This window comes from Tachypleus tridentatus, chromosome 13, assembly GCF_004210375.1.
Source record: "Tachypleus tridentatus isolate NWPU-2018 chromosome 13, ASM421037v1, whole genome shotgun sequence".
NCBI lineage: Eukaryota > Metazoa > Arthropoda > Merostomata > Xiphosura > Limulidae > Tachypleus > Tachypleus tridentatus.
In genome coordinates this window covers 198,651,221-198,723,309 of record NC_134837.1, presented here as the reverse complement: position 1 = coordinate 198,723,309, position 72,089 = coordinate 198,651,221, and the positions used below count along the sequence as shown (strand labels likewise).

General features: G+C 33.9%; 3 protein-coding genes across 24 annotated transcripts in view; 2 read left to right on the top strand and 1 right to left on the bottom strand.

Moving 5' to 3' along the window:
• Positions 1-12,210, top strand: part of LOC143237177 (uncharacterized) — a 22,980-nt gene extending 10,770 nt beyond the window's left edge. For 2 of the 4 annotated variants that reach the window (XM_076476154.1, XM_076476151.1), the window contains exon 2: positions 7,076-12,210. In XM_076476154.1, the coding sequence (XP_076332269.1) occupies positions 7,253-10,246 (2,994 nt within the window). In that variant the 5' untranslated portion in view covers positions 7,076-7,252 and the 3' untranslated portion in view covers positions 10,247-12,210. Of the gene's footprint in view, positions 1-2,769; positions 3,199-4,442; positions 5,172-7,075 lie in introns of those variants that run through there. The other 2 variants (XM_076476152.1, XM_076476153.1) reach the window with 2 other exon arrangements.
• Positions 12,211-21,517: 9,307 nt separating this feature from the next.
• On the bottom strand, positions 21,518-63,996 carry LOC143240925 (transmembrane protein 234 homolog). Of its 18 annotated transcripts, none has more exons than XR_013022050.1 (9): positions 63,174-63,308; positions 62,946-63,041; positions 55,760-55,911; positions 54,290-54,356; positions 39,704-39,796; positions 37,771-37,866; positions 26,659-26,739; positions 23,991-24,874; positions 21,518-22,522 (listed from the first exon to the last, which is right to left on the bottom strand). XR_013022050.1 is itself a non-coding variant. In XM_076484181.1 (7 exons), exons 1-6 carry the CDS (start codon positions 63,205-63,207, stop codon positions 37,790-37,792), a joined length of 519 nt encoding a protein of 172 aa, XP_076340296.1. In that variant the 5' UTR covers positions 63,208-63,308; the 3' UTR covers positions 34,155-34,333; positions 37,771-37,789. The 18 variants fall into 18 exon arrangements, 12 of the variants coding, with proteins under 12 accessions (XP_076340301.1, XP_076340292.1, XP_076340300.1 ...); XR_013022052.1 differs by having other exon boundaries at positions 24,456-24,874; XR_013022054.1 differs by lacking the exon at positions 37,771-37,866 and having other exon boundaries at positions 63,174-63,315.
• A 6,236-nt stretch (positions 63,997-70,232) lies between these two features.
• eIF3i (eukaryotic translation initiation factor 3 subunit i) overlaps positions 70,233-72,089 on the top strand; it is a 21,984-nt gene continuing 20,127 nt past the window's right edge. For both annotated transcript variants that reach the window (XM_076475451.1, XM_076475450.1), the window contains exons 1-2: positions 70,233-70,362; positions 71,562-71,742. In XM_076475451.1, the coding sequence (XP_076331566.1) occupies positions 70,360-70,362; positions 71,562-71,742 (184 nt within the window). In that variant the 5' untranslated portion in view covers positions 70,233-70,359. The remainder of the gene's footprint in view (positions 70,363-71,561; positions 71,743-72,089) is intronic.

Sequence of the window (72,089 nt, the reverse complement as noted above, 5' to 3'; positions counted from 1 at the left end):
ATTATTTTAAAGAAGTAATAAAACATATTCCATCTAATGATAGAACACGTTACACTATTTTATATTTTTATATTTGAAAACCTCCAATAAAGAATGTGGTGTTAAAAATAAAACAGGCCTAATAGTAATGTATTACAACAAGGCCTATTTAGATGGGCCCGGCATGGTCAGGTGATTAAGGCACTCGACTCGTAATCCGATGGTCGCGGGTTCGAATCCCTGTCACACCCAACATGCTCGTCCTTTCAGCCGTGGAGGAGTTATAAATTGACTGTCAATCCCACTATTCGTTGGTAAAAGAGTAGCCCAAGGATTGACGGTGATGACAAGCTGCCTTTCCACTAGTCTTACACTGCTAAACTAGGGACGGCTAGCGCAGATAGCCCTCGTGTAGCTTTGCGCGAAATTCAAACCGAACCAAACATTTAAATGACTTATATATGCTGTTACCTCTACTTTGTATTTTTAAATTATTTTCCATCACTTTGATCTTGATGTAGTTGTTACGCGGTGCTTTCATCACCTCTTGAAAAAGGAGTGTGGTTAACGTGTCCAAACTGTGTAGTCCAGAGCTCACTGTTTGGGTCCATTTAGTACACAAACATGCTTCTCCATCTGTGTAGTCCAGAGCTCAGTGTTTTGGTCCAGTTGGCACACAAATATGTTTCTCCATCCGTGGTTTTGAGTCAGCACTATTCTGTCAGACCCAAAGTAACTCAAGATTATAAACTGCTATGTGTAGGTGGCGTTTATGTAAATTTGCCCGAAGATTCTTAACAAAGAAACCTTTTCGAACATTTTAAAATAGTGCGACACTCGAAAACCTGACGAAGAACATTGGCTCGAAACGTTTTACTAAATAAAAATTTCACATGTATTTTTTCAGTTTCGGAATTTTATTTACTGTTTACATCAAACGTGAACTATAGGTATGATTCTGACATAAAAATGACACAACCATTGTAAGACGTTGTTGTTATTGCTTCTTATTAAACACAAAGCTAGACAAAGAGCTATCTGTGCCCTGCCCACCACAGGTATCGAAAGCCGGTTTCTAGCTTTGTAAGTCAGCAGACATATCGCTGAGCTACATGGGGTGGTTCCCCGCTGGTACAGCAGTAAGTCTACGAAATTACAATGTTAAAATCAGGGGTTCGTTTCCCCTCGATAGACATAGCAGATATCCCGATGTGGCTTTGCTGTAAGAAAACACACTGGAAGATGAGGTACAAAAGTTCCGTATTGTTAGTTGCTAAATATTCCAAATATAAGAGTAATTCGACTACAACAAAGCCTTAGTAGATGCAAAGTGTAGTAGCTAAATATTCTAAAATACATTGTAAGGGTGACTGAGGTACAACAACGTCTCACTCGATGTAAGGCACTATTACTAAATATTCTAAAAGACACTGTAAGAGTGACTGAGGTATAACAACGTCTCACTCGATGTGAGATACTATTGTTCTTAGCTAAATATTCTAAAAACATTGTTAAGGTAACTGAGGAACAACAACATCTCACTCGATGTAAGGCACTATTACTAAATATTCTAAAAGACACTGTAAGAGTGACTGAGGTATAACAACGTCTCACTCGATGTGAGATACTATTGTTCTTAGCTAAATATTCTAAAAACATTGTAAAGGTGACTGAGGTACAACAACATCTCACTCGATGTAAGGTACTGTTGCTAAATATTCTAAAAGGCATTGTAAGGGTGACTGAGGTACAACAACATCTCACTCGATGTAAGGTACTGTTGCTAAATATTCTAAAAGGCATTTTAAAGGTGACTGAGGTACAACAACATCTCACTCGATGTAAGGTACTGTTGCTAAATATTCTAAAAGGCATTGTAAGGGTGCCTGAGGTACAACAACGTGTCACTCGATGTAAGGTACTGTTACTGTTTCTTCAGTAATATCAAATTCAAGATGTAACATGTCTCTTTCACGTGAGGATATAAGAAGGTATAATTTTGGCGGTGTTTTTTCAGGTTACACGACAGCAAGTTTTGCGATATCAAAATCAAATTGTTAATCTCAGTGGGCGCCTCGTTTACCGTACACTGAATTATGGTGTGGGTGCCCACGTTTTAGCACGCCCAGCTGATGCGTGAAGAATGCTCGACGTTGCATGGTAGCCAATAGAGCACTTATTATATATTTTTTCTTTTTTATAAAGCAAAGAAATGTAGATCTATCTGCTGTGTTCACTGTAGGGAGTCGAACTGTGGATTTTGGTGTTGTAACTTACCGCTGTCCCCTAGGGCGACTATTAAAATTGCCCTTAGCATTGAATGTAATCCCTCCACTTTCTATACCTTTGCATATTTTAAGTTATTGAGTGGTCTACAGAAATTCTAATATGTAAGTAGTATAAAAAATCCACGTAACATTAAAAATTAACTGATTATTTGTCCGATAACCATAATGAGCACGTACAGACTTATCTCGAGCTCAGCGGTAGGATATCACAAAAAGTGCAGGGACGAATTAGGTAAGAAAATTCGACGGTTTGGGTTATAAATAAAATATCAATTATAGAAAAGAGATTACCAGATAGTGGTGAAAATATCTATATTGGTGTAGGCCTGGGACACAAGTGCATATTGTGTTTATACAGGTCAACGTTTTTACTACCTATCTGTGTTTTATACTATTTTTGTGCTTACATAACTGCTTCAGTAGGTAAAGATAAGTAACAAACAAATGACTGAAATTAAAACTAGCTAGACATTGTCTTTCTTTCTTTCATTTTTATCAATAGACAAGCAAACTACACACTGTTTATCCAACCTGCTGGACAAATAGCCACGGTCAAAATTAAATATATGTAATATTGTCAGTGAAAAATATACAGTGATGTTGGAGGTAAACCTGAAGAAATCAGTGGAACGTATGCACAGATATTGGAGGTAAACCTGAAGAAGTCAGTGGAAATTATACACAGATGATGGAAGTAAACCTGAAGAAGTCAGCTGAAAAACTAAAACTTGATCGAAAGTTTGTGTTTTATGAGGACAACAATTCCAATCACAGATGAAAAGCAACCCAAGTGATGACGAGAAAACCCACTTGTAGAGAAAAATATATATGTAAAAACTGCTGGTATCAGTTGAGAAAATTTGTTATGTAGAGGAGCGAACAACGTTTCGACCTTCTTCTGTCATCGTCAGGTTCACAAAGAAAGAAAGAGGTAAATGACCGATAACTGACCACATGTTTGAAGGGGGTTGTGTAATTGAGTGTAGGAATGTAGAGGGCGTGCTTAGATGTTTGATCATATTTATTAATATAAATATAAAGGTGTTCCTTTGTTTTTTATTTTTTATTTTGGGCTTGAGTTGTAAAAGTAAGGCTTCTTTAATTTTGCGTTTGTTTATATTTGTTTCTTTATTTAGTATTTGGGTGTTTTTTATGGTTATGTTGTGTTTACTTGATTTGTAGTGTTCGAAAGCGTGTGAAGGTGACTTTTTGTGTTCTTTGAATCTGGTTTCTATTTTACCTACTTGTTTCTTCAATATAGAAGTCGTGGCAGTTATCACATTGTAGAGAGACTTGAAAATGGCTGTTCCTCGAAGACATCTTTCAACTTACAAGAATTGGATAATATCTGCAAGCAATGGGCAAAAATATTTGCATGATACTGTGTGAAGCTTGTTCAGGGTTGTCCAAATCGACTTTCAGTTGTCATTGCTGCCAAAGGAGCTTCAACTAAATATTAATTGTTTAGTAATGTTAGGGAAAGACTTTTGTAACACGTGTTTTCAATATTTTTGTGGATATATCACTAAAATGAGTAACACTGCACCTTTTGTTCTTTGTGGTCTTTAGAAAAAGGTCTGAGTTTAATATAATAAATATTTTTGACAATTTGAATGACGTCTTCCAGAAGATAACAACTAAAGTTTAACAGCAGTGTAAGACTAGAGGGAAGGCAGCTAATCATCACCACCCACCTCCAACTTTTGCGCTGATATTTTAGCAACGAATAATGGGGTTGACTGTCATCACATTATAACGCCCCTACGGCTGAAAGAGCAAGTATGTTTGATGTGACTGGAACTCGAACCCGCAATTCTTAGATTACGAGCGGAGCACTCTAATCACGTGGCCATGCTAGGCCTCAACTAGAGGTTGTATTATTTTAAAATTCTGGTTAAACTAAAATCTGGAAGAAAAAAATCATATTTGTTCTGGATGTCCGTTTTGCTGCAGCGCTCGATGGAAAATCGAGAAGCAACAGTACCTGTGTTAAGAAAAGAAGTCACGAATGTCAACAGAGTAAAAAGCGACAGAGTCTGTGGTTAAGAAGAGAAGCCACGAAAGTCAACAGAGTAAGAAGTGACAGTGGATGGGTTGTGAACAGAAGTCACAAAGGTCAACAGAATAAGAAGCGACAATGGATACGTGGGTTGAAAGTATAATCCACAAATGTCACCAGAACGAAAAGCGATGGTATATGTGTTTAAAAGTCGTAACGCGATCTAGAATAATAGATTACCGCGTGGAGTTCGGGTACTTTCCATTTAAACAACAGCAGAATGGCGTAGATAATAAGATAATAAATGTTTTACGTCACGCCTAGCCCTTAGTCACGTGAGTTATGAGAAACTTCCCTGAAGTACAAAATGATGCAAACTTTAGATTAACCAATACCTTTCTCATGTCATTTGTAAACCTTACAGTTTTATTGAAACTTTTCCACGAACAACAACAGGTTTTACAGCATAGTTTGAATTACGGTGTGGGTGTCAGGAACACTAAAATGCTCGTGTTCTTGCGCGTGGGGTACATGGACTTATATATACAAAATGGTGTAGGCGTATCCGTGAAAGTGAAGTCGTCCTTCGGATGCTTTCCCACAGTGCCCATCTGTTTCAGTTTTATTTACTTTGAAGTAAAGAGATCCAACTAATTCGGACATAACTATTTACCTGGTAGCTCAACAACGAAACTTGAGGGCTCGAAGAGCATTTTAGGCAACCCTCAACTGGTTTGGAATATTATCTAGATTTCTAAAATAGAGAAGTGGGCGCAAGGTCGCCCTATTGCTTCATTCTCATGGCACCCAGGCAGCGTAAGCTTTAAATTTAAGTAATATGTTGTATATCTTGACGTCTAGAAACTACTGACTGTGTCCAAAGAACTCATGAAAAAGTTCTCTACGTGAGTATTTTTTTTCTAGTGCAGATAAGATCCTGTTGTGAAAAGAATTAGAAACTCAGTTGCGGTATAAACAAAACTAAGGGTGAAATGTGACAGCTACAGGTGTAGGATTTAGGATTTCTGTTGTTCTTTGTATCTGGTTTCGTTATTAGGTTTATAAAATTGACAACCATATTGATACTGCATACTGGGAAAGCGCTTTTAAGCAAGCAAAAAATAGTTACAGCAGCAACCGCTTTTCTCTATTTCTGTGAACATACCTTCATGAATGTGTATTTGTACACGATTATATATACATACATACAAGAAACTTCAATATGAGGTGACATAGTTTTAATCTCTGTTTACGGAATAAATGTCTTATGCCCATGCTGTTTCTTCTAATAAAATGTAATTTCTGCATTTATTTTTTTAATCTTTATCGCATTTGTCTTCTTTTCCTTTTTGCTGACACCTACACAAGATGTCCTTTCAGTCTCACACCAGATAATCGGGTGTGATCTTTAGCTGGTAATCACTTCTCAACTCTGTTATACCGTTCTACATGGAAAGTCAAGGCCCGATTAAGGGGTTAACCTGTTGTTTTGTAATTGTTCATTAGCAGGTAGACGTTTCACATGAACCTGTTGTTTTGTAATGGTAACAGTTCAGTTCTGAGATCCAGGTTAGGTTATATATGTTTATTTAAAGGCTTGAAATTCTACACATCAACAGTAGCATTGTTTCTGAGTGTTGAGAAGGCTTTATGTATTGAATTACAACTGGTTGAGTTGTGAAGAACAAAGTCATACAACTGGCTATCAACTGGTTGAGTTGTTGTGAAGAACAAAGCCATACAGCTGGCTGTCAACTGGTTGAATTGTTGTGAAGAACAAAGCTATTCAACTGGCTGTCAACTGGTTGAGTTGTTGTGAAGAACAAAGCTATTCAACTGGCTGTCAACTGGTTGAGTTGTTGTGAAGAACAAAGCCATACAACTGGCTATCAACTGGTTGAGTTGTTGTGAAGAACAAAGCTATACAACTGGCTATCAACTGGTTGAGTTATTGTGAAGAACAAAGCTATATAACTGGCTATCAACTGGCTGAGTTGTTGTGAAGAGCAAAGCTATATAACACTAGCTATCAATTGGTTGAGTTGTGAAGAACAAAGCTATATAACACTGGTTATCAATTGGTTGAGTTATTGTGAAGCACATAGTGATACAACTTGCTATCAACTGATTGAATTATTATGAAGCACATAGCAATACAACTTGCTATTAACTGTCGAGTTGTTGTGAAGCACAAAGCTATATAACACTGGTTATCAACTGGTTCAGTTGAATCAAAATAGAAGTTCAGTGTTGTTAACGAAGCAGAATTATTGTGAATTAATTTTAAAATTACAAAATCCTTATATTGTGAAGTAACTAGAAAATGAGAGAACCAATAGAATGAAAAATCCAAATGGTGGTAAAAATTGGTAACATTGACAGTTAACAAAATAGAAAATCCTAGCATTATAAATGGATGTTATAACATTGACAGTTAACAAAGTAGAAAATCCTAGCATTATAAATGGATGTTATAACATTGACAGTTAACAAAATAGAAAATCCTAGCATTATAAATGAAGGTTATAACATTGACAGTTAACAAAATAGAAAATCCTAGCATTGTAAATGAAGGTTATAACATTGACAGTTAAAAAAATGTAAAATCAAAATTATTGGTGAAGGTTATAACATTGTAATGTGATTAACATTTCTTCATCTTGTGTATTATAACAATTTATCAGATGTTTCTTGTCAAGCAGTAACACATTTATATTTATAATATACTACAAATGATCTTCATGTTTAAAGCCCCCATCCCCCCACTGATCACATTATTACATTTTAATACGCCTCTTTTTCTTTTCAGGAGAATCCAGAGTTTCATGGTTTCGATGCTTTAAGAAATGAGGAAACGGAAAATTCAAAATATATTTTTTGTAATTTTCAATTTTATGTGACATTTGTATGGACTAAATGAAGTGATTAATCTCGAGAGAATTTAAAAAAAATATATATATATATATATATAAAGGTGATATACAAAATGCCGGGAAGTTTACTTGGTGTTAATTCAAAAGTTCGACGGTCTAATTCAACACGATCTGACCGGTCTGACGTCAGCAGTGATTCCAGAACCTCAGCAAAGAAAGTAAGCTTTAATAAGTCTGTTAGGGTTAAAAAATATCCTCGTAGAACTGAAACATACGTTAACGGTGACATATATAATGAGAAACTCATTCCAAATGACGTCAGTCCCGAAAAGAAATTCTGGTTTAAAGTGTATAAAAATCTTCATAACGAGGAACCCAACATAGAACAAATTCGAAGAGACTTCCATCACTCTAAAGCTAGTCATGATAACCTGCGAAATGGTTTCGGAAAGGGTAAGTTGAAGCCAATTGTAGAATCTAGTAACTCACCAACAGGAACATTAGAGAGAAGACGTGTGTCTGTTGGCACGAGCACCAATCCAATACATAACAGCGGAACTGTTCAAAAGGACGCAACTCACAATAGTAAGTTTAATTCTCGTCTCCCACAAGTGAAACAGAACCACGTTAAAAACATTGTTGAAAAGTTTAACAAAGAAGCACTGCTCCGATTTGAAAAGAAAAATGACCAATCAGGAAGATCAGCTGATTCAGAAATGAAACACAGCCCCATAGTGAAAGAAACTGTTAAAATGCCTTCTCATCAGATGGATAATAATGAAGAACCTTTGGAAGAAACAACCCCGACCAAAAACAAAATCATTAACGGGGTCAAAGTAATATTTGGAATGACGCGTTTGAAGAAAAATGATGACGAAAACCTAGTAGACACTAAAAATAAAGAAAATACCAAACAAAATGCTAGAAACAACTACATTCGAAATTCAGAGGTTTCGAGTGACCCAAAAGGCCCATTTACAACCAACGTTCACATAACAAACGAAAACTCGGAGGACAGGCCTCGTGGACGCATTAGAAGAAATTCTTCACCGACCCGGAAGTCACTAGATAGAAGAGCTTCCCACTCTCACCCTAAGCCTGTTGATAATGAAGTAAACAATAATATGAAGGGTGCTAAAAGCGCCGACATTTTGAGGGATCCCTCTTTAACCAGTTTAGACACTGAATTATGGGAGACTGGCGAAAAACTGACACTTGACAATAAGCGTTTTGAAACCTCTTTGACCAAGTACCCAAGTGGTAGGCTTTTCAAGACTTTGGAAGAAGGTGAAAAGGTTTGGGAAAATCAAAGAATCAGAAGGATATACGAAGATCAACAACTGTATTTGAATAGCCGACGAGCCAAATCTTACGATGACCTGTCTTGTATAATAGAAAAAGAAATGCCTGCAATTAAACATCACCAAAAACAGCAGGACAAAGATCGATCACTTGATAGTCTTGTACGCCAAAAACCGTCGAAACCAGTTAAGAAAATTATGAAAGACAAAGGAGTTCAATGTAGTAAAACTTGTCTTTCAGAAAACTATGGTGGCACATTCGAAAATGATGACCAATTAAGGGTTTTTCGATCAAAAGGTGGATTTGTTTCGGCTTACAGTAATGTTCCAATTCTAGAAGAACAGCAGTCAGCCGCGAAACAGCACAGGAGGAACCAGATGGACACGAATTATGTAAATAATGACATGATCTTCAAGCAAGTACAAAAAGAGAAGGCGCAAAAGTCAAAGGGAAAGAAGAAAAATAACCTGAGTGAGAAGTTTCGATCAGAAAGTTCGCTATACGATATCCCTTCTAGTAGACTATATGCTAATAGTACACTTCCTTCAGAAGAATCATCAAGGAAAGTAAAGACTAAAAGCAGTTCGTTTGGTTTCAAACTGAAAACAGGATTTGATGTAGAAAATGAGTATGAAACCTTCCATGAAAAGACTATGAAATTTAGGCCTAAAGACATTAATTCTAAGAACTGGTACGATTTAGACTCCGAACTTCATCAAAAAAGCTTTGGAGGCAGCCTTTACGATACCAATGACGACAAGGAATCAGATTTCTCAAGTGAAGCTAGCAACCTTTATCGTGAAAACATAGCTGCTCCCTCATCTGTGATTCGTGAGATCAACCCTCAGAAGCAAGAAATTAGCTACGAAAACGTGCCCTACGAAGATAGTGGACGAATTAAAAACGTGTCTGTTAGTGGAGGGTTGTGGTCCAGGATGGCAGAAGAAGACTATCGTCGAGAAATGGCGCAAAGTGACGTTTCTTATCCATCTGGTGGTCATGTTGGACATGAAAATAGCATAACTCTAACACGAAACGAAAAGAAAGACTCCGCAAATAAACGCGCTTTTACTGTTGACAAACAGATTCCAAAAGAAAAGGAAAACCAAACTGGGGAAGTCCGTATTTTGGTTAATGGTAAAGATATCGAGGATGTGGGCTCCTTTTCCAAAGGTCGATTTCATGCCACTGACTCACATGTAAAGTCCAGTCACTCAGATCAGCATGTGCCAACCTCTGTACAAAGTGACCCTTTATACGTCAGAGGAGGTCTTGCAGCTGCTTATCAGACCCGCCAAAAGGCACGAGTACGTCGTAGTAACAGTTCGGTCACAAGGCCCAACAGTAAAGAACGGAAGAATCGTCACCATGGAAACATAACTGGTTCTTCGGCTGCTTCTGGTGTTTCCAGTTCGGATAGCGATTCAACAAGACATCATAAGCCACTGGTCATGTACATTCCTGGAGTTAGTCATTACGAGAAGCGAGCGAACGAAAACGAACAGCGAAACTCGGTGGCGCATGTTTTCCGGAGTCGGTCCATGTTGTCGCCTAAGCCAGGAAAGTACCAAAGGCGGGGCCACAACAAGAACAAACAACATCCAGATGATAGCTCCGACGTAATTTCTGAAGAAGCAGACACGTTGTCTCCTTTAAAATCCCCTAGTAAAAATCGTAAATCGAAGACAACTGATGGGGCCAAAAGCCGCACTGATATTCAGCGGAGGAATTCGATGCCAAAAGATACGAAATTTAATTGGTTCAAGTGGAAGGTAAAAGTAAAACCATCACGTGAAGTGATGTAAAAGGCCAAATACATTAACTCATTATATCAAGACACCTACTAGTTAGTACTAATCTAAACAAATACATGGTGATTAGGTTTAGTACTTGTGTGATAATATACTTAAAACGTAACAGTTAATTATAGTAATATGATGTTAAATTTGCAGTTGGAAGTAGCACTCATAACTAAACCAAATACTTTAAGAGCATATAAAAACATCGTCTGTCGAGTTCGTCAGATAATAAAGTTCAATCGAGTAGGTGTATGTTAAAGTTTTTTCTTTCTATTTAGAATGACAGATGCTTCTTTTTTAGTATTGTTATTTTCACTGCATTGTTTTTACTCCAGTGATACCACACACATCTTTATACGACTTGTAACGGAATCACTGTAGTTTGTAACTGTACCAAGACTTAAAGAATTAACTTTTAGAAATGCTTGACGTGTATCAAAACTAGGCTCTAGTGTAAATATGGTTCTCTGATACCAATTCCAAACTCTGATTCGTGTAATCTGTAATAATAAATAATATTTAATAAACGTGTATTGTGTGTGAATACTAGGACCAAGCACGAATGTAATCTGTAATAACACTATGAACTGACTTCAGTGTAAACTGTTGTAATATTGCGCCCTCACGTGAGAGTAATCTTTATTAATACTAAAACTACTGACAATTATAATCCATATTAAGATTGAGAACTCACATGTGTAATGTGTATTAATACAAGAATGTGGGAATAAATACTAGGATATGATATAAATGTTATCAGTATAAATTCCAGAACCTGATATGTGTTGTATGCATTAATACTAGAGACAGCTACAGTGTAATCTCTATGTATATTAGTGCCTCATTTTAGTATAATTTGTATCAATACTATGACGTTCTATAGCTGTAATACTGTGCAACTGTGACCTAACATGAATGTAATCTTTATTAATATAAGGATTCGATGTGAGAGTAATGTATATTAATACTGGGAATCGATAAGAGTGTGCTTGACCTATAACGTTATCAAGTGTTAACGAACACACGTGCTAAGATGACAGTAAACGTTCAAGGTAACTACTGAAGGTATGTATGTAAGGGTTAAAACATTGTCACAGTGTCAATATCCATATAAAAAAATGGTATGTTTCTGGGTATAGGACGAGTAAACAAAACTGGATAAGTGAATACACTTTCTATATTGTATTCATTGACTGTTAAGAAACAATACAGAATGTATTAACTTATCTCAAAAAAACTTGTTTATGCATTCAACCTATTTTAATCAGTGAATAATATGGTATTTCAACCACTTAATGAGAACGTTATGTAATCTAATATTTGAATAATGGATTTTTTTATAGACGCTGTAACAGCTGTAGATGCATATATATTTATATATAACATTATACTACAACCACCCTAGTGAAAGGCTAGTTTGAAGTCTCTGTGATTAACCAGCACGCTTAGCAACAAACATTTCTTCGCACCTTTATTTTAAAAGCTGTACAGTTACGAAATGTGGAAAGGTTGGAACGTTACAATGATGTAAGGGTGTTTTAAAGTGTTGTTCGGAATAAAATTTCTTTCGCAGTCATATTAAGTAATTATGGTTATTTTTATTTTGAATGTTTCGTGCAAATGTGGAAAAAGTACAGAAATTTGTTTCTCCCTGGACTTGTAACAGCTTATGTTTGATATACGTTAAGATAGCTGTGTTGCATTTATACACTGTTAATATGGAACAAAGAACTACACAGTATAATATTGCTAAGTTGATCATTTGTAAATATATAGTTTATAAACCTTAAATGTTTATCTTAGTTAGCAGTGTTCAAACACTAAATCAACAGGGTCAAAACAGACCTCTTTGTATGTCCAGCTCATGAAAAAAATTAATTGTGTATGTTGGAATCAATAAAACATGACTGATATTGTAATTTGGTGTGAATAATAGTCATGATATTTCAAATAAATACTTTTTCCATGGACTTTTGGTTTAATTTAAATTATTTTTTATTATAAATGAACTTCAAAAAAGGGCAAACTTTATTCAATAGCAGTTACGTTCTCCAAAATGTACCCAACAAGAACAGTGTATAAAAACACTTCATTCCGCTTTCACGTGAGATAGTTCTTAACAAAACAGCCGAACCGATATACTCGCTGAGAGAAACTTAACAATACGACATTCGGCCGTCGATGGTAGGCTATTTTCCTTCGCCCCGCGCGAGGAGTATATTACTCAGGGCTGGGGTAATTTCGCTAAAAAGAAGGGATAATTATGAACATTAAATTTTTAAACAAATAACAAACAAAGATAGGTGTCGCATGAGGTGAAGGAAGCATTTTTTTTTTTTTTCAAATCGGCTCTGTAGTCATGGTGTGCCATTGTTTGTTTGTTTTGTAATTTCGCACAAAGCTACTCGAGGGCTATCTGTGCTAGCCGTCCCTAATTTAGCAGTGTAAGGCTAGAGGGAAGGCAGCTAGTCATCACCACCCACCGCCAACTCTTGGGCTACTCTTTTACCAACGAATAGTGGGATTGACCGTCACATTATAACGCCCCCACGGCTGGGAGGGCGAGCATGTTTGGCGCGAACCCGCGACCCTCGGATTACGAGTCGCACGCCTTACGCGCTAGGCCATGCCAGGCCCCTGGTGTCCAATTCAACAGGTGGCTTGACTTATTATAACACTTAAAATTAGGTAATCTATTGTGCTTAACAAAATGTATATGGCAACCAAGTTTTGTCACTCATTTCAAAATATAAACATAACAACCTTACATCACGTAGTTATATTAATTATCAAATTGTATGTTCGAAAAGTTTGTTTAGCTAAATATTTCATCTTCTCTTTTACATAAGAGGATTTTTATTTAGTTTTAGCTTACTTAGCATTACACTAACGACAGTTCACTTTTGAACACATCATATATACAGTTACGACAAAAAGTGTTCGTACCCCTGCGTCCCGAGTAGTTTTTTCTCATAACGTAAAAAGTATCACGATTACGCTAATAGACGTATGATATATTATAAATATTATACTAACACACATCTACATAATGTTTTATGTAAATTAAACGACAAATAAACTGTTTATAAACAAATAACCAAAAATAGGAGGAGTAGAAAGTGTTCGTACAGTTCAGAACGTGTGAAAAAACTGATATTCCCGTAAAAATTTTGTTTAGTTTAGCGAATAAACTACATTATACCATTCTAGAACTAGGCACTGGGTTCATAGATATTGAAATTTAGCCAGCAAAAACTGTACTTCCGGCAATTTAGCGCCGTCTCTGTCATTGAGGTATGCAAGAAAGCATGTAGATAAACCCTTTACCTATTGGAAGAGTATTCTTTGGTCAGACGAGATTAAAATCGAGCTTTTCGTCCACAATGATGTTCGCAATATTTTCCGTAAGAAGGGGGAACGAAATCTTCCAAAGAAAACCGTCCCTACAGTTAAACACAGAGGTGGCTTGATCATGCTATGAGGTTCCTTCAGCTCTTCTGGTGTAGCCAACCTTCACCGCGTCAACGGAATCATGAAAAAAGAAGAGTACGTTGATATATTAGGCACTTATATCAAGAATGATGCTCGGAACTTGCGGCTTGGGCGTCGTTGGATCTTCCAGCACAACAATGACCCAAAGCACACATCGAAATATGTGCAATCCTGGTTGCAGAGGAACCATATAAGCGTTCTGGAGTGGCCATCGCAGTCACCCGATCTCAACCCAATTGAAAACGTTTGGCATGAGTCGAAGACCAGGGTCCATCAGCGTCATCCGAAAAACTTGCAAGAGTTGGAGGCCTTCTGTAAAGAAGAATGAAAAAAAATACCAGTCGAGTACTGTCAAACGATCATGGGGCTATGAGGAGAGATTGCGCCAAGTAATTCACCTGAAAGGCTACACAACTGACTATTAAAGTAGACGCAGGAACAATTTCTGCCCCTCCTATGTTTGGTTATTTCTTTATAAACAGTTTAATTGTCGTTTAATTTACATAAAATTTATGTAAATGTGTGTTAGTATAATATTTATAATATACCATACTTTTATTATCCTAATCGTGATACTTTTTAAGCTATGAGGAAAAAAACTACTCACGACGCAGGGGTATGAACACTTTCTGTCGTAACTGTACATACATACTTAAACCTTAACCTCAGCGTCATCTAATAATACACTGATAAAAATTTAATAACGTTATTTACATTGCTTTCATACAAAAATAAATATAATTGAAATCTTCTTATTTACTGTAATTATTGTTTTTTGTGTTTATTAAAGCATGATACTTTGCTTTTCAAGATTAATAATTTTATTTTTTAAATAATAAATTTTAACTAATATCTGCGTTAAAAATTGCAAAGAATATTTAATAGTCTGGAGTGATTTGTTTTGAATTTCGCGCAAAGCTACAAGAGGGCCATCTGCACCGGCCATCCCTAATTTAGCAGTGTTAACTTAATTTATAATTAACTTATATTTAATTTATATATTAACTTAATTTTTGGAGTTTTAAATTTTTTATTTTATTATTTTTCTTTTTATTTAAATAATCAAAATAAAAAGTTGTTTATAGATGCTGGTATTATACTGGTAAAGACCTGCAAAATATCAGGTCATCCCTTAAGTAACGTCCGATTTTAGGTTCATAAAAAAAAGAAATGATTTCAGGCAGGGTTTGGAGGAAGAGAATGTAGAGAGGGTAGTTTTGATATCTTCATGTGTTTCAAGCTCTTTTCCATCAAGATAGTTCAGCAAACTTCGGAATAGAAGACAATCAGATGGGGCAAGGTCTGGAGAATAAGGAGGATGTGGAAGGTTTCTTAGTCTAGCTCCTCAGTCTTTGCAGATGTGATTCTTGCTGTGCATTATCCTGTTATAACACAACACCTTTACGATTGATCAAAGCAGGCCTTTTTTTCTTTCAGTACAACATTCAAGCACTCTAACTGTTGACAGTATAAATAAGTCTGATGTAATCGTTACATTGAATGGCAGCAACTCAGAGTGGATCACACCAACAATATCCCACCAAACGCTTAACAGGACTTTCCTCGGGTGGAGGTCCATTTATGCTTGTGCTTTAACCAGTTTACCTGCACTGAGTCATTGTCTGCAGCACTTAACATTTTCATAACATATGCATATTTCATCTCTAGTCACTAATCTGTCCAAAAAAGGTGAATTATGTTCACGAGAGTGCAGTTAAGTCCAAAAGTCCACTCTTGCTCTAAGGGCAGCTTCTGCCAAATCATGGGGACCCATTTTCTAAGTGTTTACACCTTTCCAAATTGTTGCAGATGACGGTAAACTGTTGAATGGGTTGAATTAAGCTCCTGTGCTAGTTCTCCAATTGTTACAGCCCAATCTTCATCAAGTGTAGCCAGCAGCAAGTCATCATTAAACTCAACAGTACGACCTGAACATGGCGCATCACTTAAGCTGTAGTCACCTGATCTGAACTTCTGAAACCACCCTCGACACTTTCTTTAATTGAGAGACTCCGGACCATAAACACCTTGAATGTTTTATGCAGTTTCTGCTGCACTATTGCCTTTTGTAAACTCATAAAGCATTATATGCCTAATGGGCTCCTCAAACACATCCATCTTCAGAAGGGTTTATTTGATTAATGATCTGAAAAAGTGTGGTTCGGTTAGTTTCTTTTATTTGTCTGAACATTTACATGCCCTACTATATAATTTTGTCATTAAAGCCTTCTACAAAGACAGTAATAATGATGCACTTTCTGTATTAAATTTTCAAGCATTACTTATGGGGTGACCTGATATTTACGATCAAATTGGTATCTTTATTGCCAAAATACTGCTTTAAATGTAAGATTTTTAAAGTAACCCAAAAATTTCTAATCGCAGACACTGAAATCCAATTAATTGCCGTAGGCCTAATATTAGTTAAACCTTTATTACGTACGGCCTATATTCGATAGGGATAACACAATAAACTTGTAAACGTTTTTGCTGTAGTTTAGTTGGGGCTAAATTTTACAGTACTTAATAGTAGTAATAAATAAACTTTATGTTTATTCTACACCCGAATGGTAGATTTTTTTTAAACCTTTGATAAACATTTAATATGTTATTATACAACAATGTCTACTAAAGTATATTTACATCCTACTTTTTTTTATATACATAGAAATTAAGTGCGCGCACATGCGCATTTAGATATTACGGTGCGTGTGCATTTTAAGAACAGACAAAAACTGAATATGTATTATTACAACGGATAGGCAAGTATCTATATAAAACTCAAAATATCTCTGTTTGCTTGCTTTCTTGTTTGTCCGCCATCTTCACTGTACGAGTCACTCTTTCTCACGTCAACGTACGTAAAACGACAAGTTTTATTTGATATAGGCGTCTATTGTCTACTACTGAAACGGTAACTTTATCGTTAACACATACATTACACGAATAAATTTTATGGAGCCTTAGTGTAACATTTAACCTAGAGTATAGCATTAAAGGCTTATTTAGTGATAGTTCATTAACTATACATCTACTAGTCATCATATATTTAACCTTACACAGAAAAGAAATGTACGCGGAATTAGAATGTTGTGTCTAAAAAAGCAAGCGTTAGGCCTAGCGTATAAAATAAAATTATACCGTATGCCATAAAACACTATATCAGAACACTAAGGTTAAAGGATAATATTACTGTGTATAGTAATATTAAAGTCAGCGTAACTGGTAGAGTATTTTTTGTGTTTTTATCTTAAAGCAAAGCCACATCAGGCTATCTGCTGAGCCCACCGAGGGGAATCGAACCCCTGATTGTAGCGTTATAAATCTGTAAACCTACCGCTGTACTAGAGTATTTGCATGTAAAAGGTGAGTTGAACCTGGAAATTGTATTTTTGTTTTATAGCATCAGAACAGACAGGCCTATTTACGTATAGTTTAGTAATTATACACCTACGAATGCATCATATACTTAAACTCACACACAAAAGAAATATGTGCGGCTTTATAATGTCGTGCGTAAAAAAACAAACAGTAGGCCTAGCGTATAAAATAAAGTTAAACTGTCTATCATGAATTGGCTGTGAGAAAAGAAAGGCTTACATTACAATACTTATTGTGTGAAATGAGATTAAAGTCATTTCAGCAAATATATATTATTCTACTTTCTTTTCTTCGGGTGTTTTGATACCTGGTGGTGGATTTTTTTAATACGTAATAAAATACAGTATTACATTTTGTTTGTAATGCATTCCATACATTAATGTTATAATATGAATACGATATCACATCCATAAAAATTTATCAAATTTACATTGAAACAAATTCAACATAATATTACATACATATTTACGTTTGAAAATTTAATATTTGCGGAGGGATGACGGGGTACAGAGTTAGGCTTATTTCACTAAAATGAGCACTCATAAGAGTATAAGGTAATCTAAACATTCTCCATAAGGACGTATTTATTCTTATATGAAGCCCTGATTGAAAACAGATTCGTAGTTTATTTTCAGAAATGAAACCTAAAGTGTATGTTTTTTGTTTTGTTTTTATACATTCACAAAATATGTTTTACCTATCGAAATACGGAACAAGAAAACAGAGAGAATAAGTTTCTTTTCGAAAAACCAGGCAACGTTGCTAGTAACCTGTAAAAAAATTATAAACCATACGAGGCTGGACACTTTGATATTGAACAATATCCCGTATGTTAAATTCGTAACTCTGTCGTTTCTTAAAATTACTTGCACCGATAGACATCGCGTAAAACATAATTTGACAACTTCAACATTATTAAACGTTAATATTACCTTTACAGAGTGCTGAAAACTAATAATAGTTTAGAACTATGTAGGCCTAATTTGAACATTGAGCTTGGACCTACAACAGTTTCTTGTTATGGTTGTATATGACATTCGAGAATTTCTTAGCACCGGATTTTCACCTTCAAGTTATGGAATCCTGTCGTGGCATATTTGTCATTGCACATCTAAGTCACCGTCCTTAATATCGATTATAATTATGTAACCGATGAGTAGGAACCTCCTACTTTCTATATATATTATTTATTAATTAATATATCTTTACGTATTCACTGTTTGAAGTTAAATATTGCATCCTAAAAATAAATCGAAATTACTTAAGAATATTTTTAAGAAATAGAGAATATATAGAATATTAATATTTTAACTACAGTCATTGAGAGAAAAATGTATAATCTATTAAAGGTTAACTGAGTGAGCTCTCTAAACTTTTAATATGATATAATACAATATTTTTAAGACTGATGTTACGTACTATGCTTAACATAAATCGGGCCTAACACTTTTTTTACTTTATCATTTTTTACACGTTAACGTGATAATAGTTGACGAATTTCTTTATTAATTTACACTCTGATGTATCTACTTTATAACACAATAATAGAGCAAACAAATCTAAGCACAAAATTGGTAAAGTATGTAAATAACTCGCAGTTCATTAGGACATTTGTAAGAAATTAAGAATAATATTAGTTAGGCTTTACATGAACGATCCGTGAGCTTTTACTATACCCCCTAACAGTTACTACTAGTAGTATTTCTAATAACTTATTAGTGAAAACAATGGATAATGTGTAGAAGAAACGACCGAAAACTTTATAAAAAGATTTCCCTTATGTCGCGCAACGTTTCATACATACAACTTTTTTAGGAACAGCAATAAACTTAAAATAATAACCTCACATTTCTGGAATAATTAAGTTCTAACAACTTTAGTTTAAAAAGTATTGGAAATTTTCAGTACGTATCATATATTAGCGTATATACCGTCAAAACGTATGGGGCAAGTACTATTACCTTACCCCATAGTACATATACCCTGACCTCACATTTCGTAGTTAACTGAAATAAATTAATTAAGCTTGACAACAAAAAAAGGCACAAAAGTGAAATCTAGATAGTCAAGCATCGGTAAATTCCTTTGTGAGCTAAACAAAATTAAGTTACACACATGAAATGAATTTGTGGCGAATTCATAGAATAATTATTGGTAAAAATTAGGTTAACAATTCCTAATATAAAGGAAAACCAGTGTGTTTTGGTAACATCACGTTCCAACAATAGCTTTTATGACGTGTCGCTTAACAACTTAACAAAAGTATAACCAAATATTGTTGTTAGTCTATAGATTGAGACTGTAAAATGAAGGGTACAGACCCACAAAACTGGAAAAATATTTGTTGATTTCTTAATTTAGTTTCCTTGATTAAATAGAGATTTTTTTTAAACATTAGTAATATAACAGGAAACAGTCTAATCCAGAAACGATATCAGTTAAAAAATGTAATCTAAGTATTTGCTTTCAAGATATATTTTAGCACTTAGATTTAGGCTAACTGATCCCACATTACAACTCTAGGCTTATTATACAAATACTCACTACACTTATAAGGTTTTACGACAATCGACCTTACGGCCCCCTTGATAAGATAGTAATGGACAAATAGTATTCGAACTATTCTATCTGAATAAGTACATTTTGGTTTGTGTAAATCCTTTTATTTCGGGAAATCAAGCGTGACGTAACACCTGTTTTTCTTTTTTTTCAGCTTAGATAACTCGTTACCTGAAGGACTAATCGTTTGAACGACATCTAAAAATGTTTCGTTTCTATATTGTAAATCAAATGCTAAGGCACTATCTTTGGAAGCTTTTTTTGTACAGTATGAAACAGTACTTACATAACAAATGAACTATATTTAATATTCAAAGGATAATGTACGAAAAAAAGCTAAATAATACATGTGGCATGATGTTATGCTTCTCAATGTTGCTAAAAGTAAAATGAGTATGGGGATAGAAAATGTATATTGTTTAATTAATTTTACTCTGTTTGTATTTCTCATCTATACAAATAGAATACAATAATTAAAAATATATTCTTTAAAAATTACACCGAACTCATGGGGTGTTTGAGCATTAACTTTTAAAGTATTATACTGCATATATAAATAGCGTTACAGAGAATATTTAGTCTTTTGTCAGCAGCCTAATACAGACAGGTTTTGATATTAATTAAATTAAAGGCATTTTTTCACTTACTTTGCACGAGACAAAAGACAGATCTAAACTGTTATTTTTACACACCTCAGATTTTGATTTCAAAACAGAAAAGTTAAGACGAATATGGTAGAAAATATTTTGCACTTAACGCGATTTTAACATGAATATAGGCCTATTTTTCGTGCGTACCTACTTTTCAACATCGTGAACTAATGTAGTGTTGCGCTAAGATTTGTACTATTCTAATTGTGTTTATATAATTATAATAGTACTGTCTATTGTATATCCATATAACTACCTCGCCAGGGCGTGGATGAAGCTTCACCGAAAATGATATGGATGTTCATTATGTTAATGCAGGGGTACATACAAATTTTCAGTTTAACATTTTGTGTTTTGCAGTTTTTATGGGCGTTGTTTACCACTACTTCACCCCCTTTAAATGGATCTACACCAAATCTGGTATGAATGTTTGTTACGTCCGTGCGGAAATACATCCAAATTTGTGATTTCATATACTTTGTGTTCTGCAGTTTTTAAATAATTACCTATAAGGACAACAACTTTTAATGTTCTAAGATAACCTTTTTCCATAACTTCCGTACAAGAGACGGGTACTCCAGCTAGTTTTAAATAAAAAACAATATTGTATTTACATGGTATTTAGTAAATGTTAAATAAATTATCATTAAAAAAATAAGAATGAACTCGATTTTGGAGCATTATGGGTGCAATAATCAATACACTGAATAATATACAAACTTCCTCAATGTTATCGTGAACAGGACCACATTTTAGAGACAACCCCTATTAAATAACTTGTGTATACCGGATTAATTTTTACTAGGTAAAATTAAAATGATTAACGATACGTTGGAGACCAGTTTGTACGCGCATAAATATGTCAGAATTGATTGATACTTTTGTGAAATGTTCCTGCCTTCATACTATTTATTTCGGATTAAATGTTAAGACTTATGAGTCAAGTGAAACGTGATGTTGGTCAGATATATCAGATCCTTTAGGTGAGGAAATAAAAATAAATTAAATTATATAATAATCGTAAATAAATATATGATAACGAACATAAACTTGTGTACTTTGGAATGTATTCTTTTGCAGCATATTTAAAATACGTAAACACATGCATTTAAAATCCACACCCATGTAGTAGTAGTAGTAATTCCGCAGGGTGCCTGAAAGTGTTCTGTTTCAAAAAGAGTAAATAACACCAAAATTAAGAATAATATATTTTTATTTCTTGCTTTTGAAGTTCATATGTCATGTTATGTTCTAGCCTATATAGTGCACCATTATTCTTGTGATTCATGGCATGCGCACGTTTTACAGACGTGCAACATTAATTTGCAACAGTAATCGTTCATGTGACGTTATTTTAGTGCCTACTGACTGACACACAGCAAATTACTGTATCCCTGACGTAATTGGTTAAACAGGTAATCCACCAGGCGACTTTCGATAAATTATATTTCTCCAAATTTCCTGTCAGACACACGGTGTAATCAAGAAACAATTGTTTGTTTTTCGTTCTCACATCTATCTACGGAAATAAAAATTCATCCAGCAGTTATTTCGAATAAGGAGTTTATAGGAGTCATATACCTGCTTGGGTCAAAGTTATGGTTTATTAACGTTGTTTTGATGTTGGAAACGAATGCTTTCACAGTTACATGGCAGAAACTATATATATACATATTTGTTGAAAAGTAATTACATCATACGTTTCTAATCACAACGTGTTAATAAGTAAAATGTCTCTTTGGCAATATATTGTTGTCTATAATTATTTGCCAAATAAGGTGTAAGTTAATGTTTTTATTTACTAAAACAAGTTTCAATGTATACAACAGTATCTGACACTTGATCACACGGAAATCACTGCCGCACCTTTCATGAGCCTGAATGGAGTGTCGAGAAAACTGGGTCTCGTGATTTCTCACGAGGTATTTGCCACTAAGATGGCAATCTTATTAACCTAGATTTGCACATATACGGTGAACGACAGAAAACCTAGATTTAAAAGAAAAAAAGTTGATCATATTTTATAAAATAATGATAGGCTATCTGCAGTCAAATTTGTAAAATTTTCAGGTATTCATTTGTTCCATTTCTTTCTTTTCTACCCCTCGCTAGTACAGCGGTAAGTCTACGGATTTACAACGCTCAAATCAGCGGTTCGATTCCCCTCGGTGGGCTCAGCAGGTAGCCTGATGTGGCTTTGCTATAAGAAAAACACAAACACATACTTTATTTTCCAAAATGAAAGTACGAGATGGTTTTAGAGTTCCTAATAATAGAAAAAACACATGGACGCACGCACACACTACGTTTTTCAATTTAACTTACACGTTTGCATTGTTTTATCTTCAGTTTTTATTTCTTGTTAAGCGAAAACCTAAACAATGGGCTATTGGTAACTTTTTGAAAAATGTCAGCTTATCTCGGATAACTGAAAATAAATCATAACGTAAGAGATTTTTCTTTTTTACTTCGTAAAAGAAAATGTTCAATTATTGTGTTGGGGAGTTAGTTTAGTTTTGTGAATTCCTGAGTAAATGTTTCAACTAAGTACTGAAGTTGAGAGGAGTATCATTTGTACTCCCCCTGTAGCAAGAAAGTAAAGTGTTGGTAAGACACTAGTGTGTCCCCCGCTGGGACAGCCGTAATTCTCCGGATTTACAACGCTGAAGTCATAAAATCAGAGGTTTGATTTCCCCTCGGTGAACACAGCAGATAGCCCGATATGGTTTTTGTTGTAATAAAAACACGCGCGCACAAGACACTTCATATCATGAACTATGGAAAAGAAAACCATTAAAAACCGCTATAAAAATATATAAAAAAAGACGCGCCCCCTCGGCGAGAAAACTGTTATTTTAAGGACTAACAATGTTACAGTCCAAGGTTAGATACTCTGCAATGGACACGGTAGATAGCCTTATGTGGTTTTGCTAAGGAAAACAAAACAGTAGTAAATAATTAAATTAATTTGATTTAGGTTATGGTGTTTCTAGTTTCAAGTCAGCGGTTTATCTGTCAGTAAGTTCACTAATGATTTAGAGATGTAACTCTTCTTCCCATTTAGTATTTATATAGAAAACACTCAAATACTAAATAAAGAAACAAACATAAACAAACACAAAATTAAAGAAGCCTTACTTATACAACAACTTAAACCCAAAATAAACCAATATAAAGGAACGCCTTTATACCTATATTAATATAATAAAATAAATAAAATTATATATTCAAACATCTAATACCGCCCTCTACATTTCGACACACAGTTACACAACCCCTTTCAAACATGTGGTCAGCTTCCGGTCAGTTACCTCTTTCTTTGTGAACCTGACGATGACCGAAGAAGGTCGAAACGTTGTTCGCTCTTCTATGTAAAATATTTTCTCAACCCAAACGAGCCGTTTTTGCATATAAATTTCTCAACAAGTGGGTTTCTCGACATCACTGATTAAAATATTGTTGATTGTACACATTGTTAACATGTTTTAGTGTATAATTGAACAACGAAGTGAGAATCTAATAGAAATAATGTAGTATTTAAAGACATGCATATTTTTAAAGTTAGTGTACAGATAGTTTGATAACAGATAAGATACGCGCTATTTAATAATTCATTGTGTACATAGAGAGATTTAGTACAATATATCAAAACGATTTTGGAGCCTCACCATGGCTTTATAATCCATGTCGCCACGATCAGTCGTGCTCTATCTAATGGCTGTGAACCTTAACAATAGCGGCCTGCTGTGTAGTGCATTTTCAGTGCAAGAGTTCACCATAAGGCTGTTATATAAAAGGCTCATCACAACTTCCTGCGTTCTTTCCATAATCCATCTAGTGTACAAAGACGACAGTTCCTCGGTGCCTATTACGATACTCCGATTGCACAGAAATTCACAGGCACTGCATCTGACGACTTGATTAGTACTTTTTTTTTACATGGAATAGCATTACTACTCACTGCATGCCATAGCTGCTTGAGGTATGTGACATTTAAACAGCAGGTATGGCTGGAAATTTGTCTCAGTAAATCCAAACCCTATTGAAGTTGTTTTCAGACGGTGATTATTTTTTTGACTAAATTGTGTATTGTTACATGAACAGCTTTAATCACTAATCTTTGTATTCCTTACCTAATACAAAACTCTGCACTTTATTTGTCACGTCGGGACACGACTTGTTACATATATTTTTCAGGTTAGTCCAGCTTCCTCAAGTTGATCAATATTCATTTGTTTTTCCCTGCATATAAGTACAAGGAATATCCACATCTTGAAAATTCTAAATCCCGACATGAACAAATATTTATGATCTGAAGGTACGATTATTTTACTTCAGAAAGGGCTGTTACACTATCCTTCTCCAAAGCGATCAGTTTTTATTGGTATCACAATACCCACGGAAGCCAAACAATGTCAAAATGTACTTTTGACATGTATCATTCCACCATGGATATCAGATGACTTGTAGATTTGCATATTCAAAGTCGTTTTAATGCAACATACACAGCCTTCTGTATTTATTTCGTCCAGGAAGAGTTGTAGTTTAAAACCTGAAATAATACCAATAAAAATAAAACAAATAAAATAATCACTTTCGCTTATTGTTACGAGTTTATAAAACTGATTGTTAGCCTAAAGTTATCATTGTATTAGCATAAAATTAAGAAATTTCAACTAAACTGCCTTTTGTAGGAACCCGGCATGGCCAGGTGGATAAGGCACTCGACTCGTAATCCAAGGGTCGCGGGTTTGAATCCCCTTCACACCAAACATGCTCACCTTTTCAGATGTAGGGACGTTATAATGCTACGATCAGTCCCACTATTCGTTAGTAAAAGAGTAGCCCAAGAGTTGGCAGTGGGTGGTGATGACTATCTTCCCTCTAGTCTTAAACTGCTAAATTAGGGACGGTTAGCGCAGATAGCCCTCGTGTAGCTTTGCGCGAAATTCAAAATAAACTAAATAAAAACCTTTTGTAGAAAACCAAATGGATAACGTAACCGGGACATATCGCATCCGTATTGTTTCACTTTTTTTTTCTCCGCTACATACTCATTTCACGGGAACTTCTTCAGCATACGTATTATATTTTATTATCTTTTTAATAAGCACATTGAAGAGGTGCTCAGTATGGTATTATATATAAAGAAATGGGGACAGCGGTGGTTTATTTTTAGAAAAAAAAAGGTAATGGTGTTAGTGATAATGACCTCTTGTTGTCCCTACCCAACGGCCATATATCTGTACTGATGTATATATCTTTAATGATGCAGTTCACTGAGCTGGGATTGCTTATATATGCATTCGGTAAGACCTTTATATTGCTAGGTAGTAGTATCTATCGTCAGGAATGTTTTATGTAATGCTATATGATTAACTTCTTCCAGACTATTACAATCGAGAACTTAGGGGGAATTAGAACGACTGTTCCAAGTTGGATAACAAGGTACACCTTGTTGTATCCTGCACCAGTAGGACTGTACATAATGAAACAAAACCATACTTTTTCCTTAAATAGTTTACTTCTCACGGAACACACAGAGAACGATTTCCTCGCGTGTCTAACTCTTCTAGAAAACTGTTAAATATATCGAGTGTAAGTCGCAATTTGTTCCAACTTATCCTTGATGCTTCATTGTATATCTTCTGGACCAGTGTTTCTCAACCAGCATCGTATCACAACCAACATACAGGTCTGTGGGAGTTTACACACATACTCACGAAAAACAACAACAAAACTGACAGAATAACCACATTATAAATTGTAACGGTTTTTAGTTGTACTTGAATTTAAGCTGTTCGTGACAGTTTTGGGAGGCAGAGAAACGGTCAGTGATACCTAAATGGTTAAGATACTCCATTTTAAGTAACCCCCATAAAAAGGATTAACAGGAAAATAAAATAAAATTCTAAGAACAATCCTGTTAAAATTGAATATGTTTTAGTAAATATTCAATTCTGTCTAGGTTTCGAGAGACAGATTCATTGGTTTTGTTTAAATTTCTTGCAAGGCTACTAGACGGGTATCTGCGCTCGTCGTTCCCAATGTAGAAGCGATAGACGGCTAGGAAAGGCGGTTAGCTACTAGTCAACACTATCTACTGCCAATTCTCGTGCTACCAACGAATAGTGGGATTGACCGTCACATGTAACCCCCCTTCTCGACTGAAAGACGAGCATGTTCGTTGAGGGAAATTCGAACCCGCGATCCTCATATTGCGAATCTAGATCTTAAACCACCAAGCCAGGTCAGGACTTATTGAACTGGTGAGAGTCAATGTGCTAGACCTACAGTAACATCACTACTGTAAAGAAGAATGAATGTCAGCCATACCGTTTCTGTAACACCCAGTGTCGACGAAGCATTTTGTTCAACACTACCGCTGTATGAGATAGCCAGACCGTCAAAACTTTACTAAATGATCATATAATATTGTTAATACTTAAAACTTAATTTTTTTTAATATTTTCCATCTAGTATTTTATTTACATTATTTAATATTTTACCAATCTAAATTTTATTTACATTATTTAATATTTTACCAATCTAATATGTTATTTACATTATTTAATATTTTACCAATCTAATATTTTATTTACATTATTTAATATTTTACCAATCTAATATTTTTTTACATTATTTAATATTTTACCAATCTAATATTTTATTTACATTATTTAATATTTTACCAATCTAATATTTTATTTACATTATTTAATATTTTACCAATCTAATATTTTTTTACATTATTTGATATTTTTAACAAATTATTCACTGTAATATTTTTACCAAAGTAACAAATTATTCACACTGCAATATTTTTACCAAAGAAACAAATTATTTTCGCTGTCACATTTTTACCAAAGTAACAAATCATTTACACTGTAATATTTTTACCAAAGAAACAAATTATTTTCGCTGTCACATTTTTACCAAAGTAACAAATTATTCACACTGCAATATTTTTACCAAAGAAACAAATTATTTTCGCTGTCACATTTTTACCAAAGTAACAAATCATTTACACTGTAATATTTTTACCAAAGAAACAAATTATTTTCGCTGTCACATTTTTACCAAAGTAACAAATTATTTACACTGTAATATTTTTACCAAATATACAATTAAAACATACAAATGAAATGATATACTCTTTCAGAAAAAAAAACAATTGCTACATGGAAACAAAACATTCAAAATTTCTTAAAACAGTGTGTTGGATAATTTTATAACTCGTTATGGGGAAATCTCAAGGAAAAAGAAAGGTTGGTGAAATTGTATTGAACATTATCAAATATAATAAGAGTTACAACTTTAATATAAACAATGCTGTCTTAACGTGTTGTATCTATAGAGCTTGTTAAGGTTGAGTTGTTTAACTTATTCTAGAGCTATATACGTGGTTAAGCACAAGGCTACACAATGGACTGTCTGTGCTGTGTCAACCACTGGTATCGAAACCCATTTTTTAGTGTTATAAGTCTTCAGAGATATTGCCAAACTAGTGGGGCGACAAACATTGGACACACATTATTCTAAAGAATAAAACATTCAAAATAAATGTATAAATATTTATATAGCTTTATAAGCTCTTTGTTAAGTACTCTCTCCATCGCGGGTATTGAAACCCAATTTTTAACGTTATAAGCACACCTACTTACCACTGAGGGTCACGTATAAAATCCAATTACCACCACTAAAACTGAACGGTTGGTCAACGTTTCTTAATCAGAAGACAGTAGAATAAGATCAATCTATTAAAATATTAAATACTTTGTAAACCATGCGTGACACAACCTCCCTGTACCAATCCCTTAAAATAAGCGTCCAAGCGAAACCGTAAAAAAAACAAAACTTACCAATATTCCTATCATCAAGGTAATTGTTGTAACTTTTACAGATTTTATTTTTCTTATTTTTATTTGTTTTGAATTTCGCGAAAGCTCCACGAGAGCTATCTGCGCTAGCCGTCCTTAACTTAGCAGTATAAGACTAGAGGGAAAGCAGCTAGTCATCACCATCCACCTCCAACTCGTGGAATACTCTTTTACCAAGGAATAGTGGGATTGATCGAAACATTACAACGCCACCGCGGCTGAAAGGGCGAGCATATTTGGTGTGATGGGGATCTGAACCCTCAACTCTTAATTACGAGGCGAGTCAAGAAACATCACATCAGAATACTTTGATTGAGTCTTCCTTTGACATCACAGTTTTAAACAATGGAACCAATTTATCCAATTAGAAACCCAATACACGGAATAGTAATAAAATATATAAAAACAAGACACATTAAGAGGAAGACTGAATTGTTATCTTTCTTCAATGCTATATTTCATGTTCAGGTAATCTAAGTTTTATATTCGCTTTGAATTTTCCATTAAACATTGTACTTTCTTTGCTTATCGTACTTTAAAGAAGGTCCATCATGTGTATTTGTATCTTTCACAAACATCTAGATGACTTAATTACTGTTATTCTTATATAGCAACTAGAAACTGTCCGACAGTGCACGTGGTAAACTTAGGTTTAGAACTTTTGCCCAAGAAAGGAAATATAAACCCTGAAAGAGAACACATTTACACTTCCTTGTAAAGTTTTGATTTCAATTTATTGAAGATACAAGTATTCAATTGTTTTAAAAAGTCAGTTATTACATTCTACATAGTAAGTATTGTTAACATTTAATGACGTTATTAAAATAATATTATATAATGTTCCCTATTCTTCGTTATATATAAATTTCTCTGAAGTAACCATCTTATTTTAATTTTAAAGATATGTATTTACTTCATTCTTAATTATTCACAGTTGTTTGTTTTTATTACAAATTTTCACGCAACACTACATGAAGGACTATTTACGCACAACCTTCAGTTGATAAGAAGGCAGAACCAACCGACGTCTCTTAGATTACTATTGTTTTAGTGAACGATCACAAAATTGAGAAACTTATACACCTTGCCTATTTTCTTTATTTTTATCATCACGTTCTTAAACTACGCAAGTTTTTTTTCTTCTATTTCTAGACCTCTTGAATACAATCATAACTCTGATAAATTATAAAACCATATGTACAGAAATGTTCCAATAAATTATCGGTTCACGCAAAGTTACTATTATAAGCTTCTCACAAACTGTTATGGAAATAAAGTTTTCAGCATAATGATGTCACAGGAAGGTATCATTTCAACCAGAAGTCCAATTAGCTAGATATACAGAGGTCTAAGTAGATTGTATAAAAACGATTTTGGAACCTTATTGCGTCGTTATAATTCGGTCATGCTCTAATATGGTGATCGTGTATGTTGACAACAGTGCTGCAACGTACTTTCTACTGCTAAAGGTGTCCTTGTAATGTTGTCATGCCCAAAGCACACAACTTCTTCCTGACTGCTTTCCATAATGCACCTGTTATACAAGAACAGTGTTTTTTTTTCAGTTTCGATACTCCAATCGTACAGGAATTCATAGGTTCTGCGTGTGACGATTTGAACGGTATGTCTGCATGTAAAAGCATGTATACTCGCTACGTTCTATAAGTGCTTAAAGTATGTGACAGTTGAATAGCAGGTATGACTGAAAACCTTATTTGTTGAGGCTTCATTTTGATATAGAGCTTTTTGTTTCTATTCAAAATTGTTTTAATATGACGCAGTGAACTACTTTTCAAAACAGTTTTTATTGAAAACTGCGAATTCACATGTCAAATCTTCGAGAACATAAACTAATATTTAATTAAATGTGTTTCTCCATCGAAGTGTTATATGCTTAACAAACCGATTACACACGCTTAACTTAAACGAAAATATCTTGAACTTGACTTTAATAATTTTTATGTATTCTTACAGCGATCCCCCCCCCAATTCGAATTGCATGATGGCCCAAAGAAATATAGAATATATATATATATATATTGAATTTTTTGCATTCACTTTGTGACTTAACGTTGTCATATTATGTTACGTCTCGTGTTTGGAAACATTTAACTGTCTTGAATAAATCATTTTTCTTGTTGGCTAAGTAAACGGATCAGTTTTGAGCTAGCCTAAGTCTCCTAAACTGGTTGAACCTTGTGAAATATTATTGGAATTAAGTGTGAAAATGTCGTTCACAGCAACGTACCAAATTGACGAATCAATCCATTCCAGTCGTTATAAGTTTTTGTTTTGTTGCTCCCCATAAACTCCTTGTTGGATAATTTTTTACTTATGATCTGTGAAGGTATATACACAACTGATGAAGACGAAATATATAAATAAAGTACATTAATTAATAAAACTGCATGCAGTACATGTAATTTTAACACAAACTACAGTTCCTAACTAGACATTTCCACTGTTGTAAATGGAATACCGACCTGTATTCACACAAGATATCTTCATTATCTCAGTAATTCGTTACTGCAGCATCGTTAGGAACTGTCGATACATATGCAAAACAGAAACGACGAATATGACAGAAATTCAATGGGTTTCGAACGTTAAAAAGTTAAGTTTTGATGGCCATGGAGGGTGAGCACAATCGGTCCCTTATATAGCTTTGTAACAAACAAAATATCTGAAACATATCAGCACTGTGTGCTTTAGAGAGGAAGTAGAAAGGTGGAAAATGTGACGGGAAAGGTGACATCATTCTTTAGACACACACGGAAATATAATATCCGTATGGGTTGGGAAAGTATAAAATATAATCATACAACCATGGTTTATCTAGACAAACCGAGCTTGTATGAATACATAAAAACATCGCGACTAGAATTTTTTTACTTAAAATTAATATAAAAAATTAATACATTATTGCTAGTACTCGCTTGAGTTAAAATGTGTTTTTAACAACGCATCATGAGACTTCAGAGGTTTGTTTGTGTGTAGTTAAGTATAAAGCTACACAATGAACTCTCTGTTGTTCTCACCAATGTTTATCACCATAAGCCCGCAGACTTACCGCCGAACCACTGAGAGCGAAACTCCAGATGAGTGTATAAAATGGCGCCAATATTTTAGAAATATGCGTATTTAGTCATGAAAGAAGACGTTAAATGCACCTACTGTCGGAATGGTGCTTAAAGCTATACTGAGTTAATTTCTCGTTCTTCTGATCTATAAAGGTGGCTTTCTTTGATCAGATCATAATAAAAGTTATATTTTAGCAACGTTAACTTAAAAACTGTTGTCACTGACATTTTCGTGCTATATATGTTGCAAAGGAAGTTTCTAATAATGATTTTTTTTCTTACATGTCCACGCCCAAACATTATTATATACGTATACAGCTTGTTTACACATTCCTCAGCTAAACGTTGCCTTCGTCTCTGTAGGTGTTCTTATATGTCAGGTAACGGTGGGTAGGCCAAATCTTGAGGTCATTTAACTCCACCTACATCTGAATTCTACAGTTGGCAGCTCCGAAAAGGTGATGACTCCAGACCACAAAACTTTCTCGGAAGTTGGTTCATATCGACACTTCTCCATGTTTCCCAAATTCCACATGATATATTATCTTCCTGGTCAATTACCGGGACAAACAAACGCCCACTTCAGACATAATATAAACACAACACGGAAATATCGAGTTAAACAGAGCGATATTCTCAGACTTGTATCTGTGATTATGGTAAAACTGTTTCCCTGATTTCAAGAAGTAAATTACAATCCTTCAGACTTGCCAGTTAAACTGCTGTTCTTCACAAGTTTTATGACCAACATACACGAGGAGATGACGACCAGAGTGATAACACATCACACATCTGTGAAATGTATCACGTATGAAAAAAAACTGGCCGTCTTGTTTCGTATTTTGAGGATATATATAACGTCAATACATGTGGAAAGGGGTCATGCATACAGTTCGATTCGTTTGCTTGTAAGGGTTCACTCACGTTTTTCTTTGAAACCAAAGAAGCTAAAGCACCGATGGTTCTTTAAAATTAATAAGTTATTGTTTCATACGCCCAAGAATACAAATCATTGGGCTGTGAAACATTCTAAATGTTAAACTTCCTGAGAATTAGAAATTAACAATACAGTAATGATATACACATAGTTGTCAAATTTAATATTATTGGTTTTTGCTTCTATCAGTTTCAAATACATGTAACTGCATAGCATCTGCAGCAACAGGGCTTTATCTCCTATAACCTAAAGATAAGTAACACCTAGCATCTACATCAAGAGGATATTTATTTTTTGTAACCTTCTCTAAAGCAATATGGCTTTATCTCCTATAACCTAAAGATAAGTAACCACCTAGCGTCTACATCAAGAGGACTGTATCCCAGTGGTACAGAGAGAGTGTTTGAAGCCCGGGGGCAAAACACCAAAACATAATTCGGTGCACCCTCCAAAAAAATCCCAACTACACTCACCCTTTACATTTTTACTGTCCAACCTTATATGGCAACCATTGTGCAATATCTCACCATATTATGATAGCTGCCAGACATAAGGCAATTATGGTTTATTCTTTATGAATTTGAATCATCACCTAATTAAGGTATCTGGTTTGTACAACAGTATGTTACTCTAGATTAATATAAAAAACTGTCCTGACTAGCGGCTATGAGATGTCAGTGTATTTTAATCTAACATTGGAACCTAGGAATTTCCCTAAGCACCATATATCTGATAATAGACTAATATTTGATGTCAAACATAACAAAAACATGTCTTATGGGATAACGTAAATTTGATGCACATCCCATCATTACGGCACTACTTTATCCTCAGTAACTCTGAATATAATAACACCTGCAACAAGAGGGCTTAATCCCCCTTTACTCCTATAGATATAAGATTAGATCCAGTAGAACTGACCCGGGGTTGATGTCCGAGGGAGTCAACCTGTGTCGAGTTCTAAAAGTCAAACATACAAGTCTAGTTTATATACAAACACTAAATGCTTTGTGTTTTGATCCAGGTAAACACGTTCTGGGAAGTATTACATATACAGATTCACTACGGTGCCCCCCCCCCTCCTCCTCACACACACACACCTTGGAAGGCTTCGATAAGATACAAATTGGGGTTTATAACAGACCATCGCTTCTCCACTCAACAATTAAGTAAATATTAGATATTTGGGAAATAAGTTTCTTAAATGACATAGTGTGTCGTACTGGCATAGCAGATATCAGTGCTTGTTTCCCAGAGAAACAACTTTACGGATAAGAAGCCACCTGGTGTTTGGAGGCTGTCAGAAATGAGAAGTTCCTTTCTTCCGGCCGTATACGTATATATATATAAATAAAAACCTAAATCTATTAATAAATTCACAGTACAATAATCGTAGTAAGTTAACTCGCACAATCTGAAAAAAAAATACATGGAAAGTAGTAAATCATATCCAAGGCCGCCTACTGATGATACTTTCGGTCGACGACTCTAAGAACGCCCTCTGAGAGGTCACATTTGAATTACCTAAGAATAATTTTACTATGAAAATGGGGCAAGCGACGTTAAAAGAACGTATTCATTTAAAGGAAGCAATGTTTGTCAGGTTCAAATAAAAAGAACATCGTAAATTATATATATATATATATATTTTTTTTCACGTAATTAACCCTCGTTTCATAAACATTTTTCCCAACTAATTTATATAAGTAATGCCACAAACTAGTTATTTACTGATTACAGAAGATAACATTTTTTTTTCTTGTTATTTACAAATCTGTTTCCACATCACTACACGCAAATCTTCATTCTGAGCCTCGGCCTTCTTTTCATTGCAAAGTTTTGCAGAGATCTGACACTTTACGTCTGTTATTATCTTCAAAAGAAAATACTTTTGACAAAACTGTGATCTAATGAGACGAAATCTGCAGACAAGACTATACTGTCGCTGCACCATTGCTTTTTAATCTTTTATATCACAAGTATAAATCAATACTGAAACGACCCCATCTGGTGACTACAAATTCTGTAACTCGAAAAGCAATAGCGTGGAAACTCCCGTGTCAACTGTTCATTTGACAGCAAAGATTGGTACAGCACTACACGCAAAGGATTCCCTAACCAAGAGAAAACATTTCATTATACAAGATAGATCACAGCAAAATGAATCATATCAATAAATACGCAACTCATGACAACATAATACATACCATTAAATAAACAAACTCATGACAACACGATACATATAATTAAATAAACAACTCAATGACAATACAATACACATTATATAAACAACTCATGACAATACGATACATATAATTAAATAAACAACTCAATGACAATACAATACACATTATATACACAACTCATGACAACACGATACATATAATTAAATAACCGAATCGTGACATATCTTCTCTTGTTCCTCAATAAAGAAATTCCAAAAAAATACTGTAACGACACAATGTTTCTCTGGTAGCAGTTTTAGTGGGTTGATGAATGGTAGATATAATTTTGTTGAATGGAGAAAGTACCGATTAGCAACTAGTATAAAGTCGGCTGTACTCTTTCCCAAACAGTATACTAACCCTCTCTAAGGTGGGAGTCATTATTTCTAAGATAAGTGACTAACCCTTTGTAAGGTAACGGTGTACTTTTTCTAAGGCAGGGTACCATTTAATTTCACAAGTCAAAATGAGATATAGAAAGGTGTTTTTATGCACAAACTACATGCAGATACGAATATCAAACTTTCTGCTACCACTAGGTGGCGTTTGGTAAAATGTTTCTAACATTTTTCAAATATCTTCTCATGGAGAAGAAACAGCGCTGTCTGTAATCATTTACACTTCCAGTAATATTCAATAAACGTTTACACTGGGCTCGTGTAACTACAACGAACTTGTTCAGTTAACATTTTATCCTATTTGAATAACTTACATCCCACCTCACATTAATGTTCACACGGATTACACACACTTCTTCCACTTGGTATATCCTGCAGCTTTAGGGTTCATTAATACTGCTTTAATTAAACATTTTATTGTGTGTGTGTTAAAATAAAGTTTTAATTACAAAAAATTACATATTATCGTCCTTCGACAAGGTTCCCACGTCACCAAACCGACAAACAGAATACTCAACAATGAAATCATCCATGAACGAAAAGTATCTGTAAATTGTTAACAGCACTTTGACTGGGCTCTTTCAAACCCTCTTATTTTTTAAGTTAATCCCCACTTCAACAGGTACCAACTTCTTAACGAGTCTGACCACGTGTGTCCACCTAGTTTTAAACGTTCAGGATTAATTATATAATTTATCTGGTTCGATTTTAGTTAAAACAACAACAAAAACACACTAAAAATCGGAGTGACATTAAAACAAATTTTTAAGTTCAAGTTTAAGGTCAAGGGTATCCAGTAGAACTGGTTATACAGGTTCACTTACTTGGACACAAGAGGGCAGAACAAAAGGGATAGTCGACGGACGTGTTTAACAGTTACGTCTATATGATTAAAGTACATGCGAACAACATAACGACCTATAAAAACTGACACCACAATAAGAACATGAACAGAACCACTATGACAGCTGCAACTTTTAAACATATTTTTATTGATATTGCTACAATTCATTTTTCACAAATCACTGTGTGCCATTAAATCATTGACTCACGAAGTCAATACTACAATATACAAATTATTTACATGGAAAACTACCAATTTGTAGTTTTAATGCACCTATTGTTAAAGTACTATAATGAAAATAATTACATTCTATAACAGGAATCTTAATATAAAACAATATTCCGTACTAACAACACTGTTAGAGATCGTTTCGTGATTTCACTAGGTTATGGAACTAATACACGGAACATTTTTTGAAAGAATTGGTCATTGTGAGTAACAGAATCCTTCACTGTTTCTCTGGAAATAGGTTTCTAAAAATAAAAGTCAACTATAATATATCTTTTAGATAACAATATACTCAGAAAAATATAATAGATAAGCAGTAAAATGTGTCTTAACTGTCAAATATTTAGTTATTTAGTAAGCATTGTTGTCAAGAGTAAACTATATCACTAGTTCTAACAACTGTGTTAAATGGCATTGTTGAAACATAAACTATATCACCAGTAATAAGATGTTCTAACAACTTTGTTGAAAAGTAAACTATATGCAATAAAATAACAACAATGATATTTAACCAAAGCAATTTCATTAGTGAAAAACACAAGTTAACAATTTAAGAAAAACGTTCGAGAGACAACGGTCTTGGCTTCTGTGGAACGAAAGTTTGTATAAAACCAACTTAAACACGTTGACCTCAATCTTTTCATTCAAGTTATTGCTTTAAGCTACATCGGGAATTATACTCATTTACATATAAATGTCTGTAATAACTTACATATTTACACAATCTTATCTGACATCACAAAACATTTTGGTCGAAGAAATTTGTTTTATCTTTAAAGTTAAAAATAAATCAAACAAACATTTTTTGTTATTTTTGGTCTCAACTGCCAACTATGATTACATAAACAGATAACTGAAGCAAACTGAATCAAGAGAAATATTATTCACCCAACAACACTCTGGTTGTGCTCTAATGACACTCACAGTTAAATGACCAGAAGCAACTATTAAACGTTTAAGCACTCAACATCACTCTGATTGAGACATAATCTCATTCCATCTCAGCGCTTTCGTTCACCCACAAAACTAATGTTAAAGAACAATGCATAACCAAGTTTATATCATGATTTTAACTACCCACCCACCCAAAAAAAAACACCTTGTGTTTCAAGATTGGTAAAGTCAAAATATTAATAGACATGAAGTGCTGTTTTTCATATGGAATTACTTAAACTGTATTTTTATACTTATGGCAAAGCTACTTAGGCCATCTGCTGTAGCCCCAAATTTTGGTCTACTGACAGAAGGAAGACAGACAGTGAACAAAACACTGTCACCACCATTCACATTAAAGGAGTGACAATCACTCTAACAGTGCACTTACAGTATTGGGAATATGTCGTGGTATTGGATGGATTCAAACCATGGTCATCACCTCCTTCCAACTAACCAATCAACTTGCACCCATTTTTCAAATTAAAAGCATAATATCACAAGTCTTTAATTCTACCTAGATCAATATTTTCCATAATGTTCTACATTTTTTTTTTTATTCTAAAAGACCAATATGCCTGGAGAAAATGGAAGGATGCAATAGTAATACTGGATGGTCAGCCTGTAGGTTACTGTAAACTGGTGAGTTCCCACTTATGTACCTACTGGAAACAATGACACAGGTAAACAAATAAAAATGCTCACATGAGGAAATTGTGATAGTTAATCAATGTTAAAACTACTACTTATATAATAAGTTGCAACAGTTAACCACGATAACACTATGCTAGTAGAAAATGACATCTTAAAATTCTCAGTTATTATTGTCCCATGATACATAAGTTACTCAGATATTCACTAAAGATCTTTCTCGGTGGCAGACAGATTCTGAACTCTCAAATTAAAGACAAAAATCACATTACACATAAACTGACAAGTCCTTCACATCTGGGTCCAGACACGATCCATTACACAACACATGACTCCAGCCATCACGAAAGCCATTCCTACGTATGTTGCTGATAAAAGAAACAGAAATATAATACCAAAATGAAGCAAAGCCAGTTTCATTTTTCAACCAAATAACAGATATGTATATGTTAGTAAATGTTAGAAATTCAATGTTGAAAGACAGTGAAGGATTATAATGCAATAATTTAACATTTGTTACAAAAATCACATCAAATGGAAATGATCTCCCCCATATTTCAGAGGAATATTTTTCTCTTTCCTTAAGGCTATCGGATGAGTTCTGTCACTAAATTAAAGGCCTCTTGGGCAAGTGATTTGTGGAAGATAAAAGAAAGAAGTGCAATACCATTTTAACACACCTCTTATTAAAGATGGTTAAAAAAAACAAATTAAGAGGAATACAAGAAAAAACACCTACAATTTATGTGGTTTACACTAAGCAGGTTACAGTTTTCAAAGGAAGGTAATATATTTTTATTTACTTTTGTGCCACTGAGTTTGTTTCTTCTTAAGTGCAAGACTACACAATAAGCTGTTTGTTTCTGTGTCCACCGATGGTATCAAAACCTGATTTTTGGCATTAGAAGCCCACATGCACCAATGATAATGAATACAACGTCCTAATGAACTTGTACTCAACATAATAATGCCCAGGATGCAATATTGTGGTCATTCAGTATCTACACATAGGGATCATCAAAGCTTTTATTTCAGTTTTACTGTCATGACTGTCCCTCTACCTTCTCATAATTTAAGCAAAAATGTCCACATATCAACACCATATCAAATGTCTCAGTGTTAATTAGATGAGTAAGGATGAGTTTCATATGTGGACTGAAAAACTAACACTAATTATTTGGTGTCAGAAAATAATACATAGTACCCACCAAAACACCAATGATAAGTGACACCTATACAAATTGTACTAATATGATGAAAAAGTGGGAAACGGTTTTATTATGTTTAATTTTTTTCATATAATATTTATCTATATATATTCTTTTACAAAGAAATGGCACCATTCTTCCAAGCTTTTCACTATGGCTGTTGTTATTTTACTAAAACCTTTTTTTCATTTACTAGGCATCTAGTTTGCAAGATTTAACTTTCTATTTATTTGTTTCTGAATTTCACGCAAAGCTACATGAGGGCTATCTGCAGTAGCCATCCCTAATTTAGCAATTTAAGACTAGAGAAAGCTGCTAGTCACCACCACCCGCTGTCAACTCTTGATCTACTTTTTTACCAACTAAAAGTGAGATTGATCGTTACATTATAACACCCCCGAGGCCGAAAGGGTAAACATGTTTGGGATGACACGAATTCGAATCCGTAACCCTCTCATTACGAGTCAAACCCTCCTTAACCACCTAGCCATTTAATCATGATTAATTTACTTCAGTAGTTCATACAAAAATATACAGCAAACCAATCTGTGTTTATTCTCAACTTTTGTCCAAGGACCAGCAAGTAAAATCCTGAATGCTGCCGTGTTAAGTTACTCTCGAACTAGGTAGCAGAGGGATTAATAATAACCTCTAAAGTACATGCGTATAACGTAAAAGGCTTGGGTTGGGAGTAAAAGGAAAATATGGCGTCACTTATTCTCGACAAATAAAATATTTTTAGAGATAAAAATAAGTTTATTTATTTAACTGAAATCATCATATCTACTTCGATGGAAAAGTTACAATGGCTATTACCCCCCCCCCACAACTTAATAACTGAAGGATATTTGTTTGAATCTATCATCTAATACTTTTCGACATCATCCATTCAGTGTGGTTCAACTAGCTCTGATAAACACAAATGTTCGTCAGTAAATGTCCACAGAAACTATCCATATGTAGCATCGTCACGTGAAATGTTTAGAGTGACACCTACCTCTGCTTCCGATTTCTTCTCCAAGAAATCGTCCATATACTGTGATGAAGATGAAGGTAAGGGCGTTGGTAAGGGGAACTGCCACAGACAAGTCTGTACAACATATGCATAAACACAGAATGATTACAAAGTAACATGTCTTCATAACAGCCAACACCCTTATACGCAAAAAACATACGTTCAACATTTACTTATAAACATGTAATCTCAAAAGAGATTTTTAGCTTTCCTCCCAGTTTCAGCTCAGTGTTTGTAATTACACATTCTACATTTCATCCTTCGTTTTATAACCTTGACTTTTTCTCTAACAAACACACCTGCACGAAAAAAAAAACTATTCCCGTTTCTTTCTCTTTTTTTAACTTAGTTCCATGTTTTTCAAATCCAGTTGCATTTTATAACCACTTCTTCCTCACCATATCGCGATTTAAGCCTTTTAGGCCTAATGACCTACTTATTTGTTTCTATTGAATTTCACGTAACGTTACTCGAGGGCTATACGTGCTAGTTACACGTGTATCTAAAAATATCAAATTTGTGACTTCTGATTCATTACCAACGTTGTACATAAACCAGAGTGTAGAAAATTTCATTTCTTTAATAATTTACAAACCAAAGCTAATTTTAAGTTTGCCCTATGCAGGATTTTATCGAAGTACCTAACACTGAATGCACTTCACCATTCGTGTTTATCTTGGATCTTCTTGGGTTTTGGCATGTATACAAACACAGTTATTACAAAGCATGACGTCAAAACATCACATTTGTCAATAAAAAAAAAAAAAAGAACTTTCGCATAATTTCTACCAAATTTTGGACTACATTCTGGTAACTACCAGACAAAAATAAATCTGTAGCGTTCATTCTGTAGCCGAAAAAAAACAAACAAACATCATCACCCACACTAAGCACACAAATGAATAACCAGTTATTACACTAAACAATATTATTAAAATGGCTGAATGATGGTATCTTTTACATTTATATGTGACATTTTATAACCAGATGAAAACTACAGAATGTTTGTGACGTTTTATAACCAGATTATACCATGGAATAATTGTGAGGTCTTATAACCAGATGAACACCACACAATGATTGTAAGGTTTTATAACCAAATTATTTGCTTTGTTTTGAACTTCGCGCAAAGCTACAAGAGGGCTATCTGCGCTAGCCGTCCCTAATTTAGCAGTGTAAGACTAGAGGGAAGTCACCACCATCCATCGCCAACTCTAGGGTTACTCTTTTACCAACACATAGTGGGATTGTCACATTATAACAACCCCACGGCTGAAAGGGCGAGCATGTTTGGTGTGACAGGGATTCGAACTCGCGACCCTCAGATTACGAGTCGAGTGCCTTAACCACCTGGCCATGCCGGGCCTAACCAAGTGGTTATGACGTATTATAACTAGTGACGTGGATGTTTTCTAACTACGTGAATATATATCTCATCATCCTAAGCACTCCTGAAGAAACGTCTCTACAATACAATTTTTCGGGGCTTTATAAATCTCTTGGTTAGAAGTTTATGAGTTGAAAACATGTTTATGTCCAGACTGTGGTGTGATGCAGACTATATAAAAAACAACAACAATCCAACTAGTCATGTCAAGGCTACGTCTGTATAAAGCTTGCTCTATAAAGTCGTAACATGTCACGAACGTTATGTAAAATGATATAGTACATCTGATGGGGGCTAAGTTAAACTACGCCACTTAGATGGTAAATAAACTATTTATCAAAGTTTATGTCAGACATGAGAAGATTTTTAATGTTAACCCTGAGCGTGAATATCAACTATACCTTGTTAAACGAACTAATAAATTAATTTCGCTTTGAGAAGTTGAAATATAGCAAGAGAACTATAAGCTATTATAACCAGATGATTCTGTTGTTTTTCTTACGAAACAGCCCTCTGGTGGTTCAGTGATAAGACAATAGGTTCCGATACCCACGGTAGGCAAAGTACAGGTAGCCCATGGTGTGGCTTTACAACAAGCAATCTTACATAATTTCCTATGTGAAAACAAATATTGTAAAATTATTTCTTCTTGTGATTATTAACGGACCAGGCTTCGGTGAAAACTCGTAAAAGGAACTTCATTTGACAGTGTATCATGGTTCCGACTTGTAGAACGACTCATGTATGAAATAACAGTCTATTATAACAGATCTAATTATTTTGACGCCTACGTAACAATGGACGAGTGGCTTACCGCTAGTGAATACTGGACTTCAATAACTTTTTAAATATAGAAGTGAGTCGAAACTCATAGCCTGAATTGATCGATGTTCAAAAGAGTTGCTTGTTTTTGGAATTTTGAGCAAAGTTATACGAGGGCTATCTGCGTTAGTGGCACCTAATTTAGGAGTGTAAGTAACCACTACACACCTCCAACTCTTGGGCAACTCCTTTATCATTGAACAGTGGGACTGACCATAACATTATAACACCCTCAAGGGTGAAGAAGGTGTACATGTTTGATGTGAAGAGGATTCGAACCTGCGACCCTCAGATTACGAGTTGAGCACCCTAACCACCTGACCACTTCAAAAAAAAAAAAAAACAGCTTCATATTGCATTCAAGCGATGCGTTAAAAAATAAGGACTTCTGGGGCAGCGTGTTTTACCTTTTTTCGAAGAAAATTCCAGCTTATGTCACAAACATCAAAACATGCAAGTTTTTTGATGTGACTATGTTTTTCAAGCAGACAAAACATAACATCGCGATGGAAGTTTTTATAGGGAAATTGGTTTGGTTTTATCCTCAAAATAGGGGCTCGCCATGGTCAGGTGGTTAAGGCACTCGACTTGTAATCTGAGGGGTCGCGGGTTCGAATCCCTGTCACATCAAACATGCTCGCCCTTTCAGCCGTGGGTGTGTTATAGTGAGACGGTAAATCCCACTATTCGTTGGTAAAATAGTAACCCAAGAGTTGGTTGTGGGTGGTGATGACTAGCTGTCTTCCCTCTTGTCTTACACTGCTAAATTATGGACGACTAGCGCAGATACCCCTCGTATAGCTATGCGCGAAATTCAAAACAAACCAAGGTATAAAGTACGATGTTTTGTAATAAGAAACAAACTGCTTTCATTAAGTGTTTATAGTGGTTTTTCTCCGTTGATGCAAGGTTTACCTGGTTTGCAGTTTCTCTAGTTCTTGTGAATAATAGCAAAGTTAATTCACATAAAATAGTATAATTACGTAAACAATAGGTGTTAAATAAACAAACAACGTTATCCATTTGTACCCTAAAAATCTTGCTTGTAAATAACTTAAATAAATAAACTTGATAATAATTAAAATCAGTTTGCTTAATTTAATTCACCATAACAGGTGTCGTTCATAGCATGTACGTGTGTGTTTACAAAAAGTGTCTATCTAGACCACTCCTAACAACATGTCTGTCGTATCTCAAACGGCCCGATGAGCCCTGGATTTAAATGAAAAGCTTTGTAGACACTAGATGTGGCAGGTGTGTAGTTAACATATTATAGCATACTCTAATTTAACTGCTGGAATCTTTGAATGAAATATTCTGTCATACGATGGACTAAGTCACGAACTCTATAATAACTAAGGCGTCTGCAACCCTAGATAGCAGTTTTATTTGACAGCAGATATTAAATGTTACATGCTATCGCTTTCTTTGCAGCGTATATAACAACTACTACGCTAATCCTATTTGTTCTCTTTATTTCATCAAAAGTTTTCCTTTAAACGTTTCACAGGCTCTCACGTGCAATGTTTATAGACCATGTTTTCGTTCGTCCATAGCCTAGAAGCCGGTGTTCTAGAATCTAGATGTCTTCGTTATATTTATGTAGACAGGTTAATTGCTGTTGTAATTAACAAACAGACAACATCTGCATAAAAGAAATAATAACTAATGGACGATCTTCTAGTAAGTTTAACAAGTCAGAAATAAAGTCCAATAATTTAATTCATTTCACAACTTTAATAAAATATAAGGGGGGGGGACCTTTCACAAAGTCCTTCAAATGTACAGATTGAACCATAAAAACATACAAATGAAAGGTTTGAAACAATCTCACTTATCTCCCGCTAGCGTGAGCTCACGTGCCATCTCTCATCGGCCCCACAGAGCAAAGGTCACATTAACCCACAATTTCAGCTCCGCGTACCTTGTGTAGGAGTTGTCCTACACGACGCATGCTTGTTAAAAACTCACACATCTATCTCACGGGCGTGATCTCGATTATTATAGACTGTTAACATAATGGGTGTGGTTACCATGGGTACATGACCCCCTATGGAAGCTTGCTTTGTCTAAAAAATGGAAATAAGTTATGTATGATGTAACCATTTATTCTTCCATAACTAGATCACTGTTAATATCTTAAACAGCTCTAAACAGCCACTTTTATTTACTTTGAATATGTTGCAAAAGGTGATATTTATTTATAATAAGCATGTTATATATATGGGAGGGCCAGATTTTGAAATAATATAGCCACAAGACACGTGTTTTCAGATCTTAAAGGTAAGATCCCTCCCTCCAATTTTTTAAAGAGAATATTATAATATCCATTCAGTTATGCAAATAATGAATATCACCACGCTAAAAGGTTAATGTACATTACTGCTGCTACAAATATTTGTGACGAGTGAATTTTTTTTCAAGTAACTTCCATTCATGCCAATACTGGTTACTTTTTAAATAGATTCTTCACGACTTGAATATTACAGAAGATTGACTGTAAGCATCACCTTTAATTTACATTTATCTGTTTGGTAGGTGCAACATTACATGCTCTGGGACATCATATCTGCTGCAGTCTGCCATCAAAGGCTGTCACCATATTAAGCTGTGATAATTTACCAACTCAGTATAAAACTTAGTAGCTGTTAGAGACTCATTGTGTTGAAAAACAAAAGTTATGGAATGTGTTTGTGTGTTGTTTTGTTTTTTTTTGTATAGCAAAGCCACATCGGGCTATCTGCTAAAAAAGTTATGGATTATTGGTAAGAATGACAATTGGGATTTTACGCGTATCGAAAGATGAATCGGGAAGGTATTCCAAAAAGCTGAGACATCTGGTCGCTCTGCTTTAAAAACGTTATTATTACGAATAAGAGGCATAAAATTACTCCAAACTCGCATATCTCCACAGCTAAACCTTAAGCGTGAAAAAACACAAATACACTCAGAAATGAAAGGTGATACGAGTGATATCTTATCCCTAGACAGTCAGTGTTTTACAAAAAGATGTAGAAATGTTGGAAAAGTTCACGTCATTACATTTTCAATGACCTCCATTTTTCCCTTCCTCATCAAAATTAACGATCGATATGGATGAGACCAGCACTGACCAATAAACTGCTTCATAAAAATATATGTACGAACAATCAATTGTTTCATGTTTTTCTTGAAAATCGAGCTTGAAGAGAACATCTGATTGGAATATTTAAGTGTTAATGGAAGAGGTAGGGTTGATTAATCATCTTCCTTCTATTAAGTGAAAAACAGTAGGGCAAGAAGACACAAATATAGATTTTGACAAGGTGGGAGTCATCTTCAGTTAAGACTGCTTTATTTTTCTAGCAGGGTGGTTGATCTTTGGAATGGGTTACATTGGGATGTGGTAGATGCAGCATGGAAAAGGCTTAATTATTTTAAAGATAAAGGCTGGCTTTGACTGATTTACTTTTATAGTTTGGTATTAGTGGATGGGATAGCCTAGATGGACCAGGAGTTCCCTTGTTCTAAAATTGCATTTAATAAAGATTTAAAGCTGTTTTATTACGGTTTCCTCCCCTGGGAAACTCTTGTTCTTTATGCATAAATGCAATGAAAATAATTATACATTAAATCGTCACAACTTAATGGAAATACTTATCACTCTTAATATTATTACGTTTAAATGATGTGTTTATTATTTTCCTAACTGAATACAGTACTAAAACAGTACAGTTTTAGTTGTTCTATAGATATAACAACATTTAGCTGAACGACATCTTGTGAGCATACTGGAATAAACAGAAGGGTCGAGATTTCTAGGGTTCAAGGTATAGCTACCCTTAACTTTGAACTACGGACCAGGAAGGAAAGGTGTACGTTTTTCTTATAGCAAAGACACATCGGGTTATCTGCTGCGTCTGTGTGTGTGTTTTTCGTATAGCAAAGCCACAAAGGGCTATCTGCTCAGCCCACCGAGGGGAATCGAACCCCTGATTTTAGTGTTGTAGATCCGTAGACTTACCGCTGTCCCAGCGTGGGACGGAAGGAAAGAAAACCAACACCTACAATTTGAAGCAGTTCATCTTAACCAAGCAGGGGGACTGATTGTTACTCTAAAACGAACCCACAGATAAAAATGAAAAATGCGAGATATCCACAGTCCAATAGGTGAATTGGTTACTTACTGAAAGAGAAAGGGGATTTGGATTTAAAACACACACAATAAGAGTTTGGACCTGATGGAATATAACGTGTAAATGCTGAGCTGGTGGTCATTTGGTATTATCAATGCAGTTACTCTTTCCCAGATAATGCGCTTTACCACTGCCCCCTACAAAATTCATGTAACGTGTTCACACGTGCGAGGAACTATTCTAGTTTAAATCTTAAAGACAAATAAAAGGCCAACCAAGGTAGCCTACTCGTTTACCTTTTTTTTAAATCCTAAAAAAAAAAAACGCAGATGGGAAGCTTAAAACTGACGGTGCGAAAGTGGATAATAATAATAATAATAAGAAAGTAATCAAAAATTACAATTAGACTCCGCTGTCTATAAATAATGGGAATATCGGTCATTGTCAGAACATTGTTAGAATTAAGGCACGCTCACAACAATACCTCAAAAGAATACATGCAAAGAAAACTGGAAGTTAGTTTTTATTCTTACTTTTCACGCGTACTGACGTTTTCTACAATTCGGTAAAAATAACCTTCATATAGCGTTCATATAAAAATACTAACCATAAACTACACACCTGCCATCTAGGAAGCACAAAACTAAACACGAAAACATCTTTATCGCTTTTATTTTCCGAGTGAGGCTTAATTAATTGAGCAAGGTTTGAAGCAAAATAATAGTTTTGAATTTCGCGCAAAGCTACATGAGGGCTATCTGCGCTAGCTGTTCCTAATTTAGCAGTATATGACAAGAGGGAAGGCAGCTGGCGATCACTGTCCATCGCCAACACTTTCATCAACGAATAGTGGGACTGACCATCACTTATAACGCCCCCACAGCTGAAAGAGCATGTTTGGTGATACGGACGAAATAGTAATTAAGGGTGTGTGGTATGGGTATTTTTGTATTGAACGAAAAGTTTGTGTGCAATTGCTCAAAATGTGGAAGAGGGCGGATACATCTCTATTTGTAATGTTTCCTTTTAAAGTTCATGTAAAAACTAAAGATAACTATCGAAAACAGTTAAAAAGGTAGCCATTATATATACGTTTTTGATAAATTGGTTAAACTTTTTCCATTACAATAACATTTAAAGTAACTCGTAATTATTTCTCCCAGTAGTCCCAATGAACATTTTATTAATATACTCATGATATTCTTTCATAAAGTGGGAAAGAAACAAACTTTTTGTTGAACGAATATCACCTGTAATTCATCTATAACGCATCCATATTAGTAAGGTTCTTAAATACAACTTCAATATTCTTACAATCAATATTAAAGTTTGGGCAACGAGTGGTCATTCAATGAATACTTCTATTTGAAGATAACATTTTTTTTTTAAATTCACGTTGTGTGTCATCAAGAACTTCAGAGCTTGATACAAGAAACTAAATATTCTGTGTTAAACACGTGGAGCTCCAGAGTTTAGAGCTGATGAGCCGGGTTCAAATATGTGCGATACCACAAAATATTCCACGCAATTTAATCCACGTATGTGTATAAAAGTGACAGCTAATCTGTTGGTGCAGATGGAAGAGTGCTGCTGGTCAGTAATTCAAAATTACGGTCGACAGCAGATAGACGTAAATTGAAAATACATATACTGAATATGTGTATAAATATTTAACAATCACAATGATGGAAAAACTATCGTACCACTCTTTCTTCCACACCTTTCTTGGACCCTGTAACGATTGTGCATTGTTGAAGTGTCAGAATTAGTATAAAATGGTTATGGACATTGTGTGGTATTAGATGACTCACATTTCAATCATCCAAACACGTGTATATGTCTTTATTATTACCCGCGACAAACAAATCAACAAATACGAAAATGTTCTTTAAGTAAGAAAAAGCTAGATTTAAAGAAACTTAATGTAATTGACAAAAAGTGGTAACAGGTCGTGTCTCTTGTTTTAATGTTTGGTTGTGACCCCATTTTGGGGCGTGATAATAGTTTGGCATCGCCATGATATAGCGTGCATGTAGGCAGGGGTGAGACCATGATGTCACACTCGGATTAAGCCTTCCTACATTTCCAAGCTGCTTCTATGTTTTTTTCTTGCACATTATTACACATTACCTTCCAGTTTACAAAAAGTTTGATATCTGGGCCTGTTGTCTGGACAGTATGGTGTCTTGATCCTTCAGAAACAGTCATTCACCAAAAGTACTAAAATAAACTCTAAGAAGCCTTTTCAATACATGTAGGGTAAAACTTTCTTTTTATTTGACGTCTACTACTAGTGTAGTAATATCAATAATCTCTTTAGCCTTGTGGCATGAAGCAGTCATTTTAGAATGTGCACTAGTTAGCTCCACTGGAGTGATCCCGAACTGTTGGCTTTAACCAGACTCGAGAATCTTGATGTACTTGTTCAAAATGACAATCTTTTACATCCTGGCTTTAGATGCAGCCCCTTATCACCTAACCCTATGGATGCTTTTTCACAGTTGAATTCAAATATGGTGGATGAAACTCTTCTCGTAACCTAGGTCGTACAAAGTGCTTTCCGTAAGACCCATGCAGATTGAACTTTAATTGACTGAGATAACCACTTTGCTCGACATTTCTTCAGTCCAGTCAACATGCTCTTTGGTCAAGTTAAGCCTAATCTTGTTGGTGAGAAGGGGTTTCCTTCTTGACCATCTTACTAGAAGATTGGCTGAACATAGCGAGACCAGATGGTGCTCACAGTAACAGTGACCATTGTAGTTTCCTACAATGCTCTTTTGAAAATTATGAACAAAGGTCAACGATTCTGCAAACTCATGCGTTTCAGAAAGCGACTGTCAGCTGTTGTGGTAGTTTCATTCCTGCCTCTTCCTTTCTGCCACTCAGTCTCTCTACATCTATTTCTTCACCTAACGGTTCACAGTAACCTGGATAAATTTAATTATTATTACAGTCTGACCTGCTCAACGTACCTCTTTGCTCAAAATAGCAATCACTACTTTTTTCCGTGGAGACAACTAGCAACCCTTGCCCATGATAACATCACGCGCACGTTCTGGAAAATAAGCTTATAAACTGACCTTCAGTAAGAACATCTACTTGTAACCATAAAATGGTTGATACAATATCCAAACAGACTATAAATCTGCTTGTGTAATAATTAAACACATGTGTAACGCCCATGAATCACATTTTCACCTACATGCAATAGAACCTCAAAATCGGTGATGCAACAAAATGTTCCACAACTATAACTGCATTACATCAAAGACGTAACGGAAATTACTCATATCTGCATAGTTCTGATGAGATAACTGTGTAAAAATACATGTTTATTGTGCACCTAAGCACTAGCAAAACTGTAACAAAACAATGTAATATTATAGTTTTATGTACATGTGTTGGCGAGTACATCTATGCTTTATTATCACACAATATACGTATATACATTTACATCTATGTTATCGAGCACTTCTAATGTAAGACCGATTATTTGGTTGATTTATATAAATATATACGTTTCCATAGCTAGGCGGTCCGATTGTTTTACTGGACGAGCCATATACGCCTATTCGCCCTTGGATGGCATTTGTGAACAAACTTGGAACAGTGCCATCTGTCGGAGGTTTTCTGTCTATTCCGCCTTAGCTGCAAGGTCACACATTTCTACAGTGTGGACTCCGTACCAACTTCCGCGAAAGTGGTTTACCGAGCATTTCTACATACTTTCTTACAATCTCTCGATAAATGTAAACTTTCTACTAATTTTTAGATAAATCTCTAAATTCTATAGATATAAAGCAGAAATACAATGTGTTACAGTTACAATTAGTAACCACAGCATATGAACGGCAACTATTAACCCTGGCACTTTCAATAACAAAATCAACTATAACATACAGACTAATCTTTTACTAACACAGAGAGTCACTATTAACTGTAACAGAGACAACAGCTATTAACTCTGACGAAAGGATAATAACTATTAACCTTAAAAAAAAGAATAACTATTAACTCACACACAGATATCTATCATCATTGGTCCACAGATGATATTATACATTAATAACTATTAACTCTGACATAAGGATTTGAATTTCGCGCAAAACTACACGAAGGATATCTGCGCTAGCTGTCACCACCCACTGCCAATTTTTGGGCTACTCTTTTACCAAAATAGTGGGATGTACCGTAACATTATAACGCCTCCACGGCCGAAAGGGCGAGTATGTTTAGTGTGACGGCAATTTGAACCCGCGACCGTCAAATTACGAGTCGAGTGTCTTAACCACCTAGCCATGCCAAAAAGAGAATACTTGCTAACCCTAACGAAAAGAGAATAATTAATACATTTAAAGTAATCTTGTTACAAATCGCTCTTCTTGTCAAAAGTTCCTAGAAGTACAAATTAAAAGTGTTCCAATGAGTCTGTCTCACAGGTTTCAAATAGCATGTCGAATACGAAATTAATACGTCGAACAATGTGTTTGTTTGTCGAATTTCGCGTACAGTTTTTAAGGGCTATTTTCGCAAATCGTCCCTAATTTTGCAGTTATAAACAAAAGGGAAGACTGCTAGACATCAACTTTAAGACTATTCTTTTACACCGAATTGCGACACTTCACTGTCACTCTAATAGTTCACACATGTCCTTTGTGTGGAGCGTATTTTTTGTTAGGTGGGAGGGATTTAATGAGGCGTAAACCACAAAACCCGAGTCCAGCACACTAGCCATTACGCCTTGTTCAGCCCATATCTAACAGACAAAGGATTAATTGTGTAAATAACGACGCATCTTCTGGATAAAGAAAAAAAAATTAAACTCTCATGTCGGTTCCACTGCAAGCCTAGCAAAATACGAATATTTCAAACGATAAACAGATAATTACAGAGATCTCAGAAAGAGATGATGAAGGTTTGTAGAAAATTAAAGACAAGAATGTTTTATCATTCTCGACCACACTGAACTCATACCACGACAGAACCTACTCTTAACGATTCATTGTTTGGAAAATACACAGAAGGTTTGCCTTAACGTTTTATGAGCCCTAATGAAAGAGAGTAAATTTGAAAGAATAAAAGGTGTCTGCACCTGGAAACGATCCATATTTTCGAACCACCCTACAAGCCCAGCACTACAAACTAACGCTATACGAGTAAATAGGAGTGTTGAAAATGCCTTTATTCCCTGTAGCAGCCAGATGGCGCTCAGTCACGAAAGAAAACAGTAGCAGATGCTAAGTTATGTGATATGAGGGTCAAGATCAGCATCAAGGGTCAACGATGTAAAACAGTATGTTAAAGCCAATAAAACTCCGCCAGGTGCAGGACTATATTTACACAACTACACTTCATGAAACACAGGGTTTGATAAGGTTTGTAACACAAAACACGTTTTCACTGCACCTCCTTCCCCCATATACACATATAATAAAATACACTGACAGTCAGGAGTTTCTTTGTTAAGCTAAAACTGGTAATTCGTTCTCGAAATCAGATTATTATTTTTAAATCTTAATTGTTACGATAGTAAAAAAATGTAATAGTTAAGAAATAACATTTACAACCAACAGCTGTGAGATTTCAACTCTTGCATGTTACTAACCAAATACAGCTTTACGCATTTCATAATTACTGGAATTTAATGTTTGACCTTGTAAAAGACCGTTCAGGCCAATGTCTTTCAGATTATTTATTCAAAATGTGGTATTCTTTTTGTTTGGACCACACCAGAAATTGGGACCTGTCATACACTAAACAATTATTTTACTAACTGAGTGAAAACGTTAGCTCACCAGAAGTTGCTATCAAAACATGGGTATGCTATCAACTGAGTAAAAGAGTTAACATGCAACATGCACTCAGCAAGCTTCACAACTAACCTAACCTAGTAACAGTATATGGCTTTGGGACTAAACCTAACTCAGTAACAGTATATGGCTTTGGGACTAAACCTAACTCGGTAACAGTATATGGCTTTGGGACTAAACCTAACTCGGTAACAGCATATGGCTTTGGGACTAAACCTAACTCGGTAACAGCATATAGCTTCAGAACTAAACCTAACTCGGTAACAGCATATAGCTTCAGAACTAAACCTAACTCGGTAACAGCATATAGCTTCAGAACTAAACCTAACTCGGTTACAGTATATAGCTTCAGAACTAAACCTAACTCGGTAACAGCATATAGCTTCAGAACTAAACCTAACTCAGTTACAGTATATAGCTTCAGAACTAACTTAACTTAGTACAACAGGGTGGTGCTGTCTTCCCTATAGTATATCACTTCAAGATTAGGGATGACTAGAGCAAATAGTCCTAGAGTGGCATTGTATAAAATTCAATCACAACAAAAACACCATAATCTTGTTCATACTACTTACTAATATTTCACTGACTGCTACACAAGTTACTGTATTCTTTTATTACTACAGTAGTTCACTTAAACATCAATTTGATGCTACAATACATTACATTCCCAAATATAGTCATGTATTTGTTTATATGTATGCACTTGCCACTACTATCTACTTTTAGACATTGAAAGACATTTAGCTTTCACGTTTCTTTTTTAACTTGATTAATGTTTGTATATCAAAATATTACATCCACCTACAAGTTAAGTAAAAGAACAGGCATTCAAACTTATTAAACAGACTTATCTGACATAAAGATGATTATCAACATTTTCTAAGATACAGAACACATTTAATTATTAAATCCATTCTTCTAAATACCAATAACACCAAACACAGTTAACAGACTTACTTACCAGTTCAACAGTAAGATGAAAATAGTACTAAATGTGGTTAACAATAGGATGTCAGTAACACTAAGCAGATGATTCACAGACCTACTTACCAGTTCAAAAGTAAGATGAAAATAGTAGTAAATGTGGCTAACAGACATACAATTTCAACAAAAAAATGTTAGTAACACTTATCAGATGATCCACAGATACAGACTTTTCATTTAGCCATCATCTGAGCTTGGTCTGGTCTAACAGCATTTAAGCTGTGAATCTAAAAATGTACGTTTTGCATTCAGTTGCTACAAAATAGTGTTGAGCACTTTGGGGCAGTGGTTACATTATAAAAGTGACAGTCATTCTCACCAATTGGTTAGAGTAGTTCAAGAGTTGTTGTTGGTTGCTATTAATGGCATCCTTACACAAGAAATTAGACTTGTGATGTTTTTCTTAAAAATTATGTATTCAATGTGTTTTTTTGTTTTGTTTTGGAAGCAGGATGTGTGTGTGAATATTCACGAGAAGCTACAAAAATGCTATCTGTCTCTACTTTTGAGCTAACAGATTAGAGGAAAGTCAGGTAGTCAACTGCATCCACCATCATCTCTAAAGCTCTTTAATCAAATTGTGGAGTTTGACTGTCACAGTTATAATGGACTCATGGCCCCAATGTGCAGAGTGAGATATTGACAAAGTGGATGTGAACCTTAATTCCTCAGATTTGTAGTCTGACATCCTAACCACTTGGCATCTTCTCCTAAGTAGACAATTTAGGAAATAAAGTAAAGAGAAAATATAAACTACAATTCTTAAATGTATAAAACAAATATAAAATATAAATGTAACTACTGCAAACGAATCTTCAACACATTTATTTATTAAATCAAACATTTGTAAGGTACTACAATCCCTATATGTCATAAATGTGGACCAACTGTCATAATTCCTTCTTCAGATAATATCCAAAATTATTCTTATTTGTGATTCTATTTTGTGATAACAGTTTTTCTTTAAGTAGAAGAACAACCAACTAACGATTTAAAACACTTATGGAAAATAATTAGGATGTAGTTTCAGTTGTTGCCATCTGGTGTCAGTTTACTTTCTAACAAAAGCATTATGTTGCTTCTTTATGAAAGAAATCAACTTTAGTTTTGTTGTTTGTTATTAAGCACAAAGCTACACAAAGTGTAATCTGTACTCTGCCCACCACAAATATCGAAACCCAGTTTCTATCAGTTTAGTATTAGGCATTACACTACACATCGGAATTTATGTGCTGTTTCAACAGCAGAAATCAAAACCCATTTTTAATTACTTATTTTACTTGCAACATCAAAAATAACAACACACAACTGAATCACCTGGTTTAACCAAGAACTGATTCTAAGTATTAAATTATTTATCTTACCTGTAACATAGAGGGTAGCAGCACACATAATTGAACCATTATGTGTTAAAGGAAACAATGTGTTAAATTATTTATCTTACCTGTAACACCTAAGGTAGCAGCATACAGAACTGAACCACTCTGGTTAACCAGGAAAGGGATCACATACTGAAACAATTTCAAAATAATAATTACAGTGCAGTTTAACTATAACTAAAATAAGAATTACTGAAGCAAGAACATCTTTGATAGCAGTGGTTTAATTATTTTCATTATTTTTTAACATACACAAGTTCACCACATAAATGTTCAAGTATAATTAAAAACAAATACAAGTTGAAATGTTCCACTTCTTACTTTTACCAATGACATTATGCTGATTATTTTACATACATCAGAACACTGGTGATATAAGAATAATGGTTTAGTTGTCCATTCAAAGCTGCATTTGCATGGCCACTCTAGGAAGAGCAAACATTTAAACCAACCCTATATTTTTCAGGAAGTTATCAATTCTCCTCTTAAACTCTGGTAGCATACTAGCCTCCCCTAATGCTGAAAGTAACTCATTTAAAAAGATAGAAGCTATGTTAGAAAAATAAAATTATATTAAGTAAAGCCTAGAGTGTCTTTCCTAAATCTTACACTTGTGTCCTATCATCCTATTATTTTCAGAATAAAGCACAAAGAAATCAGAGGACTTTATCCTATTAATACCTTGGATAATTTTGTATGCTTCAGTTAAATTGCCTCCTACCTTGGTAAGACAATCCTTCCATCCCTAGAATCATCCTCCTATGAGGACTTTCCAGTAAGTCTATGTCCTTTCTTGGAACCAAAATTGAACATTAAATTTCAACAAGGCTTAACTGGTAATTTGAATACAGGAATAATTACTTTTTTTTTACTTTTAATATATACGTCTATAAATATGTCCTATTATTCTGTTAACATTTTTTTTTTTTAAATTAACAATGGAGCATTGCCTTGATGGCTCGAACAACTTTTCTACAACTATGCCAAGGTTCTTTTTCCATCTATATTACGTGATCCAAAGAATGGAACCCAAATACATGAATTTACTCTTACTACAATTAAAGGTCATATGCCAAATATTTGTTCATTATCAACTGACCAGATTAACTGTGTAATACCTCAACTTCATCAATACAGCTAAAAATACTCGAGTTTACTACCAGCTCTACTAATTGCATCTGTACCAACACTGTTAATGGAAACAAGAAAAAAAAACCAAAAAAAAAACAACAAGTACTAACTTCTGGTGCATTCTACAGGTAATGAGAGTCCAGTCTTACTGGACTCCACTAATAACAACTTTTCATGTCCTCTCACTCCAACATCTTGCAGCTGTTTACAGTGTAATTAGTTCAAAAAATAATTGGTCACAGTTATATGTTACACAAAGTGTGGCTAAAAGTATGTAAAAAATTAGCAGCAAGAAATGCAGTGCTGGCTTATTAATGTAAAGGTTTTGCCTTGTATTTAATATGTACATTGTCCCTAACAATCAAATTAACTTTTTAAAAGAACATATTACTTGGTATACCTACCCGCCAGTTTGTAGCCAGAAACCACAGTTCAGCTAACCACTGTTTTATTGCACTGTCATAATTTACATGCTCAATTCCTGCACTTCCCTGACGCAGCCATGGTGTTGACAGCCCCCACAGTGCTGACACTACTATAAGCAGTGCTACTGATCCTAGAAATAAACATTATCACAAAACAGATATATCAGTAAATGTACTACATGCAATATAACATTTTTCCCAGTTTCATAACACTGATATATACTCTTGTAAATGCATTGATTTGAATATATCATTGTAAGATACATACTTGTGTACAGATATTTACTTCAAAATAACATTGTGATGAGACAGTTCTGTACAGGTACTGACTTTGCTATAACATAATTAGATGTATTTAATTACAGATATTAACTTTAATATAACATTATGTAGGGACTTGGTGCTGCCCAAGTACAACATAGCTCTGCTCTGACAGCTAAAATTGGAGCCAAGTCCCAACATTTCAAAAACTAAAAATATGTATATAAAAATAAATTATTCAGTTTAAACCTGAAATTATTTGTTGTAATCAAACTCTTAAGAGTGTCAGAGAATGATCTGGTAAAGCTCTCTCAGACTGCCCATCATACACTCAGTCACTATCCCTCAAAAGATGGTATCAGGCACCATGCAACTGCTCTGACTCAAGGGGTGTCAGAGTTTAAAACTATGGAATGCTTATTTGCCATATGTCATAGGATTATTAAAACACACAACTATGGTATTAAATCACTTAATAAAATTATTAAAAATTATATCATGTTTAAAACATACACATTTCAAAAGGCTTATTATTTACATAATATAAACAAAGGTTGGCTTTTTTTTCAAGCTATTCATGTTTTTAGGGCAAATCATGTGTAACTTGTTATAAAAGTCAGTTACTGATACTATACTGCAGTTAGGTATAACAGTAAATTAATGAAATATGCATTTTTAAAATTTGTTTTTACACTGGTGATTTTTACATCACACTCAGTTGTTTCTTCTTTGTTGTTTTATTTAAAGAAAGCCGAGTTAATAGTTTTCTCTCAGTAATATTTCTGTTCAATTCAGTACTAACGTGAGCAATCTAAATTAAATATTGATGCATATATCTTTATTATTAGATTTTGAATGCAAGATGTTTACCCTAATGGTGACATCACACATCTGACAAATTCTGACACAGCCCCAGCTATAAAATTTAGAATTATGCCACTGACTGTAACATGTAATGATGTCCAACTATTAACTTTAATATGATGCTAGAATGAGACATATAACTATGTACTGGTATTGATTTTAATATACCATTATGATAAGTACAGCTACGTGACAACCAGTAGAATTTGCTAACTGATTGATCACCAGTTTCACTGATGGATTACATTCACCTATTTCATTATTCTCATATGAAACTTGAATAGCAAGATTAATTAAAAACTAACTTCAGTAAGTTTATTTTTATGGCATCAGTTGATTTAATTATAATTTTGATTAACCAATTATCTTACCCAACATTAATTGATGCCCATGAATAATTTATTATATCAATGAATTAAATTTATTGTCCATGTTTAATGATAAGACATTTATGTTCAGGTTCTGACTTCAATATAACATTATGGTAATACAAGTATTTCAGAAGAGATACTGAAACTCATAATTGTAATTTGCTTCTGAACACAAAATGTAATATTCTGTTTTGTACACAAGCACTGTTTGAACAACATACGTTTACTACAGTAAAGAGCATAAACTCACTACACCAGATTCATTAAAATATATCTAATTTAAATTTAACCTTGAGTGAGTAAATCTTAAGACACAGTTTAAATTAGAAAATAAAATACTGTTTGTTTGTTTTTTAATTTCACTCAAAGCTACACATGAGCTATCTGCACTAGCCAGTGTAATATTAGAGGGAAGGCAGCTAGTCATCACCACTCACTGCCAACTCATGGCCAACTCTTTTACCAATGAATAGTAAGATTGACCATCACACTATAACACTACCATGGCTGAAATGGTGAGCATGTTTGGTGTGAAAGTGATTGGAACCTACAACCCTCAGATTACAAGTCTAGTACCTTAATCACCTTGGCCTCTATAAAATACAAACAATACTTTTATTAGCTATATGCAGGAAGCAATATGTCAAAGTTTCAATGGAGGAGATATAAATGAGACACCATGGCTAGCTTTGACATAGCAACTCTCTTAAGTAGATCAACAATTTCACATTTACTTTTTTGTTGGTTTACATTTAATTACCTTTAGTATTTTAACCTAAAACTGTGATTTAATAAAGGGAAACATGGTGGAAATGTTTGTATTTGGTTGACAATGGTTTACATGTCAGTAACACATGTTTGATATTTAGTAGATTAAGTGCATGTAAATATACAAATTTCAGTCCACAGATATTACTTCGAACTCCCACTCAAAGTTTTTACAACATTCTTCATAGTAGAAGTGCCCTTTTAACCTTGTCTTTTTACTGATTTAGAAAGATATACACAATGCTTCACAATGCATTATAATTTAGTGTTGAGTTTACATTTGCCTAGACACAAAGCAAAGTACTCAATGAAAGATGGAATGATTTATACTTCGTTACATCTGGTAAAAAGTTAAAAGTAAATTTAGTAAAATTCATAAAAGGCAATTAAGGTAAAACAAAACAAAGTTTAAAAAACAACAACATAAACAGCATAAAACCAATGTTTACATCTAGTTTACAAGGTTAAGAGAAAACCTACAGTAATACAAGTTGTAAAGGACTTTCTGCAGCATAATTGTAATTATCATAACTCACTAGGAAGACTAACAGGTAAGTTCAAAAACCACTGTTAGTCACCTGTAGTTGGCCTTTCCAGTCCTGGTTCAGAGTTATTTGACATTATGGCCATTTTAAAAAAATATTAAAAGTTTTAAAAGACTTGTAGCAAAACTTTAATGACTTGCCAGGAAGACTAATGGGTAGTTCAAACAGCAGCATGATTTGAACATCATTTGAAATAAGACAGATTACTATTCTGTCTTCTCCTAATTGTCACCTGAAGTTGGCTTTTCCAGTTCTGGTTTGGAGTATTTTGATGTTATGGCCATTTTCTAATTAAAATTCAAACTGTTATTAGAGGATTAAAAATATTGCTGTAAGATGACAACTAAAATGTAAGTCCCAGAGATAAAAAAAAAGCAAAACCAATTGTTAGAAAGGGTTCAAAGTTGTGAAACTAGGATGGCATATGGGATGTAAAGATTGTTACACAAGGACAAGATCTCAACTTGCTTTCCCTTCATAGAAAAAAAGAAAGGATATTATTGAGGTGTTTAAGATTATTAAGATAATTAATAGTGTTGATGGTTCATTTTTGTTTGTATTTAATGGTGAGAATGGTATGACTAGGTGATACTTTTGTAGCGAAGGAGTCATCTTCAGTTAAAAATGATTCTTTTAATGGGAATGTAGTTAGCCTTTAGATGTGGTGGATACAATAACTGTATTTATAATAAATGTATCAAGGGAAGAACTGATAAATATTTGAACAATAAGAGAGAGCTCTGAATGTCTTATTTTCATTTTAAACTTAAATTTAATGGATGAGAATCTAAATGAATACCTTGTTATCCTTAAATTTTATGACATGTTAGCCTGTCTTTTCCAGATTTTAAGCTTGAGTCCTCTTTTTTTAAAATACAGAACAATGAAATGAGAGGCCTTTATCCTATTACAATGATCTCCCATTGAAAATCTGGTTTGTTTTTTGAATTTTGTACAAAGCTAAATGAGGGCTATCTGCACTAACCATCCCTAATGTAGCAGTGTAAGACTAGAGGAAAGGCAGCTAGTCATTTTGGGCTACTCTTTTACCAACAAACAGTGGGACTGATTGTCACTTTATAATGCCCCCACAGGTAAAAGGGTGAGCATGTTCAATGTGACAGGAATTCGAACCCGTGAGCCTCGATTACTAGTCAAGTGTGATAATCTGGTAAACTCCAATGAGATCAACTCTTATCCTGCTTTTCTCATAAGAAAATAAGCAATATTATCCAATCGTCCAAATATAATACTTCCATCCTAAGAATACACCACCTGTGAACCATTTCAAGTAAATCAATATTTTTCAAAACTGGACATAGTATTCCATTAGGGCCTGACTAGAGATTTCAATAACGAAAACATCGCAATGCATCAGAAACTCTAGATTCACACACAATCTCATTTAACTGTTTTTCTCCTAATTTTTCTATCAACTTTGAAAGAGTTTTCTTGGTGTGGAGCATTCAGATTTTTGAACCTCACAAGTTTTTTGCTTGATTAGGTTGTGTGACACTCTTCTGACAAGATACAGTCAATTAGTCTGTACATGAGATTCATTATTTTTATCTAACTTGGGTCAAAGTACATGACATTGTGCTTTTTTATTTTATTCACCCTTAATCTGGTTACTGTTGATAGGCACAAGACACATCCATTGCACTTTCATTTTAGTTTTGTGAATCTTTAGCTTAAGAAAATAAAATCACTATGATCAAAAACAACAAATTCAGCATAAAATGTGACTAATTAAACATAATTAACTTAATTATCTTGAACATAAGAACCTACATTTTAACACAACTTTAAAAAATATCAATCTCGATAACACACAAACGTTTTCAGACCATATGTGAACATAAACACCATAAACATTTTACACTTTAACACGATTTGAAAAACAAACCAAATAAAACCATTACTAATAACAATTAACACCACTATTTGATTAATGAAGCAACAATTACTAGAATTTTAGACTTTTTATTATACACTTTTTTTTTGCCTCAGTACATGCAATAATTATTAACACATTTTTCTCTTTTATGAAACCTTGTGAATTGTTTGTAAGCTATATTTTTAATTATTTATAAGTTTGCTAAAGGGAGCAAACCATCATATCACTACTAAATTTCCAAATGTTTAATGCAGTAAGTAGAGAATAAATCATGATATAAAGATAGCCAAACATATTATTCAGTATCAGTTAAGAGTCATTACATATATTCATTTGTGATTCACTCAGTCAGCATTTTTGTTTGTTTGTAGTTAAGCACAAAACAGCAGACAATGAGCTATCTGTGTTGTGTCTACTATAGGTAACAAAAGTCAGTTTCTAGCAGTACAAGTTACAGACATATAGTTGTGCCATTGGGGACAAATCTTTCTATCAATCGGTTAGCATGGAAAGTCTTCAAGTAGGTTTATAAGTGAATTAGACATACATTAGTTTTATAGTACTCTTCAGAGTTTATTTGTGAAGTTAGACCTACCACTAACTACAGTTTATAGTAAACATTATTGAAGAAATAAATTAATTTGCTAACACCACATGAATTGGACTTAGCATTACTTCTACCACATAATCTAAAAGAACCTGCCCAGTGAAAGAAAACTTTGTATAAAAATAAAACAGAACTTTGACTAAACTTCTAGTTAATGTCAGCATAGGCAAAAAGCAAAATAAAAAACTTGCTGGAGAAGAAACTGTAAAAAGAACAAAACAGAAATGACAAAGCATTGAAAGAATGTTAAAAAAAAGGTAGAAATGTGCATGAGAGAAGTAACACAACTAATAACACTAAAGATAAACATCTCACTTTAAAAAAAACAAAGTAGGTTAATGCTTTGTTTACATTTAATTCATAGCAACAGTATACAGCAATGACCAGCTCAGGAAGAAAGATTTTGATTCTCAAATCAGACTCTTGTGTCATCAAGCAGGAATTCAATATACTTGAATGACAATTTGCGTAATGACAGCAAATCAAAACAAATGGAGGAAAAAATGGATAAATGAGAGCATCTTTCTAGGAAGTAGTCAGATTCAACATAATAGCACCAAATGCTCCACTACCACCAATGACATAAATATGCAAAACTTCACAAGTTTAATTCACCCTTTTTTCAAGAGGGAAAAGATAGCAAGTAACTCAAGTTATAGACTAGTTCCAAAAGAAATCATGATGATAAAAGTGGACAACCAACTAGACACGGTTACCAGAAACAATGTAAAATTGGGTTGCAAACAAGTTTACTTTGAATAAAACAGAGAATTTTTGTTGCCTAATGAATTCAACAATTACAGACACCAATTCTGTAACAATTTCTTTCATTAGATTGGATAGTTTGGATTACTCTGTTAAAATAATGACAAGCCCAGTCCACGTAATGATAAAGTATTAATTAAATTATTCAACATTCATTGCAAGCTATGTTTACTTATAGGCCCAACTTCACAAACTTTTTAACAGAATTTGAACTAATGATACTTTGATAGTATTCATGATGTTAGGAAAAAAAGTCTGTTCAAGAAATTAATTTAACCCTAAAATTCAATACCCTACAAGTGTAACACCAGCACTTTAGAAATGTAGACCCCTCTTTTTTCATCAATAAACTTTGATTGGACTTAAAGTTATTACTATTAGTACAGTAATGTACACCCAACTCACTTATAGCTTACTGGCTATAACTATCTGTACCAGGAATGAGTGTAATAAAATCTCATTTGTAACAAAGGATAAGACCTTGTGATTGTGGTTTCATTTGTTCACGTAATAAAGGTTAAAAGTGCAATAAAAATGCATAAATGTACTAATATGGAAAAGAAAGGCATACTGTTTTCAAGAATTCCATCAATATGAAAACAGATAGGGTCAACTCCCTCTACTCATGACTTTCTTCATGTCATCCTTTTATCACTGTTAAGTTTGGTCCTCTTAATTCATGAAATGTAGAAACGTATAACTATCAGGACCAGATGGATGAAAGGGAAGAACAAACAGTTGTAAACTTAGTTTTATATATTAGATAAAATAACTTGGAGAATTTCCTCGTTAACTTATCGATAACAAATACACTAATCGAATATTATACGAATGGAACTTTTAACACGTAACTGTCTAATTCATAACATTTCAGTAAAAGACACTGAACGGGATCACTTATTATCAATAATAATTCACTGTATAACGCATTAACTTATTTTTATGTCGTTACTCGTGTTTCTTTTATTCGTTAATAATATACCATGTATGAAGCAGCTAGATGTTATGTTATAATGACATATAACACATACCCTCTACCACAAATTTAAGTATTAAACATACAGCCTAAAACAATATTTAGCCTTACCAAACTGTATCATAGGACTAACCCTCCTTAACCCCAAACTGTAGCTGAAGTCATACAATGACTTTCCACCACCATGTGAAGTAAATACCGGCAACACTAAAAGAAAAGGTATGAACATGATATACAGTAAGAATATACTCAAATTTTCAAGTATTAAGTTTATAAATGTTTGAATAAAGCTTTACATCATATATTACACTTTTTCCAATATGACATGACAAAAATTACATAATATTATAAATTTCCTTTCGTAGACACTCATAATTTCTACTCTGTACTCTTTGCTATAGAATATCTATTTCTACGTTTATAAGGTGCGAGTTAGCTTTCAAACGATCTTAATAAGTTTGTCATTTATCTACTTCACAAGGATCTGGTCATTTGTTTATTGGTATATCGGGGAAGGGTAGGGTCTATAAATGACTGTATTCGAATCTTACTAGAAAAATACACGGGTATGCTGTACGCGATAAAAATGATTACAGTTCTACCTTGTTTTCGTACTTGAAGCAATTTAGCAATATTAAGATATAAAGTGAAAACGAACGTTTACCAGCATGTAGAGCTTGTACCCCGATTATATTTGACAGTGGCTCGAATTTAAAGTTGGTCTCTTGAAAAATCTTAATAGAAAACCATAATTAATATTAAAAGGAAGCGTCAAAAGTTTCGCATCTATGAACTTCAGTCCAGAATCTTTTAAGCACATAGCGATGCTTCTGTTTAAGAACCCCTTGTATTTGTTTGTTGAATTTCGTGCAAAGCTATTACAGTGGGCTATCTTCACTTGTAATCCTTAACTTAAAGTGACAAATTGGAGGTAAGGTAGTTAATCAACACCACTTATTTTTTACGAATAAGTAGTAAGATTGAATATTAGGTTATAATGCCCTTACAGCTGAAAAGGTGAGCATGTTCAGTGGGGAGAGAAAACTATTGTATTGCTTGTTTTTGTTATCTACAAAGCTACACAAAAGGCTCTACCCATCATGATCGAAAACCACTTTCTAGTAGTATACGTCCGCAAACAAATCACTGTGCCACTGGAAGGAGCATAGATAGCCCTAGAGTAGCTTTGTGCGAAATTCCAAAACAACAACAGCCACTGGAAGAGAGGGGCGAAAACCGTTGTAAATTGCATGTCTAATATAGGTAAAAAAAGTAAGTAAATAAATAATAATATATTAAATCGCATAAAACATGACGTATCTTGTTTTGGGATAAAATAACAACAACAAAATGCCCATTAAAAGTATTTGTTTTGTTTCAGTTTCGTTCTTTATTTAAGTCGGTCCGAATTACTTCCAGCATTGGTATAATTAATTAATCGCTTCTTTAACATTGGACATTTCACATACTAAAAATTTAATTTTGATCTTTAAATGTAACATTAAAGCTCATCCCGTTAATAATACCAATGCTATTAAACACGCTAATATTAAAGGCAAATAAATTCAGTGAACAATAGCTTGAAACACTGGATTATGAATTATAGAAACAAATATATCATTATGACACTATGATGTGTATGCCACAACTATTTAGGTCTTTTATTTGGTGTACAAAATGAAAATTAACCAGACAAATGTAATTTTTTACTGTGAAAAGCCCGGCATGGCCAGGTGGGTTAAGGCGTTCGACTCGTAATCTAAGGGTCGCGGGTTCGAACCTCGGCCGCACCAAGCGTGCTCGCCCTTTCAGCCGTAATAATGTGACGGTCAGTCCCACTATTTGTTGGTAAAAAAGTAGCCTAAGAGTTGGCGGTGGATGGTGATGACTAGCTGCCTTCCTCTAGTCTTACGCTGCTAAATTAGAGACGGCTAGCGCTGATAGCCCTCGAGTAGCTTTGCGTGAAATTGAAAAACAAACAAACAGACTGTGATATAACTAGCACTATATATGTTAATTCTGGTTCAATAGCAGTCTTTAAAGTACATACGTTGTTTTTATTATACTGGTAATGATTTGGTCTTAAATTTTAAAATTCCGAAACTTTGTTAAAATGATGGCACCATGGGAAAGGATAGTTCCCATATTCAAAATTTAGTTTCTATTATTGTGAGTTCATTTTAAATAATAAAAATATGTGTAGCACCAATTATTCGGCCCCCCGCTAGTACAGCGGTATGTCTCCGGATTTACAACGCTAAAATCAGGGGTTCTATTCCCCTCGGTGGGCTGAGCAGATAGCCCTTTGTGGCTTTGCTATACCAAACACACACACATTAATTATTCGAGGTAGTTTATAATAGTACTAAACTGAATACCCATATATTATCGAGAGTAAATACGTGACACATCCTTACTTTGAATTAAGCAGTATAAAACAACAACAAAACTCGGTGCCATATAAATATCACTAACATTAAAACAAGTTTTCAAAAACGTATTTTTTATTAATTTACTGTCTTTCTAACTGCTCTACTACTGTTTACAGTTTTGACTTTTAAATTCTTTGCATACGCTATGTCTTTCCAATGCGAATAACTTAAAAGTTACCTGTGGTATTCGAAAATAACAAGACTTTTAAAGATACATCTTCTGAAGAGTTTGTAATAAGCAAACTGAGAGAGCTCTACAAGTCAACAAGAGAGATGACAAACAATCAGGGAGTGGTCTTGAACATTCTGAGAGATTGGTTATGAAAAACACTTAATTTTGGGTGTAAACGGAATAACTTATATTATATATATATATATTTAAACTTTTTTTTAACGTGTCGAGACTTAGCTACAATTTTAGTTTTAGAACAATATTCCGAAAACATTTCGCTCCTGGATCCTGGTGATCACGCTGTATTTTAAATTCATTATAATCATAATTAATTACTTAAAAACTACTTAAAATAACTACTTCTAATTATTGTGTTCATTTTGTATCTTTTTTTTTTATAAAAAGCAAATGAAAATGTTATTGTTTTTGTTAAAGTTGTGGTTATTCACTTTGAGTGACAAGCGGAAAGCAATATGTAAAATGCTTTGATATGTTCTTTTGCAGTTATTTGCGTTGTGTTTTTTTTCAGGGAAGGTAATTGTGACCTTAAAGAAAATATATCTTATAAAAGTTTGTGCAGGATAGTTAAATTAACACAGTTTTATTAAACACGAGGAAAAGGTGTTATGCCATTCACAAACAGCGATATAATTTTCGAATATGTAAAAACATTTTGTAGAGACAAAAAGGTTTATTATGGCATCATGATTAGTAAATAAGATTTCACCGATTATATTTCACACAAAATGTGTACTGAAAACATGAGTTATTTTCAGAGTAAGAGGATAACTGGAATATTATGGCTTAAAAGATAAACAAGTAAGTTTAATTTATTGTCTCCGGAGGCTTCAATTCAGTATACAAGTTGTGAAAAAATTACAGTCACCAAATATTTCTCCCAAATACTTAAGCAAATATACTCAAAATATCATTAATAAATCAGGTTCAACAACTGAAACTACAGAACCAGTGTCGATTAATATACTGTAAGGTTTTCCATCATTTAATTCATGGATGATTTTCCTAAAATAAATTTTTTGTCTCATTTAAATTAGATGGAGGTTTCCAGCTGGATCTCACCCCATAAATCAAATTAGCTCTTCTCTTTCTTATTTTTGATTAGCTCTTTCTTTTCCTTTGATCTGGTTGGGCTGTGATACACATCCTTGGGGGTATTGCCTCCTGTTGATCCCTTACAGTATCAGTTGTAATGGTCATATTGTCCAAAATTGTAATAGTTTTTTTTTTCCTGAAAGGAATTCTTATTTCTTAAATCTACAGTTTCTTGCAATATGTCTATTTATATTAAACTTGAAATGCCCATTTTCTTGTGGTCTGTTTCTTCCAGTTTGTATAACTAATTATCTGGTTAATTCTTTAAGTTCTCCTAAACTATCATCAAAGGAAGTTAACGTTTCAATAATACAGGCTTCATTGATTTCATAACTTGAGATGGTAGTTGTAATAGTTCATCAGCGACTTTGATTGATTCAAGTTACATCACCAGCCGTAGAAATTCCTTTAAAGATGTACACCTGTTTTACTATAACCTTGTTCTTATACCATCGTCTGTTTAGGCATCTATAAATTAGAAATGAATAGTTAATTCGTCATTTCGTGAAGAGCAAGACTTTTCAAATTTTCTACAAGTTATGCTGAAGTCTATTTTTTCCTCCGTATCTTGTTTTAGAACTTTGCTCTCAATACTTCCTGCTGGTGTGTCACTCTGAATCTGTTGGATAAAACAGCTACCAATGTTTGGCAGTTGTTATGCCTGTCAACTGGAAGATTACTTAAAGTTTCCAAAGTTGATCCTTTCAAATGGCCAGCAAGATGAATAACATGTTGTTCACTCTTCTACCCCTTTACTCTGGAAATGATTTTGAAAATGAGTCTGATATCCCTCCCATAGTAGCTTCCCCTCATAGTCCATTATTTTCTTTATTGGGTGATGTTGAAGTGGCCATCTAAATTCTGGAACTGGATTTGGTAACAGTATAGCTAGAGTTATGCTGGAAAGTCATAAAGTTACAGATACCATGAAAAGTAGGTCCTCCTATTCTAAATTTAATGGTAAATGATAGTTTAAGTTTGAATTCTTAGATAGATACAGGAAGAGATGTTGTGGTTTGATCTTTTCTGCCTTATTGATTTTGCTATCATATTTCTTTACTTCGTTGGTGTGTATATTTACTTAGTTTATTTCTTTCTATGCTTTTTGAAACTTGTTGGTATAATCCCTCTGTACGTCCCCTGTGGCTTCATTTTCTTTAACCTTCGTTAAAATCTCTTCTCTTACACCGTGATTTTTTATTAGTTTTTTGTTTCTAAATTTCTGCTTCTTCATTCTTGTTTTATCTTCTTTAAATTTATTCTTTTTCTTCCTTCAGAGTTTGGCCTCTTTCATTTTGGCCTTTTTATTGTGAAAGGAGTTACTGGATAAATTAAACTTCAGGTTTTTTGTGTGCGTTAAACATCTACGTTCAACTAAAAATTACGAGGCATTTTCTACTATATGTTCTAAGTTACTTTTCCGAGTATTTTATATTATTTTCAGCTTGAACAAAATTGTTATAGATAGATCTATGTAATTGACTTTATAACTACTTCGTATTTCACAGCCCAATCGTGAGAGAAAGCAATCTTTCAATATTCTTTGACGAACTTTTGAAAATTGGTTTATTCTACTATTTTATTTAAGTCTATGACACTCGTATAGACTGTAATCTGAAAGCGCATTAAATATTTTGTTAGTGTATTATTCATAGCTTATGGAAATTCGTACTTGAAACATGGGACTTCGCCAAGGTGGTGGCCACTTCACATCATTATTTATATTTGAATGTAACCAGGTAGTATACTTTGTCTTAAGTTCAAAACAATGTATACTCATGCTAATATAAAGACACAAAAAATGTTTGTAGTAATAAAACTTATGTGGAAGCTTTATTTTAACTATTTGGGACCCAATTTATGAAGGAAATAAATAAATACAATTTGCATTACACCTCCACAATAAGTTTCTTATTTACACTAGGAAACAATAAAATATTTGATCACCAGAATTTACTGGTCTGTGAGGAACTGATTCCCTGGTGGGATAGAGGTAATTTTATAGATTCACAATGCTAAAATCTGGACTTTGGTTCCCCGTGAAGGACAAAGCACAGGTAGTCAGTCTATTGTGTAGATTTATACTAATGTGAACTAACAAAAAAATCCTGTTGGTAACAGTTTGTCAGTGCTAGATGGACGTACTTTCAACCAAATGACTGCTTCTGAAATATTAAACTTCTTCGATATCTCAATGATGTGGCCAATTAGGAAACTTTTATATTTTGGTCAGGGCTCAATGTCTAGCGCTTGGTTTGAACAAATTGGCTGTGTTATTTATCAGACATAGAAGGTTTTCTGAAATTTTGGTAACTTTGTGAACTGAGCTTTGAAATACACGGAACTTTAAATGAGCTATAAGATGTCTTATAACTATATCACTTAATCCTGCGGTGAAGACTTTTTATCTTTTAAATTAAACTTGTTACCTATTTTATTATTGTAATTTAGTTTACAGAAAGCACACACTGGATTGGTCAGAGAGAACTCTTTAAAATTTCGCTTTCCTTATTTTTCAATACATCCGCTAGAGATATAATCGCCTTTATTGTTTCATGTTTGTTGTTTAATTCTGTATTAATAAGGATTGTAGCGGTGAATCTTCAAAGTTTCGATTCTTTCTTCATATCTTATTCTGATTGAGTTGAAAGAAATAATCTATATATGTAAAAACGGCTCGTTTGGGTTGAGAAAATATTTTACGTAGAAGAGCGAACAACATTTCCACCTTCTTCGATCGTCGTCAGGTTCACAAAGAGAGAGGTAACCACATGTTTGAAAGGGGTTGTGCAACTGAGTGTCGGAATGTAGAGGGCAGGCTTAGATAATTTTATATTATTTATTTTATTATTTTTTAATATAGATATAAATGTGTTCCTTTGTATTGGTTTATTTTGGACTTAAGTTGTATAATTAAGGCTTCTTTAATTTTGCGTTTGTTTATGTTTGTTTCTTTATTTAGTGTTTGAGTGTTTTCTATGGTTATGTTGTGCTTATTTGACTTACAATGTTCGAAAACGTGCGAAGGTGACTTTTTATGTTCTTTAAATATGGTTTCCATTTTTCTACTTGTTTCTCCAACATAGAAGTCGTGGCAGTTATCACATTGTATTTTATAAATAATGTTGGTGTGATGTTCGTCAGTGTAGTTTTTACATAGTACAGACCTCAGTTTTGTGCCTGGTTTTTGAATAAATTTGGTATTAACTGGAATGTCATATTTTGTTACTAGTTTTTGCCAACTGTTGGTTATTTGTCTGCTGATGTCGGGAATATATGGTATGCAGCAGTATATGATTTCGTGATTTTTTGATTCGTGAGATATATTTACTTTTGTTGGTTGATTTTGCTTTCTGTCCAGGTGTGTGCATATAATATTTTCTACGGTTTGTGGAGGAAAGTTATTGATGTTGATGAAGTATTGTTTTATTTTGTCTAATTCATTATTCATTCATTATTTCTCTACAAGTGGGTTTTCTCGACATCACTGATCAAAGAAATAATCTGCTCGCACTCCGTAACACGGTATCCTCCGAACCTATAAATAGAAGACTCTTAACACACCTGCAAATCAGAAGACATTATAATAATAATAAAAGAATTACAAAGTAGAATATCTGTACATATAAAATGATTTTATGAAGAATTTAGTTAAAAACTAAACGTTAATTTTAAAGTTACTATAATATAAAAATAACATTTATGGGTGCAATATAATTATAATATTTAGTTAATATAATTTACATTTACTAGATAGAGCCAGGTTGTCGTATTTTTCTTTCGTGTGTTTGTGAGATTCTTGAACACGATGGTTAGAAAGAGTTTTAACATATTTTGATCTTTTTTCTTATTTATATGTTAAGTACTATAACATTGAATTATAAATTTGTTCATTTAGATATCGATATTATCTTTTATATATACTTTTTAGATTTATAATATTTTTGAAAAAAGGATAATCAGAAATTGAAGATAGGCTTAGCCAAAACTTTGGCCAGCTTCGACGTTTATGTATACATAAACATTGTTTCATAATGTGATGGTTCTTATGTTTATGTGATTTTTGTTTGCAATGAATTTAGTTAATATCTCAAGATTTATTAGTCTGTTCACAGGCTTTATCATTAAAAGTTGTCATATGAATATTCTTTGATAACTTTTTTGCAGTTTTTCAGTATCATTTTTACTTCAATGAACATAATATTGTTTTGAACTCAAAATATATTCAGTAGCAGTATTTCTCTGAACATCTGTTGTCTTTTGGTTTTTGTATTTATTTCAAAGCATCATCAGAAAAATCATTTCTGTAGAGAATTATTGCCAAAATATAAATACAAAAAAAGTTGTATTTAAATAGGTTGGGATTAGGTGGTATATAGTTGTTGATTAGTTGGGATTGGATGTTATTTAGTTGTTGATTGGTTGGGATTAGGGTAAAATTGTTTACTCTTAATATCCTTGGTCTTGTGTAAATTATTTCCAAACAAAGTTGTAAGTTGCTTATCTGTTCTTGCAGTGTAATCTAAAACTGGTAATTATTATTTAATGTACTTTAATAAATGTGGTTAGTTAGAAAAAGAAATTTTAAAGCTATCAGTTTTTTTATTGTTGGTTAATACTGATTATAAACCTGGCACTATAGTTTGTAAATTTTGTATTTAGTAAAAATATTTTTCAAGCATTCATGATTTCACAAACTGTGATATTGTTCAAATATTTGTTTCGTTTTCAAGCTTTAGTTGTTATTGCTTGTGTTTAAAAGTTGGCATTGGGTTTTTATAGCATGCAGCTTATTTTAGAATATTGAGAAGTAAAAAACATTGTTATTTTGTAAGTAAAAAAACATGTTGCAAGTTATAAAAGGAGATTAAATAGTTTGGGTTTTCTTATTTTTAGAATTAATTGGTAGATTTGTTGTATCTTAAAATATGTAAACATTGGATCATGCATATTCATATATTTGTTTAAAAAAAACAGTTTACAAGTTGTTTATTTCTCTAATTTTACAAGAAACCCTTACTACTTCATGGTCATGAAAGAGCCATAACTCAGATCAAGTACAACAGAGAAGGTGACCTGTTATTCTCATGTGCTAAAGATCACACTCCTAATGTATGGTTTTCTCTAAATGGAGAGAGACTGGGCACATTTAATGGCCACAATGGAGCAGTCTGGTGTATTGATGTGAATTGTATCCTTTCTGAAACTTATTACAACTAACTTGTTTGTGGACTGTTACATTCTTTATGATGAAAATTTATCATTATCATATGAAGATCTACTTAGTTCACAAATGAGAAAAGATTGCTTTTGTGTTAACTGTTAAGATAGTTTGTAAATTCCACTTACTCCTGATGAAGAAAAGTCCACTCTCCAAAAGAACTTGGGATTTTGCCTTGTTATTAACTTTTTTCTACTTGATCCTGTTTGCTTTTCAACATCATTCAGATATTAATTTGATTATTTTTCTTATGGTATAGTATAAGCATGCTTAAATTTCATGTTGTAATTAAATATTATATATTAATATAATATTGA

What these genes read in the sequence shown, in the direction of transcription:
- LOC143240925 (XM_076484176.1), bottom strand. Translation starts at nt 63,207, where the DNA reads ATGAGTGTCTACGAAAGGAAATTTATAATATTAT. An exon ending in TGCTACCTTAGGTGTTACAG is followed by an intron (nt 39,797 to 54,289) that starts GTAAGATAAATA and finishes TATGTTGTACAG; the next exon opens with ACTTGTCTGTGGCAGTTCCC. An exon ending in AGAAGAAATCGGAAGCAGAG is followed by an intron (nt 34,334 to 39,703) that starts GTAGGTGTCACT and finishes TCTCTTGGTTAG; the next exon opens with GGAATCCTTTGCGTGTAGTG.